Source organism: Lactuca virosa, chromosome 4 (genome assembly GCF_052849685.1).
Source record: "Lactuca virosa cultivar CGN04683 chromosome 4, Lactuca_virosa_CGN04683_v6, whole genome shotgun sequence".
Classification (NCBI taxonomy): Eukaryota; Viridiplantae; Streptophyta; class Magnoliopsida; order Asterales; family Asteraceae; genus Lactuca; species Lactuca virosa.
The window spans coordinates 491,754,536-491,826,624 of NC_136429.1; the positions used below are offsets into that span (position 1 = coordinate 491,754,536).

A 72,089-nucleotide genomic window follows, 5' to 3' on the forward strand; every position below is an offset into this window, starting at 1 on the left:
CATACTCTCGGATCTAAAACTAACCTCTTGATCTGATCCATACTCTCGGATCTAAAACTAACCTCCTAATCTGATCCATACACCCAGATCTAAAACAAGTTTATCTATTTATCCTTTTATCTCATGGTCCAACCCATCTTTTATCACCTACCAACAACCTCATCTACCCATGTTCTACCCAACATATTTGTAGATAAAAAATACATACACAGTTTAAGTCATTAAAACTTATATAATTCATCCATTCCACTACCATCTCAAATAAGCAACAATATATTATACACATAGCACGTATTTCATAGCAAATACTTAATATTTATGTGTTAGAAGAAAGTGACTACACACTGACTCATAACATAGATATAATACATTCAACCAATACTTGTATTAAAATCGTGTTTATGAAAGGGACTATACACTCACTTGATCAGAAGATGATCGGACAACACTACGACTTGCAATGCTAGTATTCTTCGGTGAAACCGGGATATCTTCACACACTGGACTTCTCGCGGGCAGAGCTTCGGCTCGGAAACTCTTTTCTTCTCGGGATCTTCGGGCTTCGGGACTTGCTTCGGGTTTCGGGGTTGATACCGGGGCTTCAGGGGGTTTAAATATGGCTTAGAGAGTGTATCGGGAGTGGGAGAGAAGAGATGGAGCAACCATAATCGGCTGGCCCTTGATTTCTATTTATAGGGCAAATTTCTCATTTTCCATGTCGTGAACAGTACTTTCACGTCGTGGGCTTGATCGTCAATGCATGCGTCATCGCAAGTTTGGTCTGGCATACTTCAGGAGGCGTCAGAAGACATGCCACGTCGTGACCACTGATTTCACGTCGTGGTCTCTGACAGTCTTGGGGTTTCGCGCCCCGAACTTTGGAAATTCATAACTTTCGCATACGAACTCCGTTTTCGACGTTCTTTATATCGGCACGTAGGTGAGATTATTATCTACTACTCTCGTTTAGACTTCATTGGCTAATTTTGAGTCTATTGTTAATATATTGTTAATATATCTTTTTTAGTAGGCCGGGACAGGAAAACTCCATTCGAAATTCATAACTCCTTCATCTGAACTCCGTTTTCATCTGTCTTTTTACCGTTGCACTACTATTAACGATATCTTCGACTCTCGTTTAGATTGTTTCGGCTAGAAATCACTCGATCTCAAATCGAGTATTCGGGCTGCATACCCCTAAGCTGAAACTTTGGAAAATCATAACTTCTTCATGCGAAGTCAGATTTGGGCGTTCTTTTTATGCACGCTCTCGGTTTAACGAACACTACGACTTTCGTTTAGATCACTAAGGTTAAAAATCGCTCCAACATAAATTCACTTTTTACGTCATTCAGTGTCGTGCCGGTTCTATCGCGAAACTTCGACAGGTCATAACTTCTTCGTTATAACTTGGATTTCGGCGTTCTTTATATGTACGGAATCCTTGTAACATATACTACAACTTAGTTAAGATTATTCATCCTAAATAATCTTCTATCAAAAAGTCATTTTTGACGCTTATCGTCTCTAAATTGAGTAGCCCTGATCTACGGGCGTTACAATTATCTACCCTTAGGATGATTGCGTCCCAGAATCATCAACGAAATAGGACTTGCATAATGATTCCACATGTTATTTCTTCATCCTAGGTAATAACCGTAACTTCTATGTTTCCTCGAAAGAGTATTTAACTCTAGCGCTTCTCGACTGCAGACGATGCTCAATCTTGCATCTGCTTTTCGTACTATGATGTACTTTCAATCATAACCTTCGAGTTACCAAATAAGTCCTTATTGTGCACTCCTCCTTCTTCTTGGGATAAATACTTTCCTTTATCTATTGCAACAGACTGATGGCTCGTGCTCTATTGACCTCTCATCGCACGATGCAACGCTTAGACTTGGTCTTTTTAAAGTTAAATTCCAGAATGGAATATACCTTCCTTCATACTCTAATGTGATATAACCACATTTTAACATGTAGCATGCCTAGCTACAAACTCCTTTATTAACGAGTGTGATACTATCGATCGTATTAATTTCAACCTTCTGACTTAAGTCAGATGTTACATCGAACTTGGTTCTCTGAACCCCGTAACATACTCACCGTAGTCGGACTCAATTTGGATATGACCACTAGGGTCGGAATAACAACCATCTTACTAGTCATTACCGAAACAATGGTAATGACATACCTGAATAAAACAGATTCAATTACTAGGTTCTTGGTAACCTTGTGACTTTCCCTGATCCAAGTGCGAGTCCTGTGCTTCCGGTTAGGGGTGTAAATGAGACGCGGCAGCTCACGAGAAACTCAAGCCCGACTCAGAAAATACTCGAAATCGACTCGACTTTAATCGAGTCGAGCTCGAGCTCGAGCTACTCGAGTACCTTATCGAGCCGAGCTCGAGTAGTAAAATACCCGGCTCAGTAAGCTCGCGAGCTTAATTGAGTATTTATAAAATTAAATTTTTACATTTTATATACTTTTAAATTATTAAAATATTTCAACACTTTTAGCTTTCATGCGCCGATTAGAGAGTAAGGAATTAAGTTGCACTTCAAAACTTTTGAGAATGTTTCTTTTCCGTATTTTGGATGTATGAAAACTTCAATCAAATAGATGGTTGATGCTATATTGACATTAGATGGTTTATGGTGAATTTTTTGTTATTTTGAAGAAAGTAAAAGCATGTGAAATGTTTTTAATTTGAGATGATTTTAACTTTTTTTTTTAATTTTTTTCGAGCCGAACCGAACTCGCGAGCCGAGCTCGATAGTATCGAGTATTTCATGAGCTGAGTCTGAGCTTCAAATCTAGGCTCGAGGCGAGTTCGAGTCGAGCTTCAAGCTCGAGTATTTTTGGCGAGTCGAGCTTCGAGCTTAGCAGTACTCGGCTCGACTCGACTCGTTTATACCCTTACTTCCGGTATATGCATCTACTACCTTTCACACCTATTCATACTCGTCCCAAGTATTGTCTCGCAGTCCCCAATTCCTAAAATCACAAAACAATTTAACACATACTAATGTGTCCAAATAATCATAAACAATTTCCCTAGACTCTACTAGGACTTCCCCATCGCGTATCTTCAATCATAAATTCCACTTCAACTCGATTGGTGATGGAAATTCCAGACGATGGGACAACTTCAAGAATTACACCAATCATTCCATCATCCTGCCAATGGAAGGTATACTTCAGACGTACCGTACTCCTCTAATCGTAATGTTATTTTATAAGACATATTCTAAAGGCAAGATACCACTCTTACGATATCTTCCGATAGGTGTCATTCACTATCATAAGCCTTTTCCTTTCCTCCATTTACTCAATTCTCTACGAGTCTTCACCATGACCTTTTGTACACCCAAGCAGACATTCGGTGTACTGGGCGAGAATTTAAGATAGGAAAGCTTCATTTATGATAAACGTATAAATCTCCTTATCACTCTGAAACGTTTACATGCTAGTTCTAATATCGTAGTCATACGCTTAGAATCCTACACACATAAGGTTTCCAGATCCGGTCGACAATAGACCATAGATCCGAACAAATAATAGCATCGATATAGCTATCACACAAAACATTTAGCACATAAAAGCATTTTAGGCATCATTCCTAAAATAAACTAGTGCTTGTGTCAATTTAGGTGTAATACCTAACATATTTTAGACACACTTCTCACGATCAATACTTAGCATTCTAAGTTTAAGTCTAGAAATTTCCTACAATTTCCTAGTTCGCTTAAACTAATGCTCTGATACCAACTATAACATCCCCAATTTCACGGACAAAAAAGACCGATTTGTTTATGCTTTGTTTTTAAAAATTAGAGCAATCTATTAAAGAAAACAGTTGCATAATTTGTTCCCAAAAAAATAAAATATGATAAGAATTTATCAAAGTATTTCTTTAAAGAAATTTATTTTCATTATATAACAAAATCTCGGGATGTCATGTTCAATACAGACCAAAAGCATAAACAGAACAAAGTAGACCTTACAATAGTTATTCATAACTACTGGCATATAATCCAAAATCTCTCGTTATGTCAGCCAACTTATGCTCTTGTGCCATAACCTGTAATACAAAGAAAACTGAGAGGGTCAGGCTTGGGAGCCCGGTGATCATATAGGGTTTTCAACCCACAATAATATAATTATTATATTCAATTATCAAACAATCAATCCAATTACCCACCCCAATTATCTTCATTTATTTCTTAAAGATTTACCCTAAGAACCGATTACCCTTTTCCCATTCATTCCTAAGGATTGCCCTAAGGAATTGGCACAAAATTTAGTGCTGCCAAGGTTCTTAGATTACCTCTGGTGAACACGTAGTTCACAACAATTAATGAACACCTAGTTCAAAAACACCTAATGAACACTTAGTTCAAATATCCCTGGTTAACACATAGTTCGAACAATGTGATAATAATATATATCTCTATCCTACAAAACCACTAATATTATTAACACTTATAGATCATATTTCTAAAACAATCTATCCCATCCCGTCGATCCCCACATACTGACCCTATATAATGATCTTATGAGATCTAGCCTAAGGAATCGATATGAACAACAAACTGACGAGGCTACTTCGGAAATTCCCTGGCAGCAAATGAGGATCAATAAAGACATCAAATCAGGAGAATGGAATAAGTATCACCACGAACCTTCGTTCGTAAAAGAAAGAACCACAAGACAATTAAGTCAGGGGTAGTTTGATGGGTTTGAGCCATAAGAACTTTCCTATGTGCACATGCAAACCCTAATTGCTTGGATCTAGGTTTCTCTAATTGAACATGCATTGAATCCAAGACTTGCAATACTAGATCTAATGTAATATATTGAATCTAATCATATGAAATCAGATCTGAAAGAATACCTTGAATTACTTGCTTGATACTTCTTCTTCTTGGAGCTTATAGTCACAATTGTCACTCCTCTAATGGCTTACAAACACCAACTAGCAAGAAGATGAACTTGAGAGAGAGGAAGGAGGGATAGAAATCGGCCCAAGGGTTCCTTGGCTTGCAAGAGTGCCGATTTCTCCACCCCAAGGGTTCTATTTATACTATGAGCTATTAGGGTTTCTCCTTTAACCCTAATTGAATGACTTAGGCCCTAAGCAATCCAAGATCCTTCTAGATACAAGGCTTGGACGAATTTAAGGTTCCCAAACCCTAAATTTCGTCCACCCTAATATCCATAAGGATACATAGCCCAAAATACAACTATCACACATTTGACAGTTTATGCCCTTTATTCAATTAACCTCTTTAAGTCACCAAATTAATTCTCAATTAATATATGACTTATATTAATCAAATAATATTATTATTTCTTAAATATATATTATTCTCATAATATATTAATAATATCTCTTCTCTCTTAACAAATCATCCTGTCAAGTTGCTATGGTGAAGGCAACCCAAAAGGACCATGCATAACCGGGTCAAGTACTTACCAAATATAGTTACAGCCTTAGACAGTAATCTAACAGTCTCCCACTTGGATAAGTCTAGTAACTATATATGTAAACACAATCCGAATAGCAATCGTAGCTCTCAAAGATGCTGTCAACTCTGATCTTATCAGTATCCTGTCCTTTAGATAAGGGATCGTATAATCCTCTGTTCTAGATATTGTGCGGACAATTACATGGAACATGGTCATAGTTATTGTCCTGCAATTTGTTTCTCGATCTCAGATTCATTTGACATAGAACTTAATCGAACACATCAATTTAGTTCTGACTGGGCCCGGCACATAAGTCAAATCAAATCATCGAGGGGCCCTGATATCGCTTTTACCCTCTTAGGATAAAAGGAACAGATAAACTTCGACTTATATGCATTTATTATCCACTAATCAAATTACACACAACAATATATTTTATAACATCAAGTTACTGATGCGTTTGCGTATTATCAATGCATAACCAATTAACAAACAATAAACCATATATCTAGGTTTTAAGACTATATGATATTACCATCTTGTGCTCACTCGTGATAAATTCCATGAAGTGATTCCAACAAGTGCGGGTTTATTCCAATGCTCAAATCAAGTTCATAAGCACTCATGAACGTTGCAGCAAACCTTTGCAATGTCTAATACACTTTAGACAATCTACACACCAATTCATGACAGTCTTCATTCATACCTACTTCCAACATATGAACGACTGTGGACTATTCGAATAATTCGATTATTATCAAATAATTAATTACTCAGGAAGTCAAAACATGCAAAATGAAACAATAGTTAAACAATTAACATAAGACAGTAGCTTTACTTATAAATAATACTCCTTTATTTAATCATCAAATGTCAATTACATTTATCTATTACACGTTTCCAAACTATCTAATCTAAACTAATATCGTCCTTTAGCCCAATGCTCCTAGCGTGCTGCAAATGCTTAACCCTGCTAAGTCCCTTCGTAAGCGGATCTGCTGGGTTATTCTCTGACGATACCCTCTTTACCACGAGGTGTCCTTCTTCTACTCGATGTCTAATAAAATGATATTTTCTGTCGATATGTCGAGATCTACCATGATCCCTCGGTTCCTTGGTCAAGGCAACCGCTCCTTCATTATCATAGAAAATTTCCATATGCTCCTTTATGGTAGGCACAACTCCAAGATCATCAATGAAGTTCTTCAACCACATAGCCTCCTTTGACGCTTCGCTCGCTGCAATGTACTCTGATTCGCACGTTGAATCATCTACTATTTCTTGCTTGGAACTTTTCCAAGTCATCGCTCCCCCATTAAGGGTAAAGACCCAGCCCGACTATGAACGGTAGTTGTCCCTGTCGGTCTGAAAGCTGGCGTCACTATACCCTCTTACCTTTAAGTCATCACTCCCTCCGAGGACTAAAAACCATTCCTTGGTCCTCCGAAGGTACTTAAGTATATTCTTGACTGCAATCCAATGAGCTCTACCTGGGTTCCCCTGATATCTACTGTCCATGCTCAAAGCAAAGGCCACATCAGGGCGAGTACAAGTCATAGCGTACATGATTGAGCCAACTGCGGAAGCATAGGGTATTCGGCTCATCTCAGCTATCTCGACTTCTGTACTCGGGCTTTGAGTCTTACTCAATTTGGTATTACTCTGTATTGGTAGTTCTCCCTTCTTTGAGTTTTCCATACTAAAACGTTTTAGTACCTTATCCAAGTAAGTATTCTGACTAAGTCCTATTAGTCTCTTACTTCGTTCTCTCACTATCCTTATACCTAAAATATAGGAAGCCTCTCTGAGGTCCTTCATAGCGAAACACTTCCCGAGCCAGGACTTAACCTCTTGCAGAGTCGGGATGTCGTTTCCCATGAGCAGTATGTCATCGACATACAAAACGAGGAAGCTTACTATACTCCCACTGGCTTTGACATATACACATGATTCATCTTCACTTCGTACAAAACCAAACTCTTTGACTTTCTCATTGAAGCAAAGATTCCATCTGCGAGATGCTTGCTTAAGTCCATAAATGGACTTCTCAAGCTTACACACTCTATTGGGATGTTTCGCATTGACAAAACCCTCTGGCTGAGCCATGTAAACATCCTCAGCCAACTTCCCATTAAGGAAAGCAGTTTTGACATCCATTTGCCATATTTCATAGTCATGAAATGCAGCAATGGCCAGCATCACCCTGATAGACTTTATCTTTGCAACTGGCGAGAAGGTTTCGTCGTAGTCAATTCCAGGAGTTTGAGTGAAACCCTTCGCAACCAATCGCGCCTTATAAGTGTGCACGTTTCCATCCACGTCGGTCTTCTTCTTGAAGATCCACTTGCACCCGACCGTCTTACGACCTGGTACATTGTCAACCAAATTCCAAACTTGGTTGTCATACATGGACTGGATCTCGCTGTCCATCGCCTCTTTCCATTTCACAGACTCTGGGCCTGCCATGGCTTCCTCATAGCTATTAGGTTCATCTAGATTTATTAGTGTACCATCACTAATATATGTGTCCCCTTCGGTAGTAATATGAAAACCATAAAACTGGGGTTGAACTCTAACTCTTTCGGAACGTCTAAGAGGTAAAGACTCGTCAATTGGTTCAACTGGAGTTTCCTCCTCGGGTTGAGTGCCAGTGTTAGAGGTTCCTTCATCGCTAGATTCTTGAATCTCTTCAAGATCGACTTGCCTCCCACTGTCTCCTTGGCTTATGAGTTCTCGCTCTCGGAAAACCCCTCTCCTCGCAACGAAGACAACATTGTCACTCGGCCTATAGAAGAGATATCCAAAGGATTTTTGTGGGTAGCCGATGAATATACATCGCTCACTACGAGGTTCGAGCTTGTCGTGAGTTTCTCGTCTTACGAAAACTTCACAGCCCCAAACCTTGATATGTGCCAACGAGGGAGCTTTCCCTGTCCACATCTCGTGAGGTGTTTTGGCAACCTTCTTTGTGGGGACTAAATTAAGGATATGGGCGGCAGTCTCTAAGGCATACCCCCAGAATGAGATAGGTAGTGAAGCACGACTCATCATGGAACGAACCATGTATAGCAAGGTTCGATTATGCCTCTCAGCTACACCATTCAATTGTGGTGTCCTAGGTGGCGTCAATTGTGAAACTATTCCACATTCCTTGAGGTAGTCGTGGAATTCAAGACTTAGGTACTCTCCACCTCGATCAGATCGAAGCATCTTGATTTTCCTGCCCAATTGATTCTCCACTTCTTGTTTAAACTCTTTGAACTTTTCAAAGGTTTCTGACTTGTGCTTGATTCAGTAGATATACCCATATCTGCTATAATCATCTGTGAAAGTCACATAGAAGCGATTTGCATCCCTTGTGGTGGATCTAAAGGGTCCACATACATCTGTATGTATGAGATCTAATAAACCCTCACCCCTCGCATAAGTGCCAGTGAAGGGTGACTTGGTCATCTTTCCAAGTAAACAAGATTCGCACGTGTCATCTTCCCTAAGGTCGAACGACTCCAACACTCCATCCTTTTGGAGTTGGGCTATGCGCTTCTTCTTGACATGTCCAAGACGACAATGCCATAAGGATGCTTTATCCATACCATTGGAAGAATCCATACACAACACATCATTTCCTAGGTTATCTACAACCATAACAGTTTCATAAATTCCATTACAAGGCATTGCTTCAAAATATAAAACACCATTTAGATAATCATAAATCGAACCATTCTCATTATTAAACGAATATCTAAATCCTTGTCTAAATAAACCATGAAAAGAAATGATGTTTCTTGCCATATCTGGCGAGTTGTAACAATTATTTAATTCTAAATTCAAACCATTCCTAAGCTCTAAATAATACACTCCAATCTTGGTGATAGGCGACGTTCTTCTGTTTCCCATGATCAGATTTATTCTTCCAAGCTCCACATCCCTATTTCTTCCTAGTCCCTGCAAATCAGAACAAATGTGGTAACCACACCCTGTATCAAGAACCCAAGAAATAGCATGAGATGAATCATTAGATTTAATTGTGTAAATACCGGCGAAAGATGGCTTGATCTTCCCATCCTTGATGGCTTGCAGATATTCCGGGCAACTTCTCTTCCAATGCCCTATTTTATGGCAATGGTGGCACTCTGCCTCCTTTGGGTTTGGGTTGGGCTTAGCAGGATTAACCTTGGTCCCACTAGAAGAGGAACCATTTTGGGACTTTCCTTTGTGGTGGTTCTTTGAAAAAGCCTTCCTCTTCTTGCCCCTTCCCTGTCCAATAGCCAAAACAGGAGCAACGGGTGGATTGGGAGTTGGTGTAACAGACTTGTCCTTGAGGTTGCTCTCAGCAGTCCTCAGGAGCCCTTGGAGTTTGCTTAGGGTGACCTCTTCCTTGTTCATGTGGTAGGTCATCCTAAATTGGTTGTAGCATGAGGGCAAGGAGTGAAGAACAATGTCGATAGCCAAATCTTCCCCAAAGTTGACATTCAACTTGCGAAGACGATCAACATACCTTTGCATCTTTTGCAAGTGCATAGTAAGAGACTCTCCACTTCCCATTTTAGCAGTAATCATATTCGTTATGATTTCATAGCGCTCTTGCCTCGCGCTTTGGTGATACATCTCCATCAAGTCTAGATGCATCTTGTAAGGATACATGTCCTCATAGGACTTTTGGAATTCTGAGTTCATTATGGCTATCATGATGCAATGGACCTTCGTTGCATCACGCTCATGGTTCTCAAAGACAGCCATTTCTTCAGGAGTAGCAGTTTCTGGATTGATCTTTTCGAGCTTCTCATCGAGAACATACTCTTTGTCCTCGTAACGCGCAATTGTGCGAATGTATCTTATCCATTCGCTAAAGTTCGTTCCATCGAATGTCACTTTTTGACAAAGGCTCATTAGAGGAAATGAGCTAGCAGCTGCGTTGTTTGCGTTAGACATCTACAAATAGAAAGAACAAAGTTTGATTAGATTAAGTCCCTAATTAACACCCAAAATGAAAAATTAGGGCTAGGACCCAACAACGTTATTTACACATTAGAAAAGGGATGCCGTAATCCAATATGCAAATAATTTGGAGGTAAGTGAATGACGATTCACTAATTGTTCACCATAAAGACATAAGCTTTAAGTTTTTAAATGTATTGAGAATTCCTAGATTTCTTTGAGATTCATTGAACCTTTCAATGGCATGTTTAAATCTCGATATGCCCCTCTCGTTTGTGACTGGGATGCCGAGGATCACAAAGTGGGTGTGAATAACCATGCAAATATACATGGTGCCCTCACTGTTACAGTTACCTATTCAATATGCTGGTTAACCACACACGCTCCATTGAACTATAACGAACGATGAGTCATCCTTTGTCACCTTTGCTTAGAACCCAATTAATGTGCCGGTTAACCACACGCGCTCCATTAATGTCTTAGCGAGGGTACAAAGTGTAATTTCATGGGATTGCATCAATTCACTTTTCCTAAAGTAACTAAGATTGGGAATTTTATAAAACATGTTTAGTTACTTTATATAGATTCATTATACTTATTAATGAGAGGAGGTTTGCCCTATCCTACCCTTTCGGCTAACGACCCTCCACCAGTCAAGCAAGCGGTGGGTGTGAATGTACACCCATTAAGCGCCATTTTATAGGCAGCAACCTTATACCCACCTTATAGACCGGCTTCGTGAATGAGGCATACTAACGGTAAGACTATCATTGTAAATCATACATATATATATATATATATATATATATATATATATATATATATATATATATATATATATATATATATATATATATTAAGCTTGTAATAATATAATAGTATAGGGTTGAATTTTAAACTTGTAAAATTCTAGGGATTGAAATTTAAAATTATCCAAATTAAACGTTTAATCACAAAATTTAAAATTTCAAAGCTTGAGGAGAAGTCTTGAACTTTTTCAAAGCATAAGGATCAAATAGCAAATAATATAAATCATCTAATTAGATTATCTCAGTTTGATCTTGTTTAATGTTACTTGCAAAACAATTTACCAATTCAATTCAAATAATCAACAATTATCATATAAGGAAATTATTATTCAACTAATTGGTAATTATCTTTTGTTAGGTCAAGAATATACTCATATATATGATTAAAATCGGATTTTAATGACCCAAAACAGTTAAGGCAAGTATCCTCAAGTAAAACAGCAAGAAATCCCGAAACTTCCTCCTTCTGACGCTCGAACTCGCCGAGTACCTCTATGGACTCGCCGAGCTGGAGCTACTCGCCGAGTCCACAGTGGAACTCGCCGAGTACAGCAGTCAGAATCACAAAATCGAATTTTTCAAGCAACAAGCAATCAACCAATGCATCAATTCAATAGAAATCAATCAAAGCTCTGATACCACTGATGGGTTTGAGCCATAAGAACTTTCCTATGTGCACATGCAAACCCTAATTGCTTGGATCTAGGTTTCTCTAATTGAACATGCATTGAGTCCAAGACTTGCAATACTAGATCTCATGTAATATATTGAATCTAATCATATGAAATCAGATCTGAAAGAATACCTTGAATTACTTGCTTGATACTTCTTCTTCTTGGAGCTTAGAGTCACAATTGTCACTCCTCTAATGGCTTACAAACACCAACTAGCAAGAAGATGATCTTGAGAGAGAGGGAGGAGGGATAGAAATCGGCCCAAGGGTTCCTTGGCTTGCAAGAGTGCCGATTTCTCCACCCCAAGGGTTCTATTTATACTATGAGCTATTAGGGTTTCTCCTTTAACCCTAATTGAATGACTTAGGCCCTAAGCAATCCAAGATCCTTCTAGATACAAGGCTTGGACGAATTTAAGGTTCCCAAACCCTAAATTTCGTCCACCCTAATATCCATAAGGATACATAGCCCAAAATACAACTATCACACATTTGACAGTTTATGCCCTTTATTCAATTAACCTCTTTAAGTCACCAAATTAATTCTCAATTAATATATGACTTATATTAATCAAATAATATTATTATTTCTTAAATATATATTATTCTCATAATATATTAATAATATCTCTTCTCTCTTAACAAATCATCCTGTCAAGTTGCTATGGTGAAGGCAACCCAAAAGGACCATGCATAACCGGGTCAAGTACTTACCAAATATAGTTACAGCCTTAGACACTAATCCAACATAGTTATCTAGATAACAATGCCTAGGTGTGGTCCGAATAGCGTGAGGTGTTTTACCCCCAGACTCTCCCTATCCAGCATCGAACTTTGCCTAGGCGTGGTCTGAATATCATGAGGTATTTCACCCCCAGACGCACCCTATCCAGCAATATAACACCAGACATACCTATTAGTGGTCTGTTACCGATACACTTTATTAGGCAGTCTACGAAGTTCCCTTAAGTACTTCCCGAAAGGAAACGCTGACACATGAAGTTCGTCCGATCACTTCATAAAAGAAACGCTGACTCAAAAGCTCTTTCAACATAAATAGTATGGGGAAATACTAATAGAGTACTCCCGTACGCTCCCGTAACCGACACACAATAGTGTCAAAAAGACTTTGTACTAGATAGTACTTATGGCACATTATAGTACTCTGGTATGCGTAGGACTTGTACCCAAGAACATAATAGTACCCTGGCACAAGCAGCACCTAAGACACAGAGCTTGGAAAAAGGACTTCATACATAAAATGTACTTCTGTATGTAGAACGTACTCCACTAATCATCAATCTCACAACACACGTACACTTAATAAGAGGCTACCCAATGTCCAAACTTAATTGAACTAAACATCCCTTCTTAAGTATGTTTCATCTTTGGTGCTTCATCTTTCTTCCCACCAGTACCCATTTCAACCTTGGGATTGGGACATTGGGCACTGATATGACCCATCTGTCTGCAGTTATAACACATCAGCTCAGTACTCTTACAATCCTCATGACGATGTCCCATTTTACCGCAACGTCTACAGCTCACGGTACTACTGTTGCATGGACCTCTATCTGAAGAGTGACATTTCTTGCAGTACTCTGGTTTGTCGCTCTGTTTATGAGGGTGACTCTTCTTCCTTTACGGAATCAAAAGAAGTCTCCCACTTGCGCTTTTCCCCGGACCTCACTGTGCTACGATCCCGAATGGCTATATCATTCTCTATCTTGCAGGCCTCATCCATGGCCTCGACTAAAGTGGTCTTCAATCTCACAACTGCACGGTACTCAAATGGCAACCCCTCCACATAGTGACGAATCAACTTCTCCTCGGCCGGGCAGTAATCAGTAGCGAACTGTGACTTCTCAGTGAAGGTAGTGTTATACTTAGCAATTGTCATGCTACCTTTCTACATAGTTAAAAACTCTCGTTGGGCCTGTTGTATGCTACCTTCACTGCAGAAACGATCTTTCACCTTCTTACTAAGAATCGCCCAATTTATAGCCCTCCGAGTGGCCTTAGTGAGTCGTGCGTCAATACTGTCCCACCACTTGAGTGCTTCCTTGTCAAACATTCGCACATCATAATTCACCTTCTGGTCCTCAGTAAACTCACCAGATCGGAAGGTTTGGTCTATCTTCCTAATCCAACGAAGGCACTCCACAGCATTCTCGCCCCCCTCGAAGTTAGGCGGCTTACAGTCCATGAAGGATTTGAATGAACTCCCTCTGCGTCTGACAGCTCCAACGACTTCCTGCCTTGACACGGAACGACTATGTGCCTCGTCATCAAATGATTGATATCCATCCTCGTTGTGACATCCCCAATTTCACGGCCAGAAAAGACCGATTTGTTTATGCTTTGTTTTTAAAAATCAGAGTAATCTGTTAAAGAAAACAGTTGCGGAATTTGTTCCCAAAACAAAAATATGATAAGAATTTATCAAAGCATTTCTTTAAAAAAATGTATTTTCATTATATAACAAAATCTCGGGATGTCATGCTCAATACAGACCAAAAGTATAAACAGAACAAAGTAGACCTTACAACAGTTATTTATAACTACTGGCATATAATACAAAATCTCTCGTTATGTCAACCAACTTATGCTCTCGTGCCATAACCTGTAATACAAAGAAAACTGAGAGGGTCAGGCTTGGGAGCCTGGTGATCATATAATGTTTTCAACCCATAATAATATAATTATTATATTCAATTATCAAACAATCAATCCAATTACCCACCCCAATTATCTTCATTTATTTCTTAAAGATTTACCCTAAGAACCGATTACCCTTCTCCCATTCATTCCTAAGGATTGCCCTAAGGAATTGGCACAAAGTTTAGTGCTGCCAAGGTTCTTAGATTACCTCTGGTGAACACGCAGTTCACAACAATTAATGAACACCTAATTCAAAAACACCTAATGAACACTTAGTTCAAATATCCCTGGTGAACACATAGTTCGAACAATGTGATAATAATGTATATCTCTATCCTGCAAAACCACTAATATTATTAACACTTATAGATCATATTTCTAAAACAATCTATCCCATCCCGTCGATCCCCACATACTGACCCTATACAATGATCTTACGAGATCTAGCCTAAGGAATCGATATGAGCAACAAACTGACGAGGTTGCTTCGGAAATTCCCTGGCAGCAAACGAGGATCAATAAAGACATCAAATCAGGGGAATGTAATAAGTTTCACCACGAACCTTCGTTCGTAAAAGAAATAACCACAAGACATTTAAGTCAGGGGTAGTTATCTAGATAACAATGCCTAGGTGTGGTCCGAATATCGTGAGGTGTTTTACCCCCAGACTCTCCCTATCCAGCATCGAACTTTGCCTAGGCATGGTCTGAATATCATGAGGTATTTCACCCCCAGACGCACCCTATCCGACAATATAACACCAGACATACATAGTAGTGGTCTGTTACCGATACACTTTATTAGGCAGTCTACGAAGTTCCCTTAAGTACTTCGTGAAAGGAAACACTGACACATGAAGTTCGTCCGATCACTTCATAAAAGAAACGCTGACTCCAAAGCTCTTTCAACATAAACAGTATGGGGAAATACTAATAGAGTACTCACGTACGCTCCCGTAACCGACACACAATAGTGTCAAAAAAACTTTGTACGAGATAGTACTTCTGGCACATTATAGTACTCTGGTATGCGTAGGACTCGTACCCGAGAACATAATAGTACCCTGGCACAAGCAGCACCTAAGACACAGAGCTTGGAAAAAGGACTTCGTACATAAAATGTACTTCTGTATGTAGAACGTACTCCACCAATCATCAATCTCACAACACACGTACTCTTAATAAGAGGCTACTCAATGTCCAAACTTAATTGAACTAAACATCCCTTCTTAAGTCTTAACCCATCACTAGGCAAACCTACAATGCATATAATCAATTTTTGATACTATCTTCGTTTAGGCAACGCTAACTAGTGTATACTTAACACAGAGTTTTAAGTAATAATATCATATATAAACATCTTAACACATATTGAACCATAACTGATTCGCACATTGTATATCATCAAATATATCTAACACGTATTTCGGACAATAAAAAAAATACTTCACATACATTTAGATTTAATACTTTAATCAATACTTGTATTAAACTCATGTCCATGAAAGGGACTATGCACATGAGACCTTATCGAATGAACACATAATTCAAAAATACATAATCCGTACTCCCGGATCTAAAATTTACCTCCTTACCTAATCCATATTCCCAGATCTAAAACTAACCTCTTGATCTGATCCATACTCTCGGATCTAAAACTAACCTCTTGATCTGATCCGTACTCTCGAATCTAAAACTAACCTCCTAATCTGATCCATACACCCAGATCTAAAACAAGTTTATCTATTTATCCATTTATCTCATGGTCCAACCCATCTTTTATCACCTACCAACAACCTCATCTACCCATGTTCTACCCAACATATTTGTAGATAAAAAATACATACACAGTTTAACTCATTAAAACTTATATAATTCATCCATTCCACTACCATCTCAAATAAGCAACAATATATTATACACATAGCACGTATTTCATAGCAAATACTTAATATTTATGTGTTAGAAGAAAGTGACTATACACTCACTTGATCAGAAGATGATCGGACAACACTACGGCTTGCAATGCTAGTATTCTTCGGTGAAACCGGGATATCTTCACACACTGGACTTCTCGCGGGCAGAGCTTCGGCTCGGAAACTCTTTTCTTCTCGGGATCTTTAGGGCTTCGGGACTTGCTTCGGGTTTCGGGGTTGATACCGGGGCTTCGGGGGGTTAAAATAGGGCTTAGAGAGTGTATCGGGAGTGGGAGAGAAGAGATGGAGCAACCATAATCGGCTGGCCCTTGATTTCTATTTATAGGGCAAATTTCTCATTTTCCACGTCGTGAACAGTACTTTCACATCGTGGGCTTGATCGTCAATACATGCGTCATCGCAAGTTGGGTCTGGCATACTTCAGGAGGCGTCAGAAGACATGCCACGTCGTGACCACTGATTTCACGTCGTGGTCTCTGACAGTCTTGGGGTTTCGCGCCCCGAACTTTAGAAATTCATAACTTTCGCATACAAACTCCGTTTTCGACGTTCTTTATATCGGCACGTAGGTGAGATTATGATCTACTACTCTCGTTTAGACTTCATTGGCTAATTTTGAGTCTATTGTTAATATATTGTTAATATATCTTTTTTAGTAGGCCGGGACAGGAAAACTCCATTCGAAATTCATAACTCCTTCATCTGAACTCCGTTTTCATCTGTCTTTTTACCGTTGCACTACTATTAATGAGATCTTCGACTCTCGTTTAGATTGTTTCGGCTAGAAATCACTCGATCTCAAATCGAGTATTCGGGCTGCATACCGCTAAGCTGAAACTTTGGAAAATCATAACTTCTTCATGCGAAGTCAGATTTGGGCGTTCTTTTTATGCACGCTCTCGGTTTAACGAACACTACGACTTTCGTTTAGATCACTAAGGCTAAAAATCGCTCCACCGTAAAATCACTTTTTACGTCATTCAGTGTCGTGCCGGTTCTATCGTGAAACTTCGACAGGTCATAACTTCTTCGTTATAACTCGGATTTCGGCGTTCTTTATATGTACGGAATCCTTGTAACATATAATACAACTTAGTTAAGATTATTCATCCTAAATAATCTTCTATCAAAAAGTCATTTTTGACGCTTATTGTCTCTAAATTGAGTAGCCCTGATCTACGGGCGTTACAATTATCTCCCCTTAGGATGATTACGTCCCAGAATCATCAACGAAATAGGACTTGCATAATGATTCCACATGTTATTTATTCATCCTAGGTAATAACCGTAACTTCTATGTTTCCTCGAAAGAGTATTTAACTCTAGCGCTTCTTGACTGCAGATGATGCTCAATCTTGCATCTGCTTTTCGTACTATGATGTACTTTCAATCATAACCTTCGAGTTACCAAGTAAGTCCTTATTGTGGACTCCTCCTTCTTCTTAGGATAAATACTTTCCTTTATCTATTGCAACAGACTGATGGCTCGTGCTCTATTGGCCTCTCATCGCACGATGCGACGCTTAGACTCGGTCTTTTTAAAGTTAAATTACAGAATGGAATATACCTTCCTTCATACTCTAATGTGATATAACCACATTTTAACATGTAGAATGCCTAGCTACAAACTCCTTTATTAACGAGTGTGATACTATTGATCGTATTAATTTCAACCTTCTGACTTAAGTCAGATGTTACATCGAACTTGGTTCTCTGAACCCCGTAACATACTCACCGTAGTCGGAATCAATTTGGATATGACCACTAGGGTCGGAATAACAACCATCTTACTAGTCATTACCGAAACAATGGTAATGACATACCTGAATAAAACTGATTCAATTACTAGGTTCTTGGTAACCTTGTGACTTTCCCTGATCCAAGTGCGAGTCCTGTGCTTCCGGTTAGGGGTGTAAATGAGACGCGACAGCTCACGAGAAACTCGAGCACGACTCGGAAAATACTCGAAATCGACTCGACTTTAATCGAGTCGAGCTCGAGCTCGAGCTACTCGAGTACCTTATCAAGCAGAGCTCGAGTAGTAAAATACCCGGCTCAGTAAGCTCGCGAGCTTAATTGAGTATTTATAAAATTAAATTTTTACATTTTATATACTTTTAAATTATTAAAATATTTCAACACTTTTTGCTTTCATGTGCCGATTACAGAGTAAGGAATTAAGTTGCACTTCAAAACTTTTGAGAATGTTTCTTTTCCGTATTTTGGATGTATGAAAACTTCAATCACATAGATGGTTGATGCTATATTGACATTGGATGGTTTATTGTGAATTTTTTGTTATTTTGAAGAAAGTAAAAGCATGTGAAATGTTTTTAATTTGAGATGATTTTAACTTTTTTTTTAATTTTTGTCGAGCCGAACCGAACTCGCGAGCCGAGCTCGATAGTATCGAGTATTTCATGAGCTGAGTCTGAGCTTCAAATCTAGGCTCGAGGCGAGTTCGAGTCGAGCTTCAAGCTCGAGTATTTTTGGCGAGTCGAGCTTCGAGCTTAGCAGTACTTGGCTCGACTCGACTCGTTTACACCCTTACTTCCGGTATATGCATCTACTACCTTTCACACCTACTCATACTCGTCCCAAGTATTGTCTCGCAGTCCCCAATTCCTAAAATCACAAAACAATTTAACACATACTAATGTGTCCAAATAATCATAAACAATTTCCCTAGACTCTACTAGGACTTCCCCATCGCGTATCTTCAATCATCAATTCCACTTCAACTCGATTGGTGATGGAAATTCCAGACGATGGGACAACTTCAAGAATTACACCAATCATTCCATCATCCTGCCAATGGAAGGTATACTTCAGACGTACCGTACTCCTCTAATCATCAATATAGATATAGATATCACACAAAACATTTAGCACATAATAATAGCATCGATATAGATATCACACAAAACATTTAGCACATAAAAGCATTTTAGGCATCATTCCTAAAATAAACTAGTGCTTGTGTCAATTTAGGTGTACTACCTAACATATTTTAGACACATTTCTCACGATCATTACTTAGCATTCTAAGTTTAAGTCTACAAATTTCCTATAATTTCCTAGTTCGCTTAAACTAATGCTCTGATACCAACTGTGACATCCCCAATTTCACGGACAAAAAAGACGATTTGTTTATGCTTTGTTTTTAAAAATCAGAGCAATCTATTAAAGGAAACAGTTGCGGAATTTGTTCCCAAAAAAATAAAATATGATAAGAATTTATCAAAGCATTTCTTTAAAGAAATGTATTTTCATTATATAACAAAATCTCGGGATGTCATGTTAAATACAGACTAAAAACATAAACAGAACAAAGTAGAGCTTACAACAGTTATTCATAACTACTGGCATATAATCCAAAATCTCTCGTTATGTCAGCCAACTTATGCTCTCGTGCCATAACCTGTAATACAAAGAAAACTGAGAGGGTCAGACTTGGGAGCCTGGTGATCATATAGGGTTTTCAACCCACAATAATATAATTATTATATTCAATTATCAAACAATCAATCCAATTACCCACCCCAATTATCTTCATTTATTTCTTAAAGATTTACCCTAAGAACCGATTACCCTTCTCCCATTCATTCCTAAGGATTGCCCTAAGGAATTGGCACAAAGTTTAGTGCTGCCAAGGTTCTTAGATTACCTATGGTGAACACGTAGTTCACAACAATTAATGAACACCTAGTTCAAAAACACCTAATGAACACTTAGTTCAAATATCCCTGGTGAACACATAGTTTGCCTAGGCGTGGTCTGAATATCATGAGGTATTTCACCCCCAGACGCACCCTATCCAGCAATATAACACCAGACATACCTAGTAGTTGTCTGTTACCGATACACTTTATTAGGCAGTCTACAAAGTTCCCTTAAGTACTTCCCGAAAGGAAACGCTGACACATGAAGTTCGTCCGATCACTTCATAAAAGAAATTCTGACTCCAAAGCTCTTTCAACATAAATATTATGGGGAAATACTAATAGAGTACTCCCGTACGCTCCCGTAACCGACACACAATAGTGTCAAAAAGATTTTGTACTAGATAGTACTTCTGGCACATTATAGTACTCTGGTATGCGTAGGACTCGTACCCGACAACATAATGGTACCTTGGCACAAGCAGCACCTAAGACACAGAGCTTGGAAAAAGGACTTCATACATAAAATGTACTTCTGTATGTAGAACGTACTCCACTAATCATCAATCTCACAACACACGCACACTTAATAAGAGGCTACCCAATGTCTAAACTTAATTGAACTAAACATCCCTTCTTAAGTCTTAACCCGTCACTAGGCAAACCTACAATGCTTATAATCAATTTTTGATACTATCTTCGTTTAGGCAACGCTAACTATTGTATACTTAACACAGAGTTTTAAGTAATAATATCATATATAAACATCTTAACACATATTGAACCATAACTGATTCGCACATTGTATATCATCAAATATATCTAACACGTATTTCGGACAATAAAAAAAATACTTCATATACATTTATATTTAATACTTTAATCAATACTTGTATTAAACTCATGTCCATGAAAGGGACTATGCACATGATACCTTATCGAATGAACACATAATTCAAAAATACATATTCCGTACTCCCGGATCTAAAATTTACCTCTTTACCTAATCCATATTCCCGGATCTAAAACTAACCTCTTGATCTGATCCATACTCTCGGATCTAAAACTAACCTCTTGATCTGATCCATACTCTCGGATCTAAAACCAACCTCCTAATCTTATCCATACACCCAGATCTAAAACAAGTTTATCTATTTATCCTTTTATCTCATGGTCCAACCAATCTTTTATCACCTACCAACAACCTCATCTACCCATGTTCTACCCAAGATATTTGTAGATACAAAATACATACACAGTTTAAGTCATTAAAACTTATATAATTCATCCATTCCACACCCATCTCAAATAAGCAACAATATATTATACACACAGCACGTATTTCATAGAAAATACTTAATATTTGTGTGTTAGAAGAAAGTGACTACACACTCACTCATAACATAGATATAATACATTCAACCAATACTTGTATTAAAATCGTGTTTATGAAAGGGACTATACACTCACTTGATCAGAAGATGATCGGACAACACTACGACTTGCAATGGTAGTATTCTTCGGTGAAACCGGGATATCTTCACACACCGGACTTCTCGCGGGCAGAGCTTCGGCACAGAAACTCTTTTCTTCTCGGGATCTTTGGGCTTCGGGACTTGCTTTGGGTCTCGGGGTTGATATCAGGGCTTCGGGGGGTTTAAATAGGGCTTAGAGAGTGTATCGGGATTGGTAGAGAAGAGATGGATCAACCATAGTCGGCTGGCCCTTGATTTCTATTTATACGGTAAATTTCTCGTTTAGACTTCATTGGCTAATTTTGACTCTATTTTTAATATATTGTTAGTATATCATTTTTAGTAGGCCGGGAGAGGAAAACTCCGTTCGAAATTCATAAATCCTTCATCTGAACTCCGTTTTCGTCTGTCTTTTTACCGTTGCACTACTATTAACGATATCTTCGACTCTCGTTTAGATTGTTTCGGCTAGAAATCACTCGATCTCAAATCGAGTATTCGGGCTGCATACCGCTAAGCTGAAACTTTGGAAAATCATAACTTCTTCATGCGAAGTCAGATTTGGGCGTTCTTTTTATGCACGCTCTCGGTTTAACGAACACTACGACTTTCGTTTAGATCACTAAGGCTAAAAATCGCTCCAACGTAAATTCACTCTTTACGTCATTCAGTGTCGTGTCGGTTCTGTCCCGAAACTTCGAGAGATCATAACTTCTTCGTTATAACTCGGATTTCGGCGTTCTTTATATGTACGGAATCCTTGTTACATATACTACAACTTATTTAAGATTATTCATCCTAAATAATCTTCTATCAAAAAGTCATTTTTGACGCTTATCGTCTCTAAATTGACTAGCCCTGAGCTACGGGCGTTACACTCGTTGTCACCCTCAAGTGGCAATAGCCCTGCGACATGCATCGCCTGCCGCATCTGCTCCAACGTCCTATCCCGCTCCTGGAGCTGCTCTTGAAGGTCAGCAATGATGGCAGCACTCGTTGTGCTGCGTGCGATCTGCGACGGTTGGGCTCGTGATTGGCGGTTAATGGGTGGGGTCTGAAATATGAACGACCGTGTCTCGAGAGTGCGGTTATTCTGGCTGCCGCCCGCTCCTCCAGCATTCACATTCTCCTCAGCGTTCGACATTATCCTAATTTATAAAGAGTTTCTTTTTTTTAGATGCATATACGAATATTAGGGAGGGAAAGTTTATAAATAACTATCCTACAACGCTCAACACACACCCTCCCGCCTTAAGTACCTAAAAGTCCTAATTGAGCCAACCAAACTGTGAGTCTGAACACCGACATTTTATTCAGTTCACTCACATCATGGCTCTGATACCAACTTGTAACATCATGATTTTTGCTCAAATTTTTTTTCATTTATTCTAAAATCTTTTTACGGAAAATGCAACGGAAGACTGTAAACATTGTTTATTTCAAAAACATTTCAAACCACAACGTTACGTTCAATTCAAAACGAAAATATCAAAAGTATTTAATTGTAGCGGAAGCATGAGTACCAAAAATTATATAACGTTTCCAAGTGGCATCTTTATTCTAAGGATAAACTACCCAAAAATGACCCCATCTCACCAAGTCAAGCTCCTAAGCAAATAAGGCACAAAGCAAAGAAACAGGTGTCAGCAAATGCTTCGTGAGCCAATAGGAGTTTGTACACAATCAAAGGGAAAGCATACCATCCCCTAACGGGTCAATCATTCAAATTATAATCAATTAAACAAAATTCACATATCAATCAACAATCATCTTTCACATAAAATTCAGTCATTCAATTTTGTACCATCCATTCGCATATCATTCATTTTTGTAACATCAATTGTATTTCATACATAATCATATCGTAATCGTATATCATCATATCAAAGGAATGTATCATAATCATATAGGCTTAGGTAGTCTCGTAGTAACACCTAACCCCATAGGAAAAACCCGTTCGCTACTTGTGTGTCTGGCCAGCCAAATGCTTTAGGTGGTTCACGACTCCCACCCGTCATACCGACCCCAAGACTCCACTTTCACTACTCCGACTATGGAATGTACAAGTACATCGCAGTGTCGTTGTTGTGTTGGTACAAGCGGTGGCATTCGTCCGCGATGTCACACCCCGATCCTTGTAGGAATCAATCGAGGCGTGATATATTGTTCAAAGTCTCATGACAGCTATGTTATAATATGATTAGATTTAATTAAGTACTAAGTATGCAAACAAGATCCACAACATACAAATACAAATCCAAATATGAACAACATTTATTACATCAAATTTAAATAGTCTTGTGGATTTCTAAGGCACAACCTATTTTTCATCAACTTCATTCTTCAAATCTGCATCATGGGTAAAAACAGGTCAACTACGAGAGTTGGTGAGTAATCTAATTTTAGTAGAGAAAATTGTGAAGTTGAAACCTTTATAATTGGAAATTTGTTTTCTTTTGAAGTCGGCAAACAATTATATTTGAGATAACGGTTTATAAATCAAAAATTGATTAACCAATGATAACAACAACAATAAGTCCTCACCCTATATATACATATATATATATATATATATATATATATATATATATATATATAAATATATATACGATGGAGCATCTAATCATCATACACACTCAACCACGTGCGATCAATCACCTTAGCGTCCCAAGGCGGGGTGGTTAACCCAATAGCGCTATTATTGTCCATAACGTACCTCAAGAATACGGGCATAGTCATGGAGATTAGACTAAAAATGATAATGCACTACAAGTACATGTAGCGTAAACAAACAATAGTTATACAATTAATGACTCACGTATAAATGTCCCAACAATGTCTCAATTGTGATAAAACAATAAAATGAAGTTGGAACATATTAGAACCGCATGATACACCCCAAAAGTATTGAAAATTATAAAATATGGGGTAGATTACTCACTTTAGTCCCAAAACGAAATGCGTGTGTCGTACGATAGACGGTTCGGGTCAAAATGGCGTAGAACCTAATATAATTAATAGTTTTGGTTTAGGAACTGCTAAACGAGAATAGAGTATTAATAAAAATTATAGTTTGTTATGTAAATGTATCATAAACTATACCTTTTATAGTTTATCACAACAAGGGTAGTAGTAGTGTTCATAAACTATAATTGTCATAGTTTACCAAATGTTTGTGTATAACGGATGTAAACTTTGTTTATAAAAATTAATTATTTACCATACTTGTGAAGGTAAAAATCCATTTGTTTTCTGATGTATGTCTAATTACCATGACAAAATGACATATAATGTAATAATATATGATTACATAATGATATACACCTTGCTCAACGAGTTACAAGACGTAAATGAAATTGATGGTATTTTTCTAGTAATAACGTTTTTGTTACTGTTCTTAGAAAATTTATAGAAAAATCATCAAAGGTCTAAATCAAAAACCGCAAATTCTGAGAGTTTAGAAAGTGTGTCTAGTTTGTTCATAAATTTTCTCATGATTTTTAGTGATCTCCAACGTGTGTGAAAATATTTATATTCACAGACTGGTCCGGTTTTGTTTCTGAAATGATAGACAGTTTTGTAAAAATCACCATAAATCGTATAAAAATCATATGGTGATGTGCAAGTAGTAATTTTAAAGGTATGAACCTGAACTATATGCGTCTGAAACAGTTTTGAAAACTAAAATGTTTAAGTTGACCAAAACAGTCCGTGAATGGAGTTACATGTTTCTGTTGAAGACTGTTAAATGAGTTTAGTTGTGTTTTTGGTGTTTTAACTTGTATTCCCCCCCTTAAAACTTAAGAAAAACATTAAAATATAGGGGTATGAACTCACCTTATGTGTTATTAGAGGATGGATGTTGGAGAAGAGAAGTGTTCAACCCAAGAACACTTAGAAGATGCCTTGACGAATCGAGAACCTAACATGAAGGTGACGATGTTTGTGTAAGATTCTTATGATTTTGAGTAGAAGGATGTGTAATAATCATAAGAAGAATGAATTATACTTACCAAGAGTGGAAGAAAGCTTGATAATCAGCCTTGGAAGTCTTGGAATTGAGAGAGAATGGTGAGAGAATTTGGAGTGTGATCCTTGGAGGAAAATGAGAGAATGAAAGAAGTATGAAGAGAGGGGATGGGTTTTTATACTTAGACAAGGAGTGGGGCTGGTCATGTAGTGGGTATGAGTTGGTCATGTAGTGGGTAAGAGCTGGTCATGTAGTGGGAAAGAGTTGGCCATGTAGTGGGTGTGAGTGGTGGCATGTGACATAAAGTAAAGTAAAGTCATCTTTCCACCTCAAGCACCTCCCCTACTAATTATTGGTATGAATGGCCCTAAAAACGTGGGGATTACTGACATATAGAGTTCTAATTGTAAAAATAAAGTTTTTGGTGAAAATCCCGCGTTAAAATGATGAAAAACGGGCCTAAAACAAAGTCGTAGTCGAAAAACCGGAAATATTATGACACACAAAAATGCATGTCGTCTTCTTTTATGACAGGGGCTTCCTTGATACTCATTGCGTGTCATCAACACGCGCGTCGTAAGGTTATGACAGACAAATGTGTGTCGTCTTCCTTTATGACAGGGACTTCGGTCCCGAAGCTTCAGTTTTGGGTCCTTAAGCCTATTTTACCCGTTTTTACCTCGTTTCAAGTGGTTTTTTGACCCAGTTAAGGGTCGGGATGGCCCGAATGATTACAAAAATTTAAAGGAACTTTTGAGAGAGATTTGGGAGAGATTCGGGAGAGATTTGGGAGAGATTTTAATAGAGAGAGGTTGAGTGAAAGAGATTGTGAGAGGTTTCGTTTGTGATCTTTTTGAGTGTCCGGCTTCGCAACGAAAGGTCCATAAACCCCGTTAAGCCATGATTTAGTGTTTTACACAATCTCGATGATTGTGCAATAGTGTTTTATCGCTTTGATTGGTTGTTTAGCACTGTTAAGGCTAAGGAAAATCAAACACATGAATTTTTCAAATGATGTTTTCTCATTGAAATAGCGAATTGTATAATGTAAACCCTAACATACAAGGGTTAATGGAGTTGACGGTTTGACTTGTTGACTTTGTTTGACTTTGACTTGACCGAAATTTGACGGTTGTCACATCATCCCCCCGTTAGAGGGAATTTCGTCCCGAAATTTGCATTTTGATTGGGACTTCAAGAGTTTGGAAAAAGATGTGGAAAACTTTTCGTAGTACAAGAAATTGATTATGGTGAGGAACAACCCTCCTGATGTCACATGACGACCTTGGAAATTTCTTATTGTAACTTGAACTGAATCAATTTAAAAGGAGTTTATTGTTTTGGGATGATAGAGTATTCTATGTGTGCTTTTATACTCCCTGTTTTATCCTTGGTATTACCACTATGAATATTTTATAACGTAGTTAGCGAGTTCCATCATTACGAATGTTTCAACAAATTTTGACGAAATTTGAATTATAAGTCCTACAAGTTCTTTTATAGTCGATTGACGTAAACTAGTCGTATATCATTAAGATTGCAAGGGCATTTTGGATGGGTGACCCTGCCTTAAGCCCACAACTAAACAAGGAACAGGGAATGAGGCAGAATCACACATTCTAAGTCCATAGAATCTTAATGATATATGACCATAATGTTTACACTAGCCCTCATAGATTCCAGGGGAATAGTATTATTGGGCTAGAAGTAGGAATTGTAGTTCAAAATAAAATAGTTATAAGACTGCTATCTTCAAACTTGGGCTTTGGCCCCTCCCGATTCCTAATCAGAATGGTCCAATACTCTTGCCCGATCCAAGTCGAGAGTTGATTCATGTGGCTAGAGCTTAGGCTTGGGTCTTAGAGAAAGAGGCAATGCGTCAGGCTGGCTTCACAGAGCTGCAAAAACTCTTCTCTCTCGACAGTGGATAGATAACATGCCTCGGCTCTTCAGGCCCACATTGCCTACTGGGCCAACTCAAATGAACATCCACTTAGTTACCCCACTTGGGTTATAGGCAAGTGTTACCAAGCCCGGTATCAAGAAATCAAAATCGATTCATCCCTATTTGCCCAATTCGCTGCCTATCTCGCCTGCTGTTCGTTTCTCGCTGTCTCGCCAAGTCAGTCGCCTGGTCTCACTCTCGCCAATCGCCATCGCCTAATGCCCAAATCCCTATTCACACTTCACAGAAATTAGGTATGTAATCCCGAGACCCATATCCTGTTCAGCTGTTCTTTCTTTTCTGATTGTAAGATTGTTGATTGTTGGTGTTGGCGTATTGCACTGCTGCTGCTGTTTTCAGTCAATTCGTTAACTATTTATGCGTTACTACTGTCTTACTGAGTTTCTTTTTTAATTTGGCTGTCATTTGTGATTTGGCGATTTTCCAATTTGATTTATAAGTTATGAACTTATAGATTTGGTTATTGTTAAATGAGTTATTGGTTATTGTTCAAATTTTGATTTTGAAATTTTTTTTTTTGTTAATTTCAGTTTATAATATTTTTGGCCCCCCCTCCCCCAAGTTAATTGTTCAAGCTCCGCTACTGATAGATTCACTGGTAAAAACCCTGAGTTTTTACATAGATGATAAGACTTATTTGGGTTTTGCCGTGTTCCCAAGATTCATGGTTTATAGACTTGAATAGATGCTAGTTTTAGTAATAAAAAGAAATTTAGAATTTAAATGTCGATGTTAGATGCTTGTACTGATATTTAAGGGGTTTAAAAAAATAAAGTTTTATTAGTTACCTATAGCGACACTCAAGTCATAATTTGCATGTGTGAAGACTTGGAGTACTTTCTAATGAAAAGTGTGCTACTGGGGAAATTCGAAACTGGTACGTAGCTTCAAAGTCAAGAATATGCAGTAGGCATGTGATGCATTAAATGCATGAGGCACAAAAATCCTAATTTGCAGCAACATATACGTATATGTGTGTGAATTGAAGAAGAAGGTTACGGCTCAAAGACCATTCATTTCCTCTTTATTTTTTATTTATTACTCCTCCCACTTACCTTATATAAATCATCACAGAAGAAGGTAACGGCTCAAAGACCATTCATTTCCTCTTTATTTGTTATTTATTACTTCTCCCACTTCCCTTATATAAATCAGCACAATCTTACCGTGACTCTTTAACTTCTCCCTCACAAATGGATCCGCCTGCAGATCATCAAAACCCCATAGATGACCTCGATCGGTTTCAGTACTTTGATCATCAGGATCTGTTCAGGTATATATAAATGTCACTCATTACACCATCTTTCGCACAGAAAAGTGATTTTGTTTATATTGATCAAAACATGGTTTGATTTTTGCAGTGGTGACCTGCTCAACCATCAGGATTTCGAGTTGTCGGAAAATCGCATGAAGTGCTCGATCAGAATGTTTCCACAGTACTTAACAAAGATCAAAACATCATTTCTAGAAATGAGTTTCATGATCTTGATCCCCTTGAAGACATAAGCTTATGGGATTGTTGGGAGGATGGTAATTTACCATTGGTTAGTTTCAATGAAGACTGTAAATCCGGTGGTGAGGCTACAGGTAGTTCTAGTGCTGCCACCACTGATCACGGTGACCGGAAGGTGGCAAATAGATTGAGACCATTGGAGTTTGAAGAGATAGCGAGTACTTTGAGATGCCGATAATCATGGCAGCAAAGGAACTAGGGATAGGGTCAACATTGTTGAAGAAAAGATGCAGAGAGCTAAACATAAACAGATGGCCTCATAGAAAACTTAAGAGCCTTCAATCCCTCATTCAAAATGCCAAGGTAAACTACGATAATAACCTTCTATACGTTACTCATGCATGTATGCATGCACTTGGTAACCAAAGTAGTTTTAGTATTTTCTAAAATTTTAATTATTAGTTTCTTTATAACATAAACATAGGCCCTAGGCATATGCCACATCGAATCAATTGTTTTACTACGATTTCTGATTTATATTTACATAAACTTAACTCATTGTAAATTTTGTGAACTCACACGAAAAATATATTGCATCTACCTAAAAAAACTAGGAGTTGGGATTAAAGGAGGAGGTAGAGACGTTAGCAGGGCACAAGAAGATGATGGAGAAATTGCCAGGTATGGAATTGACAGAAAGAACAAAGAAGCTTTGGCAAGCTTGCTTCAAAGCTATTTATAAGAAGAGAGGACTTAACAATCCTTAGTCCTTACCTTTTCTTTTAGCCATTTTGTTATAATTAGTGGATTTTAATCTACATTGTATGTGTTTTTCTCTTGATAGATTGATACCCTTTTTAGTTTCATTGTGTTTGTCTATTGATTTTTAATGCAGAAAATTTTGTATAATTTGGGTATTATAGTTTGTATTATGTATTTAGCTATATTCTAGATTGCCGACATGACTACGCTGACGACTCTATACCAGAGGTCTATATAAATAGACTTATGAATTTAGTAGGAATAACTTGATTATAATCTTGTGATTTGTTCCATGTCTGATCCACTCCTAAGATTCACTCGACATGCCCCCAGTTATGTGTAATTAAAATTTTATTAGACTGTTGATCATAATGAGTCTACCCTAAGTCCACAACCAAACAAGGAACATGTCAACTATGAGAAACACGCATATGGACTTGTGAGTTATTTGTAAATTGATTAGGGAAATAAAGTTTTTTTTTTGACATTGTTGGGTAAAATAATTGTAAAACACTTGTTGGGCCATGGTTAGGAGTGTTGGGCACCTTTTGGGCTTTCCATGGTTACTAAATGTGAAACATGTAGCACTTGCGTGGGCCCCCACAAAACTAAGTTTTCACATTTCTTTCCCACTTCTAGGCCCATTAGGGAACTTAATAGTCCAATGAGTTGGCCATTTTGGAGTGTATCCTTTCGGATACGTTTGATAAGGTCGGGTATTTTGATGGCTCAAAAGTAATGTGAATGACGCGCTTTGGCCTATAGGTTTGGGAACTCTCGCCTTTGGTCCCCAGATAAGCAAACTGGTCCCTCGGTTGATTGGGATGTATACGAATGCTTACCTAGTCAGGACTTTCGGGCTACCGGCACCTCCCCCTTCCAGTTAATACGCGTCCATTACTATGATCCTACCCAACTAGAGTGGATGACTTTGAATTTCCTATTAGCTCTAAGGAATACATATATGTATATACATTTTGTTAAACAACTTGAGTATGTGTGTGATTTTCAAAGAAAGTGGAGAATATTCACAAGTGTATGCACACATATAAGTCTCAGGAGTAATACGTATGCACATAAGGGAGCAATTAACACACAAAGGTATTCCTAGGATTTTCTAAGTGTGAATTGCATGCAGTTGTGTGTGCATTTTATAAACTAGCATACGAGAGGACCCTAGAGGCTATAGACTAGGTCAAGGCAATTATCCTAATTCCCTATAGTCCAGGGCTCTGATACCAATCTGTCACACCCCGATCCTTGTCGGAATCAATCGAGGCGTGATATATTGTTCAAAGTCTCATGACAGCTATGTTATAATATGATTAGATTCAATTAAGTACTAAGTATGCAAACAAGATCCACAACATACAAATACAAATCCAAATATGAACAACATTTATTACATCAAATTTAAATAGTCTTGTGGATTTCTAAGGCGCAACCTATTTTTCATCAACTTCATTCTTCAAATCTGCATCATGGGTAAAAACAGGTCAACTACGAGAGTTGGTGAGTAATCTAATTTTAGTAGAGAAAATTGTGAAGTTGAAACCTTTATAATTGGAAATTTGGTTTCTTTTGAAGTCGGCAAACAATTGTATTTGAGATAACGGTTTATAAATCAAAAATTGATTAACCAATGATAACAACAACAATAAGTCCTCACCCTATATATACATATGTATATATATATATATATAAATATATATAGGATGGAGCATCTAATCATCATACACACTGAACCACGTGCGATGAATCACCTTAGCGTCCCAAGGCGGGGTGGTTAACCCAATAGCGCTATTATTGTCCATAACGTACCTTAAGAATACGGGCATAGTCATGGAGATTAGACTAAAAATGATAATGCACTACAAGTACATGTAGCGTAAACAAACAATAGTTATACAATTAATGACTCACGTATAAATGTCCCAACAATGTCTCAATTGTGATAAAACAATAAAATGAAGTTGGAACATATTAGAACCGCATGATACACCCCAAAAGTATTGAAAAGTATAAAATATGGGGTAGATTACTCACTTTAGTCCCAAAACGAAATGCGTGTGTCGTACGATAGACGGTTCGGGTCAAAATGGCGTAGAACCTAATATAATTAATAGTTTTGGTTTAGGAACTGCTAAACGAGAATAGAGTATTAATAAAAATTATAGTTTGTTATGTAAATGTATCATAAACTATACCTTCTATAGTTTATCACAACAAGGGTAGTAGTAGTGTTCATAAACTATAATTGTCATAGTTTACCAAATGTTTGTGTATAACGGATGTAAACTTTGTTTATAAAAATTAATTATTTACCATACTTGTGAAGGTAAAAATCCATTTGTTTTCTGATGTATGTCTAATTACCAAGACAAAATGACATATAATGTAATAATATATGATTACATAATGATATACACCTTGCTCAACGAGTTACAAGACGTAAATGAAATTGATGGTATTTTTCTAGTAATAACGTTTCTGTTACTGTTCTTAGAAAATTTATAGAAAAATCATCAAAGGTCTAAATCAAAAACCGCAAATTCTGAGAGTTTAGAAAGTGTGTCTAGTTTGTTCATAAATTTTCTCATGATTTTTAGTGATCTCCAACTTGTGTGAAAATATTCATATTCACAGACTGGTCCGGTTTTGTTTCTGAAATGATAGACAGTTTTGTAAAAATCACCATAAATCGTATAAAAATCATATGGTGATGTGCAAGTAGTCATTTTAAAGGTATGAACCTGAACTATATGCGTCTGAAACAGTTTTGAAAACTAAAATGTTTAAGTTGACCAAAACAGTCCGTGAATGGAGTTACATGTTTCTGTTGAAGACTGTTAAATGAGTTTAGTTGTGTTTTTGGTGTTTTAACTTGTATTCCCCCCTTAAAACTTAAGAAAAACATTAAAATATAGGGGTATGAACTCACCTTATGTGTTATTAGAGGATGGATGTTGGAGAAGAGAAGTGTTCAACCCAAGAACACTTAGAAGATGCCTTGACGAATCGAGAACCTAACATGAAGGTGACGATGTTTGTGTAAGATTCTTATGATTTTGAGTAGAAGGATGTGTAATAATCATAAGAAGAATGAATTATACTTACCAAGAGTGGAAGAAAGCTTGATAATCAGCCTTGGAAGTCTTGGAATTGAGAGAGAATGGTGAGAGAATTTGGAGTGTGATCCTTGGAGGAAAATGAGAGAATGAAAGAAGTATGAAGAGAGGGGATGGGTTTTTATACTTAGACAAGGAGTGGGGCTGGTCATGTAGTGGGTATGAGTTGGTCATGTAGTGGGTAAGAGCTGGTCATGTAGTGGGAAAGAGTTGGCCATGTAGTGGGTGTGAGTGGTGGCATGTGACATAAAGTAAAGTAAAGTCATCTTTCCACCTCAAGCACCTCCCCTACTAATTATTGGTATGAATGGCCCTAAAAACGTGGGGATTACTGACATATAGAGTTCTAACTGTAAAAATAAAGTTTTTGGTGAAAATCCCGCGTTAAAATGATGAAAAACGGGTCTAAAACAAAGTCGTAGTCGAAAAACCGGAAACATTATGACACGCAAAAATGCATGTCGTCTTCTTTTATGACAGGGGCTTCCTTGATACTCATTGCGTGTCATCAACACGCGCGTCGTAAGGTTATGACAGACAAATGTGTGTCGTCTTCCTTTATGACAGAGACTTCGGTCCTGAAGCTTCAGTTTTGGGTCCTTAAGCCTATTTTACCCGTTTTTACCCCGTTTCAAGTGGTTTTTTGACCCAGTTAAGGGCCGGGATGGCCCGAATGATTACAAAAATTTAAAGGAACTTTTGAGAGGGATTTGGGAGAGATTCGGGAGAGATTTGGGAGAGATTTTAATAGAGAGAGGTTGAGTGAAAGAGATTGTGAGAGGTTTCATTTGTGATCTTTTTGAGTGTCCGGCTTCGCAACGAAAGGTCCATAAACCCCGTTAAGCCATGATTTAGTGTTTTACACAATCCCGATGATTGTGCAATAGTGTTTTATCGCTTTGGTTGGTTGTTTAGCACTGTTAAGGCTAAGGAAAATCAAACACATGAATTTTTCAAATGATGTTTTCTCATTGAAATAGCGAATTGTATAATGTAAACCCTAACATACAAGGGTTAATGGAGTTGACCGGTTTGACTTGTTGACTTTGTTTGACTTTGACTTGACCGAAATTTGACGGTTGTCACACGCGACCTCCCAACACCTACGTGATGTTTGTACAAGCCTCGTTCGAATGGCCAACATCACTCCAGTCTGCAAACACCGAAGTGTACGCGTACCATGTGTCGCACGGGCATCTAGAAAGACCGAGCAACTCGTAAATGGATTAAGCTCTTTTCCTAGAAGGTATTTTTCAACCAACCAGGCTCGAATGTATCCGGATAGGGTTTCATGCTAAGTGCTAGGTTCTACACTTTCCCTCTATGCATAACCCCACATAATCGATCGTAAATCCAGTACAAGCACACAATATTTGTATTATCATAATCAAGATTCACAAGCATGCAATATTCGTATTATCATAGTTGCAATTAATCATATCAAGTACCAAGATAGGCATATCAACCAAATTTACTAAGCATGCAAATGTCACAGAAGGCAAAACATTGACATATCTCATACTGCACATATAGGCATACTTAACAATTAATAATATCCTAATCTGACTAATCGAGCCGTTTCTGGAAAGTAGTTTTCGACTATGTACAAGGTTTATGAAAAAGTCTATTGACTCACCTTTCGTTCGGTAGTGAAATCACTTCAAAACGTGATTTCGTAGCTCTTTTACTCAACAAATACCTAAACAAAAAGTATATATTTATTTAGTTTACGCTAAGATAAACATTATTAACACTAAATGTATATTTATTTATCTCATATTACTTTATTAGATTAATCTATTGTTGTTTATAAATTACGATCACTACTAGAAAACTAGGGCAACAGCTACGGCACAATCCGTAGCTATTCAGTAGGTATAAGGCGATACCTACGGATTTGCTACGGAAAATGCCTTGTAGCATAAATGCCCGTGGGAAATTTATAACTACGGAATTGCTACGGACTAGCTACAGAATAGCTACGGCTTTTTCCGTAGGTATAGTACCTACGGAATAGCTACGAAAATACATAACTACGGATTTCCTACGGATTACCGACGGAGCCCACTTTGACTACCATTGACTTTATTACCTACAGATTTCCCACGGCTCACATTACCTACGGATTTTCCGTAGGTAATTATTTTTAATTTTTTTAAAAAAAAAGCAAATAATTATTAAAAAAAAATCCAGTTTTTGATGTTCAAATTATTGAAAAAACTCATTACATTAAACTTATAACAACCACAAAACAAATAACATTATAATAAAACTAATAAACCTAAAAAGGTATCAAATACAAATACATATTAGTAATGAACATTGTCTAATAATACATTAAATGTGTCTAATAATACACATTAAAAGTGTCAACTACAAATGTTTAACTAAATGCTTACAAACATAAAATTGAGAATTATTTGGTGGATTACTTGGCAAATTATTGGGTAAGTTGAATCGATAAAAGCCGACAAGTGTTCTTCAATTTGAGTTTTGAATCAAATGCCTCCAATTGTTCCTGTTTCAACACACCATAATCAGTGATCACAAAAAAAATACAAATATAGCAATGTACTTTTATTTATTTGTTTATTAAAGCCATAATTGGGAACATTTTTGATAGTACAACGCTATAAGTAAGTTGTTATAATAATCATGTATATCTTGCATTTAAGAGGCAAAATATACTGAATTTAAAGTAGTTCATGGTAATTACAGAAATCATAAAATAATAGCATGACCAAAGGCTATTGAGCAATATATTAGTGAAAACCTAACTCATAGATGCATAGTAGTTACAAAAAAGTTTACTCTATCTTACCCAAATGCAAATAGAGTCCTTGGATTATGCTTTTCTTTCCAACCACTTAAGCAAATTTAGTTGCAAGTTACCCAATCGGCTATATGTGAAACAATATATATTGTACCTGTACATGGAACCCAAACTATTCCATAAGCATAAACTTGCAGGAAAAAATCAACTTAAGTAATAATAGACCATAAACATAAGTTGGATTTAAAAGCAATAATTTTCTAGAATTTATGTAACCCACAATCAACATGGTGGTGTGTTGATACTTGATTCACAATAAGCATTTTATGCAACCTACAACTTGAACAACCCTAAGAACATCAAATTCCTCTCTTTTCATATCTAAAATTCGAATTTGATGCTTCTAAACATAAACTCATAGCTCAATACCTCGATTTTTTATCTCCTCTACAAAGAAAGTAAAAAGGATGTTACCAGAATCTTTTAAATCAACATCTACAGGTCTCAACTCTCAAGCCACTATTGTAGCATCTTTTCCATTTTCAACCTATAACAGAAAAAACAGATATAAACATAATATCCACTCCCAACAAAAGAAACAGATATAAACAATAAATACACAATTAACTTAATAAAAATTTCAATAAATCATGTCAAAGAAACTGAAATACCAAGGAGTAATTTTATTCATAGAGTGATACCAAAAAGATTAGGGCTTACATTCATCAAGGAAAGCAGTAAAATAAGAATAGAGGGAGGCGACAGTTGAAGCAGATATGGTGGAGAATGGCAGTGGGACAGATACAGCGGCCAGGTCGACGGTGCTTCCGACTTCTTCAGTGGGTGGTGGCGTCGGCGACAAACTGAACCGACGACGGTTGCCAACAATGACGACCGTTCGTGGGAGATGTGAGGCGGGACGTCTTGCAGGGAATTAAACCCTAGAAGAAATCGAGCAAATGATTAAGCATGTACATTACATTCTTCAAATTAAAAAAAGAAAAAATCTAGGGTTTACCTTTGTAGGAGAAGAAATTGAGCAAAGATGGGTTATGCCGGAGGAGCTCTGCTGCCGCAGAGGGAAGGAACGCTGGAAGAGGGGTGAACGATCCGGAGAAGGGACGAGCAATGAGGGGTGGTTTTGGGTAGCGTTCACAGAATACGAAGGGGGGAAGACAGAAGCGAGGAGTGTAGGAGTCGATCGCTAAAATGGAGGAGGAGGCGTACAAAAAAAATATGAAACCCTAAACTGAACAAGGCAAAAAAACGACGGTGGTATGACTCGAACTCGGGTATTTTCCATACATAACCAACAAATCTAAAAATCGGCTGGGAATGCCACATCCATACTAACATTGTCCACTATTACTTTTAACCACTTCCACAACCGTTTATTGTTATTATTATTATTATTATTATTATTATTATTATTATTATTATTATTATTATTGTGATTTTTAAATACATGTAGATACACATACACGAGTACATACATATACACATACACATAATCATATAAATATACATACACATTTAAATACACACATACACATACATATACATTCTCACCTACATACACATATAGACATACATAAACAAACATACATACATACATACATACATACATACATACATACATACATACATACATACATACATACATACATACATACATATGCATTACAATGTTAAACCATGAAATGAGTAATAGATCCCGAAGGTGTACACGACTTTATGAGCGATATTAATAGCTATAAGTTGGTGAAAGTTTAGATAATCATGTATGCATGTATGTGTCTACATGTATAATGGTTACACTTTCAATAACAAACTATTTTGTTATTTTTATATACATGTAGATACACATACACGAGTACATACATATACACATACACATAACCATACACAACAAACTGATGCATAAATGATGACGATGAGGATGATGATGATGATGATGATGATGATGATGATGACTATTGATAGTGTGATGGTGATGGTGATGGTGGTGGTGGTGGTGGTGATGGTAACGGTGATGGTGATGGTGGTGATGATGATAGTGATGGTGATGGTGATGGTGGTGGTGATAGTAATGGTGATGATGGTGATGGTGATGGTGATGGTGCTGGTGATGGAATGGTGATGGTGGTGATGGTGTTGATGATGATGGTGATGATGATGGTGATGGTCATGTTGATGGTGATGGTGATGGTGATGGTGATAGTGATGATGGTGATGGTGATGGTGATGGTGATGGTGGTGATGGTGATGGTGATGGTGATGGTGGTGATGGTGGTGTTGGTGATGGTGGTGATGGTGATAGTGATGGTGATTGTGATGGTGATGATGATGGTGGTGTGATGATGGTGTTGGTGATGGTGGTGATGGTGATGGTGGTGATGATGATTGTGGTGATGATGATGGTGGTGTGATGGTGATGATGATGATGACGATGATGGTGGTGGTGGTGGTGATGATGATGGTGGTGTGGTGGTGATGGTGGTGATGGTGATGGTGGTGATGATGATGGTGGTGTGATGGTGATGGCGGCGATGGTGGTGATGATGATGGTGATGGTGATGGTGATGGAGATGGAGATGGTGGTGATGGTGGTGGTGATGGTGATGGAGATTGTAATGGTGGTGTGATGATGGTGGTGATGGTGGTTATGGTGATGGTGGTGATGATGATGGTGGTATGATGGTGATGATGATGATGGTGGTGGTGGTGGTGATGATGATGAAGGTGATGGTGATGATGATGATGGTGGTGATGATGATTATGATGATGATGGTGGTGGTGGTGGTGATGATGATGGTGATGGTGATGATGGTGATGATGATGGTGGTGGTGGTGGTGGTGGTGGTGGTGATGATGATGATAATGGTGTGGTGATGATGATGATGATGATGATGATGATGGTTGTGGTGATGATGATGATGGTGGTGGTGATGATGTTGATGATGATGGTGATGGTGATGTTGATGGTGGTGATGGTGGTGATGGTGATGATGGTGATGATGATGTAGGTATAGGTGTTTGTGAGATTTATGTGAACGTATTCATAAGCATTATACTGTTAAACCAGTAAACGAGTAATGGATCATGTATGTTCACACGGCTTTATGAATGATATTAATAGCTATAAGTTGGTGAAAATATAGATAATCATGTATATTAGAGGTGTGAAAAAAACGGAGCGAAAAAAACGACGTTTGGTGCCCGAAAAATCGAAAATATGAAAAATCCGTATCTAATTAGCTACGGATTAGCTACGGATTTTTCTTATTTTCGATTTTTTGGGCACCAAACGTCGTTTTTTTCGCTCTATTTTTTTCACACCTCTATTATACATGATTATCTATATTTTCACCAATTTATAGCTATTAATATCATTTATAAAGTCGTGTGCACATACATGATCCATTGCTAGTTTAATGGTTTAACACTATAATGCTTATGAATACGTACACATACATCTCACAAACACGTATACATACACATATACACGTACACATATACCACAACTCATTCATGTATATAAATATACATATACAAACATAATCGATGACAAGTTGGTGAAAAGTATAGGCATTATAATGTTAAATTGTGAAACGAGTACTTGATCCTGAAGGGGCACACGACTTTATGAACGATATTAATAGCTACAAGTTGGTGAAAATAAAGATAATCATGTATAGTCGAGGTGTGAAAAAAATGAAGCAAAAAAAACGATGTTTGGTGCCCGAAAATTTGAAAATAAGAAAAATCTATAGCTAATCTGTAGCTACTTAGCTACGGATTAGCTACGGAATTCTAACGGAAAGCATACTCCGTAGCTAATCCGTAGGTAATTAGTATCCGTAGGTATTCCGTAGTCATTCCGTAGCTAATTAACTACGGAATAACTACGGATTTGCATTTGTAGCTATTCCATAACTATTCCGTAGCTAATTAGCTACGGAACATCTACGTACCCGCATCCGTAGTTATTCCGTAGCTATTCCGTTATTAAAGTAGGACATCTCATTCTATAGCTGATCCGTAGCGATTATGTAGCTAATTAGCTACGGAAATTTTCCGTAGCTATTTTCCGTAGGAAAACGCCATGTTTTCCAGTAGTGGATTACCTCAATTTGGTTTATTATTTAATTAAACTGTATTTTAGAATCCTTCAATGTTAACTAACAATAATGAAATGCTTATATTACAAAGTCGTTGACACTAATCTGGAATCAACTGATGCTTTTAATTAACTATTCCATGTCATGCACCTTAATATATAATTTGTGATTATATTGAAACTCTTTTATATATTATACACGTTCATTTACAAAATTCCTTATTAACACATATGCCATCAAATCATTATGTGAATCACAAGTTTATAAGCATAACTTTTAATATGTGCTAACAAATTAGATTATTTATAACACTTTAAAATTAGCATGTAATTATTATTATTTTATCTTTACTAATAAAGCTCATGATATTTACCAAAATTATAAGCCGACATTTATGTGTTGATTACTTAAACTTCATCTTGACTTAAGAGATTCAAAATTTCATGCCTTACGATCACCGGTCATGTTCTAATAATAGTATACACACACAATCTAATTAAAGACCTTCTCCAGTGAAGTTTATGAGGTACATGAAGCATTACGTGAAAGCAACACATGGCTGTTAAAGATCGCAGAATTTAAAGTTGGGTAAACATGGTATCGGAAAGTAAGTTTCAAAATCAATGGGTTACATCGATGCTTCCAAATTCGATCGACACTCGTCCCAATCTTCAACCAGTATATATATATGTTCAGGATTAAGAAAGGTAAGGGGAATTGAAGGAAATCCGCACATATCTCGTTCAGATTAGGAGCAGCAAGTTTGCAGTAATTGCCAAGAATAGGGAAGGAAAAGAAGAGCTACATCTAGTATTCTGCCAGCGAGATATATATTCACGAACAAATTGTGGATGAGCAGGAAAACATGAGGAGTTTGGGTCCAAGAACTTACCAGTCGACGTGTTGCCGTCTTTGTCCCGATCAAAGTCCAAGCGATAGTAGATTTTCAATAACCTTAGCCGTAACCAGCTCTCTCTCTCTCTCGAACCCTCTCGATCTCACTATCTTTACACAACTATCTTCCCGCTCCTCAGGTTTCCTTCTGCTTGTGTTTTCTCATGGTTAAATTATCTTTAGGGAAACGTATGTGAGAATAATTAAGGCGAAGGGTGAGCATATGGGTCGTGAGTAACGGAAACGAAAGAAACAAAAAGGTCGGCAGTTTCCCTAATCGTATGAGTGAAATTGATTAAAGATCAATTTACAATTTTGGTCCCCAATAACTTCTCCAATTTCATTAAAATCCCCACCTCTTATATTCATTTCATTTAAAGTTTCTATGATTAACTATTCACCCCCTAGACTTATATATTCACTTAACTTATTACCTTAATTAAATTTTAAAGTTAATTAAACACATTTTATACATTTTGATTATTAGTTAAATCCTATAATTAATTTAAATCTCAATTAGTTACTACGGGATTTTATCCTTTTATACCGAATGTATAACATTCTTGTCACTACCTTGCTTATAGATTCATCAATTGAATTCAAATTTACATCAATGGTCCTTCAACTTTGATATCTATTCCAATGGTAACCCTAACCATATTAAATACGACTTTCTTTTTTTTTACAATGGTTTAATTAGATTAAATATAAAATAAAAAACTCACTTTCAATCATTTTCAATTATTAATAAATTTTGGATAACCATTCAAAATATTAATTAAATCTTTTAAATCATAAATAATATCTTTTTTCATGTTATATATATTAAGCATATATTCCTACACGAAATAAACACACAACTTATTCCTATATATAACGGAAGACTAACATCGTTAAAAGGGAGATTTTTGGGTCGTTACAATTCTACCCTCCTTAAAATGATTCCGTCCTCGGAATCTCTAAATAATTGCATCATTTTGTTCCTAATTCGCCTCATCAAATTATAATCCCTAAACGAATCAATGTCATAGGAAAATTATGTTTACCAAAAGCGATATCACCCATTTCACACAATTCCTGTGTTGCGACTGATTCAAACACAGTTGCATCAATATCTAACTCCGCAACTCATGGAGTCTGTTGTATACCGCAAATGAGCACATAAATGCAATGGCACCAAATATTTACTAGTACCAACATCAGATAACACAAGATCACAGATAACACATAAGCATGTATAGCACTGTTGTAAAAATCCCGACTAGGTCCCGATTAATCTTCGATTAATCCCTAGGCGCTACTCGACCGATTAGAGGGCGCCTAGCGATTAATCCCTGCATACATAATGAGTGAAACATTATAAAACGATGAAATTTTAACAATTTGAAGAAGTTTTATCTCAATGGAAACTATTTGAGGCATGATTAATGTTGTATTAATCATATTAACCTATTTTGTTATCATATTAGTTGTATTTACGAACTTTGATATGATATTACTCATATTTAATTTTTTAAAATTCAACAAATTAGCAATTAATGGTACCCGATTAATCCCTCGATTAATCTCCGCCTAGCCGATTAATCCCTTAACCCCAGTCCACCGACTAGCTAACGTCGAGCGTTTTTTGCAACCTTGATGTACAGTATTAACTAAGAGAGTTCTAAAAATTACCTCATCAATTGTCATATTAAAAGCACGAGCTTTAACCTTTGGTGCTTCATCTTTCTTCCCACCAGTACCCATTTCAACCTTGGGATTGGGATATTGGGCACTGATATGACCCATCTGTCTGCAGTTATAACACATCAGCTCAGTACTCTTACAATCCTCATGACGATGTCCCATTTTACCGCAACGTCTACAGCTCACGGTACTACTGTTGCATGGACCTCTATGTGAAGAGTGACATTTCTTGCAGTACTCTGGTTTGTCGCTCTGTTTCTGAGGGTGACTCTTCTTCCTTTACGGAATCAAAAGAAGTCTCCCACTTGCGCTTTTCCCCGGACCTCACTGTGCTACGATCCCGAATGGCTATATCATTCTCTATCTTACGGGCCTCATCCATGGCCTCGACTAAAGTGGTCTTCAATCTCACAACTGCACGGTACTCAAATGGCAACCCCTCCACATAGTGACAAATCAACTTCTCCACATAGTGACGAATCAACTTCTCCTCGACTAAAGTGGACTTCTCAGTGAAGGTAGTGTTATACTTAGCAATTGTCATGCTACCTTTCTGCAGAGTCAAAAACTCTCGTTGGGCCTGTTGTATGCTACCTTCACTGCAGAAACGATCTTTCACCTTCTTACTAAGAATCGCCCAATTTATAGCCCTCCGAGTGGCCTTAGTGAGTCGTGCGTCAATACTGTCCCACCACTTGAGTGCTTCCTTGTCAAACATTCGCACATCATAATTCACCTTCTGGTCCTCAGTAAACTCACCAGATCGGAAGGTTTGGTCTATCTTCCTAATCCAACGAAGGCACTCCACAGCATTCTCGCCCCCCTCGAAGTTAGGCGGCTTACAGTCCATGAAGGATTTGAATGAACTCCCTCTGCGTCTGACAGCTCCAACGACTTCCTGCCTTGACACGGAACGACTATGTGCCTCGTCATCAAATGATTGATATCCATCCTCGTTGTGACATCCCCAATTTCACGGCCAGAAAAGACCGATTTGTTTATGCTTTGTTTTTAAAAATCAGAGTAATCTGTTAAAGAAAACAGTTGCAGAATTTGTTCCCAAAACAAAAATATGATAAGAATTTATCAAAGCATTTCTTTAAAGAAATGTATTTTCATTATATAACAAAATCTCGGGATGTCATGCTCAATACAGACCAAAAGTATAAACAGAACAAAGTAGACCTTACAACAGTTATTTATAACTACTGGCATATAATCCAAAATCTCTCGTTATGTCAGCCAACTTATGCTCTCGTGCCCTAACCTGTAATACAAAGAAAACTGAGAGGGTCAGGCTTGGGATCCTGGTGATCATATAGGGTTTTCAACCCATAATAATATAATTATTATATTCAATTATCAAACAATCAATCCAATTACCCACCCCAATTATCTTCATTTATTTCTTAAAGATTTACCCTAAGAACCGATTACCCTTCTCCCATTCATTCCTAAGGATTGCCCTAAGGAATTAGCACAAAGTTTAGTGCTGCCAAGGTTCTTAGATTACCTCTGGTGAACACGCAGTTCACAATAATTAATGAACACCTAGTTCAGAAACACCTAATGAACACTTAGTTCAAATATCCCTGGTGAACACATAGTTCGAACAATGTGATAATAATGTATATCTCTATCCTGCAAAACCACTAATATTATTAACACTTATAGATCATATTTCTAAAACAATCTATCCCATCCCGTCGATCCCCGCATACTGACCCTATACAATGATCTTACGAGATCTAGCCTAAGGAATCGATATGAACAAAAAACTGACGAGGCTGCTTCGGAAATTCCCTGGCAGCAAACGAGGATCAATAAAGACATCAAATCAGGGGAATGTAATAAGTTTCACCACGAACCTTCGTTCGTAAAAGAAATAACCACAAGACAATTAAGTCAGGGGTAGTTATCTAGATAACAATGCCTAGGTGTGGTCCGAATATCATGAGGTGTTTTACCCCCAGACTCTCCCTATCCAACATCGAACTTTGCCTAGGCGTGGTCTGAATATCATGAGGTATTTCAACCCCAGACGCACCCTATCCGACAATATAACACCAGACATACCTAGTAGTGGTCTGTTACCGATACACTTTATTAGGCAGTCTACGAAGTTCCCTTAAGTACTTCACGAAAGGAAACACTGACACATGAAGTTCGTCCGATCACTTCATAAAAGAAACGCTGACTCCAAAGCTCTTTCAACATAAACAGTATGGGGAAATACTAATAGAGTACTCCCGTACGCTCCCGTAACCGACACACAATAGTGTCAAAAATACTTTGTACGAGATAGTACTTCTGGCACATTATAGTACTCTGGTATGCGTAGGACTCGTACCCGAGAACATAATAGTACCCTGGCACAAGCAGCACCTAAGACACAGAGCTTGGAAAAAGGACTTCGTACATAAAATGTACTTCTGTACATAGAACGTACTCCACCAATCATCAATCTCACAACACACGTACTCTTAATAAGAGGCTACTCAATGTCCAAACTTAATTGAACTAAACATCCCTTCTTAAGTCTTAACCCATCACTAGGCAAACCTACAATGCTTATAATCAATTTTTGTACTATCTTCATTTAGGAAACGCTAACTAGTGTATACTTAACACAGAGTTTTAAGTAATAATATCATATATACACATCTTAACACATATTGAACCATAACTGATTCACACATTGTATATCATCAAATATATCTAACACGTATTTCGGACAATAAAAAAAATACTTCACATACATTTAGATTTAATACTTTAATCAATACTTGTATTAAACTCATGTCCATGAAAGGGACTATGCGCATGAGACCTTATCGAATGAACACATAATTTAAAAATACATAATCCGTACTCCCGGATCTAAAATTTACATCCTTACCTAATCCATATTCCCGGATCTAAAACTAACCTCTTGATCTGATCCATACTCTCGGATCTAAAACTAACCTCTTGATCTGATCCATACTCTCGGATCTAAAACTAACCTCCTAATCTGATCCATACACCCAGATCTAAAACAAGTTTATCTATTTATCCTTTTATCTCATGGTCCAACCCATCTTTTATCACCTACCAACAACCTCATCTACCCATGTTCTACCCAACATATTTGTAGATAAAAAATACATACACAGTTTAACTCATTAAAACTTATATAATTCATCCATTCCACTACCATCTCAAATAAGCAACAATATATTATACACATAGCACGTATTTCATAGCAAATACTTAATATTTATGTGTTAGAAGAAAGTGACTACACACTCACTCATAACATAGATATAATACATTCAACCAATACTTGTATTAAAATCGTGTTTATGAAAGGGACTATACACTCACTTGATCAGAAGATGATCAGACAACACTACGGCTTGCAATGCTAGTATTCTTCAGTGAAACCGGGATATCTTCACACACTGGACTTCTCGCGGGCAGAGCTTCGGCTCAGAAACTCTTTTCTTCTCGGGATCTTTCGGGCTTCGGGACTTGCTTCGGGTTTCGGGGTTGATATCGGGGCTTCGGGGGGTTTAAATAGGGCTTAGAGAGTGTATCGGGAGTGGGAGAGAAGAGATGGAGCAACCATAATCGGCTGGCCCTTGATTTCTATTTATAGGGCAAATTTCTCATTTTCCACGTCGTGAACAGTACTTTCACGTCGTGGGCTTGATCGTCAATGCATGCGTCATCGCAAGTTGGGTCTGGCATACTTCAGGAGGCGTCAGAAGACATACCACGTCGTGACCACTGATTTCATGTCGTGGTCTCTGACAGTCTTGGGGTTTCGCGCCCCGAACTTTAGAAATTCATAACTTTCGCATACAAACTCCGTTTTCGACGTTCTTTATATCGGCACGTAGGTGAGATTATGATCTACTACTCACGTTTAGACTTCATTGGCTAATTTTGAGTCTATTCTTATTATATTGTTAATATATCTTTTTTAGTAGGCCGGGACAGGAAAACTCCATTCGAAATTCATAACTCCTTCATCTGAACTCCGTTTTCGTCTGTCTTTTTACCGTTGCACTACTATTAACGAGATCTTCGACTCTCGTTTAGATTGTTTCGGCTAGAAATCACTCGATCTCAAATCGAGTATTCGGGCTGCATACCGCTAAGCTGAAACTTTGGAAAATCATAACTTCTTCATGCGAAGTCAGATTTGGGCGTTCTTTTTATGCACGCTCTCGGTTTAACGAACACTACGACTTTCGTTTAGATCACTAAGGCTAAAAATCGCTCCAACGTAAATTCACTTTTTACGTCATTCAGTGTCGTGTCGGTTCTATCGCGAAACTTCGACAGGTCATAACTTCTTCGTTATAACTCGGATTTCGGCGTTCTTTATATGTACGAAATCCTTGTAACATATACTACAACTTAGTTAAGATTATTCATCCTAAATAATCTTCTATCAAAAAGTCATTTTTGACGCTTATCGTCTCTAAATTGAGTAGTCTTGATCTACGGGCGTTACAATTATCTCCCCTTAGGATGATTACGTCCCAGAATCATCAACGAAATAGGACTTGCATAATGATTCCACATGTTATTTCTTCATCCTAGGTAATAACCGTAACTTCTATGTTTCCTCGAAAGAGTATTTAACTCTAGCGCTTCTTGACTGCAGATGATGCTCAATCTTGCATCTGCTTTTCGTACTATGATGTACTTTCAATCATAACCTTCGAGTTACCAAATAAGTCCTTATTGTGGACTCCTCCTTCTTCTTAGGATAAATACTTTCCTTTATCTATTGCAACAGACTGATGGCTCGTGCTCTATTGACCTCTCATCGCACGATGCGACGCTTAGACTTGGTCTTTTTAAAGTTAAATTACAGAATGGAATATACCTTCCTTCATACTCTAATGTGATATAACCACATTTTAACATGTAGCATGCCTAGCTACAAACTCCTTTATTAACGAGTGTGATACTATCGATCGTATTAATTTCAACCTTCTGACTTAAGTCAGATGTTACATCGAACTTGGTTCTCTGAACCCTGTAACATACTCACCGTAGTCGGACTCAATTTGGATATGACCACTAGGGTCGGAATAACAACCATCTTACTAGTCATTACCGAAACAATGGTAATGACATACCTGAATAAAACAGATTCAATTACTAGGTTCTTGGTAACCTTGTGACTTTCCCTGATCCAAGTGCGAGTCCTGTGCTTCCGGTTAGGGGTGTAAATGAGACGCGACAGCTCACGAGAAACTCGAGCCCGACTCGGAAAATACTCGAAATCAACTCGACTTTAATCGAGTGTAGCTCGAGCTCGAGCTACTCGAGTACCTTATCAAGCCGAGCTCGAGTAGTAAAATACCCGGCTCAGTAAGCTCGCGAGCTTAATTGAGTATTTATAAAATTAAATTTTTACATTTTATATACTTTTAAATTATTAAAATATTTCAACACTTTTAGCTTTCATGCGCCGATTACAGAGTAAGGAATTAAGTTGCACTTCAAAACTTTTGAGAATGTTTCTTTTCCGTATTTTGGATGTATGAAAACTTCAATCACATAGATGGTTGATGCTATATTGACATTAGATGGTTTATTGTGAATTTTTTGTTATTTTGAAGAAAGTAAAAGCATGTGAAATGTTTTTAATTTGAGATGATTTTAACTTTTTTTTTTAATTTTTGTCGAGCCGAACCGAACTCGCGAGCCGAGCTCGATAGTATCGAGTATTTCATGAGCTGAGTCTGAGCTTCAAATCTAGGCTCGAGGCGAGTTCGAGTCGAGCTTCAAGCTCGAGTATTTTTGGCGAGTCGAGCTTCGAGCTTAGCAGTACTCGGCTCGACTCGACTCGTTTACACCCTTACTTCCGGTATATGCATCTACTACCTTTCACACCTACTCATACTCGTCCCAAGTATTGTCTCGCAGTCCCCAATTCCTAAAATCACAAAACAATTTAACACATACTAATGTGTCCAAATAATCATAAACAATTTCCCTAGACTCTACTAGGACTTCCCCATCGCGTATCTTCAATCATCAATTCCACTTCAACTCGATTGGTGATGGAAATTCCGGACGATGGGAAAACTTCAAGAATTACACCAATCGTTCCATCATCCTGCCAATCGAAGGTATACTTCAGACGTACCGTACTCCTCTAAACGTACTGTTATTTTATAAGACATATTCTAAAGGCAAGATACCACTCTTACGATATCTTCCGATAGGTGTCATTCACTATCATAAGCCTTTTCCTTTCCTCCATTTACTCAATTCTCTACGAGTCTTCACCATGACCTTTTGTACACCCAAGCAGACATTCGGTGTACTGGGCGAGAATTTAAGATAGGAAAGCTTCATTTATGATAAACGTATAAATCTCCTTATCACTCTGAAACGTTTACATGCTAGTTCTAATATCGTAGTCATACGCTTAGAATCCTACACACATAAGGTTTCCAGATCCGGTCGGCAACAGACCATAGATCCGAACAAATAATAGCATCGATATAGCTATCACACAAAACATTTAGCACATAAAAGCATTTTAGGCATCATTCCTAAAATAAACTAGTGCTTGTGTCAATTTAGGTGTACTACCTAACATATTTTAGACACACTTCTCACGATCATTACTTAGCATTCTAAGTTTAAGTCTAAAAATTTCCTACAATTTCCTAGTTCGCTTAAACTAATGCTCTGATACTAACTGTGACATCCCCAATTTCACGGACAAAAAAGACCGATTTGTTTATGCTTTGTTTTTAAAAATCAGAGCAATCTATTAAAGAAAACAGTTGCGGAATTTGTTCCCAAAAAAATAAAATATGATAAGAATTTATCAAAGCATTTCTTTAAAGAAATGTATTTTCATTATATAACAAAATCTCGGGATGTCATGTTCGATACAGACCAACAGCATAAACAGAACAAAGTAGACCTTACAACAGTTATTCATAACTACTGGCATATAATCCAAAATCTCTCGTTATGTCAGCCAACTTATGCTCTCGTGTCATAACCTGTAATACAAAGAAAACTGAGAGGGTCAGGCTTGGGAGCCTGGTGATCATATAGGGTTTTCAACCCACAATAATATAATTATTATATTCAATTATCAAACAATCAATCCAATTACCCACCCCAATTATCTTCATTTATTTCTTAAAGATTTACCCTAAGAACCGATTACCCTTCTCCCATTCATTCCTAAGGATTGCCCTAAGGAATTGGCACAAAGTTTAGTGCTGCCAAGGTTCTTAGATTACCTCTGGTGAACACGTAGTTCACAACAATTAATGAACATCTAGTTCAAAAACACCTAATGAACACTTAGTTCAAATATCCCTGGTGAACACATATTTCGAACAATGTGATAATAATATATATCTCTATCCTACAAAACCACTAATATTATTAACACTTATAGATCATATTTCTAAAACAATCTATCCCATCCCATCGATCCCCACATACTGACCCTATACAATGATCTTATGAGATCTACCCTAAGGAATCGATATGAACAACAAACTGGCGAGGCTGCTTCAGAAATTCCCTGGCAGCAAAGGAGGATCAATAAAGACATCAAATCAGGGGAATGGAATAAGTATCGCCACGAACCTTCATTCGTAAAAGAAAGAACCACAAGACAATTAAGTCAGGGGTAGTTATCTAGATAACAATGCCTAGGTGTGGTCCGAATATCGTGAGGTGTTTTACCCCCAGACTCTCCCTATCCAGCATCGAACTTTGCCTAGGCGTGGTCTGAATATCATGAGGTATTTCACCCCCAGACGCACCCTATCCAGCAATATAACACCAGACATACCTAGTAGTGGTCTATTACCGATACACTTTATTAGGCAGTCTACGAAGTTCCCTTAAGTACTTCCCGAAAGGAAACGCTGACACATGAAGTTCATCCGATCACTTCATAAAAGAAACGCTGACTCCAAAGCTCTTTCAACATAAATAGTATGGGGAAATACTAATAGAGTACTCCCGTACGCTCCCGTAACCGACACACAATAGTGTCAAAAAGACTTTGTACTAGATAGTACTTCTGGCACATTATAGTACTCTGGTATGCGTAGGACTCGTACCCGAGAACATAATAGTACCCTGGCACAAGCAGCACCTAAGACACAGAGCTTGGAAAAAGGACTTCATACATAAAATGTACTTTTGTATGTAGAACGTACTCCACTAATCATCAATCTCACAACACACGTACACTTAATAAGAGGCTACCCAATGTCCAAACTTAATTGAACTAAACATCCCTTCTTAAGTCTTAACCCATCACTAGGCAAACCTACAATGCTTATAATCAATTTTTGATACTATCTTCGTTTAGGCAACGCTAACTAGTGTATACTTAACACAGAGTTTTAAGTAATAATATCATATATAAACATCTTAACACATATTGAACCATAATTGATTCGCACATTGTATATCATCAAATATATCTAACACGTATTTCGGACAATAAAAAAAATACTTCACATACATTTATATTTAATACTTTAATCAATACTTGTATTAAACTCATGTCCATGAAAGGGACTATGCACATGATACCTTATCGAATGAACACATAATTCAAAAATACATATTCCGTACTCCCGGATCTAAAATTTACCTCCTTACCTAATCCATATTCCCGGATCTAAAACTAACCTCTTGATCTGATCCATACTCTCGGGTCTAAAACTAACCTCTTGATCTGATCCATACTCTCGGATCTAAAACCAACCTCCTAATCTGATCCATACACCCAGATCTAAAACAAGTTTATCTATTTATCCTTTTATCTCATGGTCCAACCCATATTTTATCACCTACCAACAACCTCATCTACCCATGTTCTACCCAAGATATTTGTAGATACAAAATACATACACAGTTTAAGTCATTAGAACTTATATAATTCATCCATTCCACACCCATCTCAAATAAGCAACAATATATTATACACATAGCACGTATTTCATAGAAAATACTTAATATTTGTGTGTTAGAAGAAAGTGACTACACACTCACTCATAACATAGATATAATACATTCAACCAATACTTGTATTAAAATCGTGTTTATGAAAGGGACTATACACTCACTTGATCAGAAGATGATCGGACAACACTATGACTTGCAATGGTAGTATTCTTCGGTGAAACCGGGATATCTTCACACACCGGACTTCTCGCGGGCAGAGCTTCGGCACAGAAACTCTTTTCTTCTCGGGATCTTCGGGATTCGGGACTTGCTTTGGGTCTCGGGGTTGATATCGGGGCTTCGGGGGGTTTAAATAGGGCTTAGAGAGTGTATCGGGATTGGGAGAGAAGAGATGGATCAACCATAGTCGGCTGGCCCTTGATTTCTATTTATAGGGTAAATTTCTCGTTTAGACTTCATTGGCTAATTTTGACTCTATTTTTAATATATTGTTAGTATATCATTTTTAGTAGGCCGGGAGAGGAAAACTCCGTTCGAAATTCATAAATCCTTCATCTGAACTCCGTTTTCGTCTGTCTTTTTACCGTTGCACTACTATTAACGAGATCTTCGACTCTCGTTTAGATTGTTTCTGCTAGAAATCACTCGATCTCAAATCGAGTATTCGGGCTGCATACCGCTAAGCTGAAACTTCGGGAAATATAACTTCTTCATGCGAAGTCAGATTTGGGCGTTCTTTTTATGCACGCTCTCGGTTAAACGAACACTACGACTTTCGTTTAGATCACTAAGGCTAAAAATCGCTCCAACGTAAATTCAGTCTTTACGTCATTCAGTGTCGTGTCGGTTCTGTCCCGAAACTTCGACAGATCATAACTTCTTCGTTATAACTCGGATTTCGGCGTTCTTTATATGTACGGAATCCTTGTTACATATACTACAACTTAGTTAAGATTATTCATCCTAAATAATCTTCTATCAAAAAGTCATTTTTGACGCTTATCGTCTCTAAATTGACTAGCCCTGATCTATGGGCGTTACACTCGTTGTCACCCTCAAGTAGCAATAGCCCTGCGACATGAATCGCCTGCCGCATCTGCTCCAACGTCCTATCCCGCTCCTGGAGCTGCTCTTGAAGGTCAGCAATGATGGCAGCACTCGTTGTGCTGCATGCGATCTGCGACGGTTGGGCTCGTGACTGGCGGTTAATGGGTGGGGTCTGAAACATGAACGACAGTGTCTCGAGAGTGCGGTTATTCTGGCTTCCGCCCGCTCCTCCAGCATTCACATTCTCCTCAGCGTTCGACATTATCCTAATTTATAAAGAGTTTCTTTTTTTTAGATGCATATACAAATATTAGGGAGGGAAAGTTTATAAATAACTATCCTACAACGCTCAACACACACCCTCCCGCCTTAAGTACCTAAAAGTCCTAATTGAGCCAACCAAACTGTGAGTCTGAACACCGACATTTTATTCAGTTCACTCACAGCATGGCTCTGATACCAACTTGTAACATCATGATTTTTGCTCAAATTTTTTTTCATTTATTCTAAAATCTTTTTACGGAAAATGCAACGGAAGACTGTAAACATTGTTTATTTCAAAAACATTTCAAACCACAACGTTACGTTTAATTCAAAACGAAAATATCAAAAGTATTTAATTGTAGCGGAAGCATGAGTACCAAAAATTATATAACGTTTCCAAGTGGCATCTTTATTCTAAGGATAAACTACCCAAAAATGACCCCATCTCACCAAGTCAAGCTCCTAAGCAAATAAGGCACAAAGCAAAGAAACAGGTGTCAACAAATGCTTCGTGAGCCAATAGGAGTTTGTACACAATCAAAGGGAAAGCATACCATCCCCTAACGGGTCAATCATTCAAATTATAATCAATTAAATAAAATTCACATATCAATCAATAATCATCTTTCACATAAAATTCAGTCATTCAGTTTTGTACCATCCATTCACATATCATTCATTTTTGTAACATCAATTCTATTTCATACATAATCATATCGTAATCGTATATCATCATATCAAAGGAATGTATCATAATCATATAGGCTTAGGTAGTCTCGTAGTAACACCTAACCCCATAGGAAAAACCCGTTCGCTACTTGTGTGTCTGGCCAGCCAAATGCTTTAGGTGGTTCACGACTCCCACCCGTCACACCGACCCCAAGACTCCACTTTCACTACTCCGACTATGCAATGTACAAGTACATCGCGGTGTCGTTGTTGTGTTGGTACAAGCGGTGGCATTCGTCCGCGACCTCCCAACACCTACGTGATGTTTGTACAAGCCTCGTTCGAATGGCCAACATCACTCCAGTCTGCAAACACCGAAGTGTACGCGTACCATGTGTCGCACGGGCATCTAGAAAGACCGAACAACTCGTAAATGGATTAAGCTCTTTTCCTAGAAGGTATTTTTCAACCAACCAGGCTCGAATGTATCCGGATAGGGTTTCATGCTAAGTGCTAGGTTCTACACTTTCCCTCTATGCATAACCCCACATAATCGATCGTAAATCCAGTACAAGCACGCAATATTTATATTATCATAATCAAGATTCACAAGCATGCAATATTCGTATTATCATAGTTGCAATTAATCATATCAAGTACCAAGATAGGCATATCAACCAAATTTACTAAGCATGTAAATGTCACAGAAGGCAAAACATTGACATATCTCATACTGCACATATAGGCATACTTAACAATTAATAATATCCTAATCTGACTAATCGAGCCGTTTCCGGAAAGTAGTTTTCGACTATGTACAAGGTTTATGAAAAAGTCTATTGACTCACCTTTCGTTCGGTAGTGAAATCACTTCAAAACGTGAATTCGTAGCTCTTTTACTCAACAAATACCTAAACAAAAAGTATATATTTATTTAGTTTACGCTAAGATAAACATTATTAACACTAAATGTATATTTATTTATCTCATATTACTTTATTAGATTAATCTATTGTTGTTTATAAATTACGATCACTACTAGAAAACTAGGGCAACAGCTACGGCACAATCCGTAGCTATTCAGTAGGTATAAGGCGATACCTACGGATTTGCTACGGAAAATGCCCTGTAGCATAAATGCCCGTGGGAAATTTATAACTACGGACTAGCTACAGAATAGCTACGGCTTTTTCCGTAGGTATAGTACCTACGGAATAGGTACGAAAATACATAACTACGGATTTCCTACGGATTACCGACGGAGCCCACTTTGACTACCATTGACTTTATTACCTACAGATTTCCTACGGCTCACATTACCTACGAATTTTCCGTAGGTAATTATTTTTAATTTTTTTTAAAAAAAAGCAAATAATTATTAAAAAAAAATCCAGTTTTTTATGTTCAAATTATTGAAAAAACTCATTACATTAAACTTATAACAACCACAAAACAAATAACATTATAATAAAACTAATAAACCTAAAAAAGTATCAAATACAAATACATATTACTAATGAACATTGTCTAATAATACATTAAATGTGTCTAATAATACACATTAAAAGTGTCAACTACAAATGTTTAACTAAATGCTTACAAACATAAAATTGAGAATTATTTGGTGGATTACTTGGCAAATTATTGGGTAAGTTGAATCGATAAAAGCCGACAAGTGTTCTTCAATTTGAGTTTTGAATCAAATGCCTCCAATTGTTCCTGTTTCAACACACCATAATCAGTGATCACAAAAAAAAAATACAAATATAGCAATGTACTTTTATTTATTTGCTTATTAAAGCCATAATTGGGAACATTTTTGAAAGTACAACGCTATAAGTAAGTTGTTATAATAATCATGTATATCTTGCATTTAAGAGGCAAAATATACTGAATTTAAAGTAGTTCATGGTAATTACAGAAATCATAAAATAATAGCATGACCAAAGGCTATTGAGCAATATATTAGTGAAAACCTAACTCATAGATACATAGTAGTTACAAAAAAGTTTACTCTATCTTACCCAAATGCAAATAGAGTCCTTGGATTATGCTTTTCTTTCCAACCACTTAAGCAAATTTAGTTGCAAGTTACCCAATCGGCTATATGTGAAACAATATATATTGTACCTGTACATGGAACCCAAACAATTCCATAAGCATAAACTTGCAGGAAAAAATCAACTTAAGTAATAATAGACCATAAACATAAGTTGGATTTAAAAGCAATAATTTTATAGAATTTATGTAACCCACAATCAACATGGTGGTGTGTTGATACTTGATTCACAATAAGCATTTTATGCAACCTACAACTTGAACAACCCTAAGAACATCAAATTCCTCTCTTTTCATATCTAAAATTCGAATTTGATGCTTCTAAACATAAACTCATAGCTCAATACCTCGATTTTTTATCTCCTCTACAAAGAAAGTAAAAAGGATGTTACCAGAATCTTTTAAATCAACATCTACAGGTCTCAACTCTCAAGCCACTATTGTAGCATCTTTTCTATTTTCAACCTGTAACAGAAAAAACAGATATAAACAAAATATCCACTCCCAACAAAAGAAACAAATATAAAAAATAAATACACAATTAACTTAATAAAAATTTCAATAAATCATGTCAAAGAAACTGAATACCAAGGAGTAATTTGATTCATAGATTGATACCAAAAAGATTAGGGCTTACATTCATCAAGGAAAGCAGTAAAATAAGAATAGAGGGAGGCGACAGTTGAAGCAGATATGGTGGAGAATGGCAGTGGGACAGATACAGCGGCCAGGTCGACGGTGCTTCATGCTAAACCGGTGATAACCGACTTCTTCAATGGGTGGTGGCGTCGGCGACAAATTGAACCGACGACGGTTGCCAACAATGACGACCGTTCGTGGGAGATGTGAGGCGGGACGCCTTGCAGGGAATTAAACCCTAGAAGAAATCGAGCAAATGATTAAGCATGTACATTACATTCTTCAAATTAAAAAAAGAAAAAATCTAGGGTTTACCTTTGTAGGAGAAGAAATTGAGCAAAGAGGGGTTATGCCGGAGGAGCTCTGCTGCCGCAGAGGGAAGGAACGCTGGAAAAGGGGTGAACGAGCCGGAGAAGGGACGAGCAACGAGGGGTGGTTTTGGGTAGCGTTCACAGAAGACGAAGGGGGGAAGACAGAAGCGAGGAGTGTAGGAGTCGATCGCTAAAATGGAGGAGGAGGCGTACAAAAAGAATATGAAACCCTAAACTGAACAAGGCAAAAAAACGACGGTGGTATGACTCGAACTCGGGATTTTCCATACATAACCAACAAATCTAAAAATCGGCTGGGAATGCCACATCCATACTAACATTGTCCACTATTACTTTTAACCACTTCCACAACCGTTTATTGTTATTATTATTATTATTATTATTATTATTATTATTGTGATTTTTAAATACATGTAGATACACATACACGAGTACATACATATACACATACACATAACCATATAAATATACATACACATTTAAATACACACATACACATACATATACATTCGCACCTACATACACATATAGACATACATAAACAAACATACATACATACATACATACATACATACATATGCATTACAATGTTAAACCATGAAATGAGTAATAGATCCCGAAGGTGTACACGACTTTATGAACGATATTAATAGCTATAAGTTGGTGAAAGTTTAGATAATCATGTATGCATGTATGTGTCTATATGTATAATGGTTACACTTTCAATAACAAACTATTTTGTTATTTTTATATACATGTAGATACACATACACGAGTACATACATATACACATACACATAACTATACACAACAAACTGATGCATAAATGATGACGATGAGGATGATGATGATGATGATGATGATGATGACTATTGATAATGTGATGGTGATGGTGATGGTGGTGGTGGTGGTGGTGATGGTAACGGTGATGGTGATGGTGGTGATGATGATAGTGATGGTGATGGTGATGGTAATGGTGATGATGGTGATGGTGATGGTGGTGGTGCTGGTGATGGTGGTGATGGTGATGGTGGTAATGGTGATGGTGATGGTGATGGTGACGGTGATGGTGACGGTGATGATGATGATGGTAATGGTGATGATGGTGGTGGTGATGGTGATGGTGATGGTGATGGTGATGCTGATGGTGGTGATGGTGATGCTGGTGGTGGTGATGGTGATGGTGGTGATGGTGGTGTGATGGTGGTGGTGGTGATGGTGGTGTGATGGTGGTGGTGGTGATGGTGATGGTGGTGATGATGGTGGTGTAATGGTGATGGTGGTGATGGTGTTGATGATGATGGTGATGATGATGGTGATGGTGATGGTGATGGTGATGGTGATGGTGATAGTGATAGTGATGATTGTGATGGTGATGGTGATGGTGGTGATGGTGATGGTGATGGTGATGGTGATGGTGATGGTGGTGATGGTGGTGGTGGTTATGGTGGTGGTGATGATGGTGGTGGTGGTGATAATGATGGTGATTATGATGGTGATGATGATGGTGGTGTGATGATGGTGTTGGTGATGGTGGTGATGGTGATGGTGGTGATGATGATTGTGGTGATGATGATGGTGGTGTGATGGTGATGATGATGATGATGATGATGGTGGTGGTGGTGGTGATGATGCTGGTGGTGTGATGGTGGTGGTGGTGATGGTGGTGATGGTGATGATGGTGATGATGATGGTGGTGTGATGGTGATGGCGGTGATGGTTGTGATGATGATGGTGATGGTGATGGTGATGGTGATGGAGATGGAGATGGCGGTGATGGTGGTGATGATGGTGATGGTGATGGAGATTGTAATGGTGGTGTGATGATGGTGGTGATGGTGGTGATGTTGATGGTGGTGATGATGATGGTGGTATGATGGTGATGATGTTGATGGTGGTGGTGGTGGTGGTGATGATGATGATGGTGATGGTGATGATGATGATGGTGGTGATGATGATTATGAAGATGATGGTGGTGGTGGTGGTGGTAATGATGGTGATGGTGATGATGGTGATGATGATGATGATGATGATAATGGTGGTGGTGGTGGTGGTGGTGGTGATGATGATGATGATAGTGGTGTGGTGATGATGATGATGATGATGATGATGATGATGATGGTTGTGGTGATGATGATGGTGGTGGTGGTGATGATGATGATGATGATGATGATGGTGATGGTGATGGGGATGGTGATGGTGGTGATGGTGGTGATGGTGATGATGGTGATGATGATGTAGGTATAGGTGTTTGTGAGATTTATGTGAACGTATTCATAAGCATTATACTGTTAAACCAGTAAACGAGTAATGGATCCTGTATGTTCACACGACTTTATGAATGATATTAATAGCTATAAGTTGGTGAAAATATAGATAATCATGTATATTAGAGGTGTGAAAAAAACGGAGCGAAAAAAACGACGTTTGGTGCCCGAAAAATCGAAAATATGAAAAATCGGTAGCTAATTAGCTACAAATTAGCTACAGATTTTTCTTATTTTCGATTTTTCGGGCACCAAACGTCGTTTTTTTCGCTCTGTTTTTTTCACACCTCTATTATACATGATTATCTATATTTTCACCAATTTATAGCTATTAATATCATTTATAAGGTCGTGTGCACATACGGGATCCATTGCTAGTTTAATGGTTTAACACTATAATGCTTATGAATACGTACACATACATCTCACAAACACGTATACATACACATATACACGTATACATATACCACAACTCATTCATGTATATAAATATACATATAGAAACATAATCGATGACAAGTTGGTGAAAAGTATAGGCATTATAATGTTAAATTGTGAAACGAGTACTTGATCCTGAAGGGGTACACGACTTTATGAACGATATTAATAGCTACAAGTTGGTGAAAATAAAGATAATCATGTATAGTCGAGGTGTGAAAAAAACGAAGCGAAAAAAACGATGTTTGGTGCCCGAAAATTTAAAAATAAGAAAAATCTATAGCTAATCCGTAGCTACTTAGCTACGGATTAGCTACGGAATTCTAACGGAAAGCATACTCCGTAGGTAATTAGTATCCGTAGGTATTCCGTAGCCATTCCGTAGCTAATTAACTACGGAATAACTATGGATTTGCATTTGTAGCTATTCCATAACTATTCCGTAGCTAATTAGCTACGGAACATCTACGTACCCGCATCCGTAGTTATTCCGTAGCTATTCCGTTATTAAAGTAGGACATTTCATTCTATAGCTGATCCGTAGCGATTATGTAGCTAATTAGCTACGGAAATTTTCCGTAGCTATTTTCCGTAGGAAAACGCCATGTTTTTCAATAGTGGATTACCTCAATTTGGTTTATTATTTAATTAAACTGTATTTTAGAATCCTTCAATGTTAACTAACGATAATGAAATGCTTATATTACAAAGTCGTTGACACTAATCTGGAATCAACTGATGCTTTTAATTAACTATTCCATGTCATGCACCTTAATATATAATTTGTGATTATATTGAAACTCTTTTATAAATTATACACGTTCATTTACAAAATTCCTTATTAACACATATGCCATCAAATCATTATGTGAATCACAAGTTTATAAGCATAACTTTTAATATGTGCTAACAAATTAGATTATTTATAACACTTTAAAATTAGCATGTAATTATTATTATTTTATCTTTACTAATAAAGCTCATGATATTTACCAAAATTATAAGCCGACATTTATGTGTTGATTACTTAAACTTCATCTTGACTTAAGAGATTCAAAATTTCATGCCTTACGATCACCGGTCATGTTCTAATAATAGTATACACACACAATCTAATTAAAGACCTTCTCCAGTGAAGTTTATGAGGTACATGAAGCATTACGTGAAAGCAACACATGGCTGTTAAAGATCGCAGAATTTAAAGTTGGGTAAACATGGTATCGGAAAGTAAGTTTCAAAATCAATGGGTTACATCGATGCTTCCAAATTCGATCGACACTCGTCCCAATCTTCAACCAGTATATATATATGTTCAGGATTAAGAAAGGTAAGGGGAATTGAAGGAAATCCGCACATATCTCGTTCAGATTAGGAGCAGCAAGTTTGCAGTAATTGCCAAGAATAGGGAAGGAAAAGAAGAGCTACATCTAGTATTCTGCCAGCGAGATATATATTCACGAACAAATTGTGGATGAGCAGGAAAACATGAGGAGTTTGGGTCCAAGAACTTACCAGTCGACGTGTTGCCGTCTTTGTCCCGATCAAAGTCCAAGCGATAGTAGATTTTCAATAACCTTAGCCGTAACCAGCTCTCTCTCTCTCTCGAACCCTCTCGATCTCACTATCTTTACACAACTATCTTCCCGCTCCTCAGGTTTCCTTCTGCTTGTGTTTTCTCATGGTTAAATTATCTTTAGGGAAACGTATGTGAGAATAATTAAGGCGAAGGGTGAGCATATGGGTCGTGAGTAACGGAAACGAAAGAAACAAAAAGGTCGGCAGTTTCCCTAATCGTATGAGTGAAATTGATTAAAGATCAATTTACAATTTTGGTCCCCAATAACTTCTCCAATTTCATTAAAATCCCCACCTCTTATATTCATTTCATTTAAAGTTTCTATGATTAACTATTCACCCCCTAGACTTATATATTCACTTAACTTATTACCTTAATTAAATTTTAAAGTTAATTAAACACATTTTATACATTTTGATAATTAGTTAAATCCTATAATTAATTTAAATCTCAATTAGTTACTACGGGATTTTATCCTTTTATACCGAATGTATAACATTCTTGTCACTACCTTGCTTATAGATTCATCAATTGAATTCAAATTTACATCAATGGTCCTTGAACTTTGATATCTATTCCAATGGTAACCCTAACCATATTAAATACGACTTTCTTTTTTTGTACAATGGTTTAATTAGATTAAATATAAAATAAAAAACTCACTTTCAATCATTTTCAATTATTAATAAATTTTGGATAACCATTCAAAATATTAATTAAATCTTTTAAATCATAAATAATATCTTTTTTCATGTTATATATATTAAGCATATATTCCTACACGAAATAAACGCACAACTTATTCCTATATATAACGGAAGACTAACATCGTTAAAAGGGAGATTTTTGGGTCGTTACAGTACGTATCAGTGCACCCTGTATAGGGACTGATTTTGCAATAATTTGTTATTTTTAGCTAGAAATGAAAATACCTTGAAACGGATGTTACAACTCTCCCCCACTTGAATCAGACTTCATCCTCAAAGTCCACCTCTCCAAATAACTCTGGATAATGCTCCCTCATCTCCTCCTCTGGCTCCCAAGTCTACTGTGAGCCTTTCCAATACTGCCATTGCACCTTCACTAAACCCACCTCCTTGTTTCGCAGAGTCTTTGTCTTCCTATCAAGGATCGCCACCGGTCTCTCTATGTAGTTCAGGCGCTCATCCACCTAAATATCCTCCAATAGCACCACTACTGAGTCATCAACCAAACACTTCCGTAGCTGAGAGACATGAAAAGTGCTATAAATATGGCTGAGCTCCTCAGGTAGCTCCAAACGATATGCAACCTCTCCCACTTGTCCAATAACCATGAACAGACGAATATATTTGGGCCCAGCTTCCCCCGCTTCCTGAACCGAATGACACCTTTCCAGGTGACACCTTTAGGAGTACTCTCCAACCGACGCTTATCAACATAACTCTCATGTCGTCTCTGCATGGTCTGTAATTTCCCGTGCACCCAATGTATTAACTCAGTAGTCCGGAACACCACCTCCGTGCTACCTATAACTTGCTGACCAACCTCACCCCCAGCAAATCAAAGTCTGACACTTTCTCCCATAGACAAGGTTTTAGAACTCGTTACTCGGTACCTGTTCGGCCGACTACCGAGTAGCGAGTACTCGAGAGTACTCGGATTTGGAAATTCATGTAGAAATATTTATAGGGAAATTTTATATGTCAAAATCATAAGATAAAATCATAAGTTGATTAAAATATATAACAAAATTAGATACATGTGAATAAACAAAAACTGAAAAACATATAATGGTCTCACTTCGTGAATAATTACTGAAAATTTGAGATATATATGTAGTAATTATTGGGTTTTGAACATTCTAACACTCCTAAGGTGTACATGCAACCCTAAATACCTTGGATCTATGTTTTCTCTATTATACATGCAAATACGAACTTTCCAAGGTATTACCCTAACTAGCATACAATCATATGTAGTAGGATAACAAAACTAGATAGAATACATACCTCTTTGTTGTAGCTTGATTCCACGAAGCTTAAGAGCCTAGTGCCCCAAGTGTGACACCTCAAATGGTTCACACAACATCATGAACATCTTGGAATAACCATGAGAATAGATACATGTACTCTAGAAATCGGCTTGCCCTCTTGTGTATACACTAGTGCCAATTTCACCAACTAATGGGGTCTTTATATAGTGTGCACATTAGGGTTACACCATGTAACCCATGACTTTACCCATTCCTTATGCTCCATGTGTTTTAACCTCCATGGAGTATTCATGGCTCACCACATGGGTTAAACCCAACATAAAGAATCATGGATCATAAGCCCATATATATAAGAATGAATTATTTACACAATCAATCCCCATATATTTAATTAGTCTCTTTTGATCACTAAATTAATTCCAAATTAATTCTTGATCAATTCTAATTAAATAATATGATTTCATATTAATATATTAGAACTTATAATATATTAATATGTCACATATATCCTCTACTCACAAAAGGTCTATCCAAATGTTTCGATGCCATGCAACCTAAATGGACCATGTCGGGTCGGGTCAAGTATATACCAATTATAGTTATGGACTTAGACACTAATCCAACAGTCTCCTACTTGGATAAGTCTAATAACTATTATTGCAAGTATGACTCCAACCTGACCAACAATTGTAGCTCTTAAAAGCCGTTGTCGAACTCTGAACAAATCAATGACGCGTCCATTAGATAAGGGATCATATATTCCTCCATTCTAGATATCATATGGACCGAGACATGGATTATAATCATTCTCTCTGTCCATTTGTTGTTTCCCGATTTCGGATTTATGACGACCGACTAATTGAACAAATCAAATCAGTCCAAGCTTGGCCAAGCACTTAGGGTGTCATCACTAAATCATCGAGGGGGCCACAAATATCGCTTTTATCCCTTTAAGGGTAAAAGGAATGGATAAACTTTGACTAATATGCTTGTACTAACTACTTGTTGAATCATACACAAAGGCACGTTTTATAACATTGAGTTACCAATGCGTTTTCGTGCAATCAATGTATAACCAACTCATATCTCTAGGTTTGAAGAATATAAGATATTATCGTCTCATGATCACTCGTGATAAAATCCATGAAGTGATTCAAATGAGCGTGAGTTTAATCCAATACTCAGAACTTATGAGCACTCATGAATGTTGTAGCAACTTTTGCTATGTCCAACACCTTAGACATATACAAGCTAACTTCATGACAGTCTTGCCTTAATACCTACTTCCAACATATTATCGACTGTGGATGGTTTGAATAACTTAGTCATTCGGGAAAAATGACCTAGTTATTCTGGAAGTCAAAACATGCAAAGTGAAACACAAGAATAATACTAATCCTACATGGCCCCAACACTTTGAGAGTAAATAAAACACCTTTTATCTAAGCACCATATTGATTACTCATTATTCAATGTTTCGATTCATCAACTTAATACTTGAATTAAAACAATAGTCATGCCATGCTCCAAGCATGCACACTATGTTTGTCCAAACAATTGGTATGCCATACTCCAAGTATACACACTATATTTGTCTATGATCCTTACTTTGTGAAGCAGATCGATCGACGATATTTCAATGATGCTCATTTCACAATCCCAATCCTTATTGTAAATGTAAGAATACTAAACTCTTGCCATTTACTATAATCTGTTAGATTCTAAACATATATGCAATGATCCCCTTGTAATGACTATGCCTAAGTCACAAAGACTTGGCAACAAACATTACAAAGTATTCCAATGGAGTGATTCCATGGAAACAAAGTCTCACATTCAAAGTACATTCCTTTGAACACCCTTCTTTTCATTAAATTTTCTAACCTCACACAGATTCAAAGAATAACTTCCACCTAGGGAAACATTTCCATATTCCCATTTTGACTATCACTTGTGAACAAGAGTTGCCTCTTTTCAGAGTATGTCAATATGGTCCTTTCCAAAGTTTAACACTATACTTCCAACTGTCCATGAGCAACCAATCTTTGGTAAACTTTAGATTATCCTCGACAATTGCTTAATCATTTTAGTCATATCCACTTCTAAAACTTTTCCCTCTTAATGCCCCAGGCATTTGAAAATTTTACAATGGATGAATATTATAACACATATAATCGAACCTATACCCGAAGCATATGGGACACAGTTTACATACTATATATTTTTTTTATTTGCCATGTTCTCACAATTAGAACTATGAAGAGGGATGCCGTAATCATAATCGAGTTTTAAGAACGCAACATATATAGAATTTCCTTATGTTGAACCATTCCAACATAACATTCATATATGGACTTGGCTAAAGTTGATTAAAATCTCAATCTAAGCTTGTAGATGTCACACCCCCGAAACCAGACAGCGGAAACATCCGAGGGCTCGCGTGACTTAAATTGAATATCGTCACAATGAATATACATGAATCATAACATAAACATCACCATGCATCAATACATTACAACTGATATTGTTCACATCCAATACTTTGTTTTAAACATTACACATCCATAACATAAATTGTTTGAGAGATTTCAAAAAAAAACATAATATCCTAACATTACTTGATATTACCCTTCCGCTTACCTGTTACCTGAGAATACAAGTTATTTTAGAAAAACATCAACATATGATATGTTGGTGAATTCATAAGCAATGTTGTGATAAAAATGATTTGTGTAGTTTGTAAAAGAAAGACCCAGAAAATCCGATATTTTCTGAAAAGGTCAATAGTTTGTCAAAGTGTGAAGATCCATAAGTTGATGCATGAATGATTTCAAAACGTGTATATAAAAGGGAGTTTTGTATTATAGTTATAGAAATTACAAGCGAGTGGTGTTGATTTCCTCGAAAAATCCGATGTTTTCTGATAAAGCGAGATATACTTGTTTACGAATTGCTATACCGCCACAACGAATGATTTTTGATTACTCTTCCTTGATTACTCGGGTGGTGTTGGATTAATTACTGGTTGTGGGTCGTTATAATCATACATTGATAATGACTAGTTATAACTACAGACTACGAACGATCCTTAGAGGTGTCGCCCGTTATTACTCACTTAATCCAAACAACCTTGATTACTATTGATTATCAACCTGAATCTGTTTACTTTGATTACTCATAAGCCTAGCAAACGAGGAGGAGAGGAGTACAAGTCATGCTACTTCCATGAGTTATTTTTTTAGGCTGTTGGGTATGCGAAGGACACGTTGGCCTATTTCACATTTGATTACTTTGACCTTATTAGCAATGCTAATGGGCCACTAAGGCCCAATAGCACTTAAAAGCCATTGAGGGTCCCTTTAATATGGATTTGGGTCATAAAAGCCCCAATAACATATATTATCGTTATCCCTTGGGCCCAAAGATCATGTTAATGGATTTCAAAGGTCCAACAAGCATGATTGAAACCTTCAAGCCCAAAATTTTGGAATGTTTACTTGTCTTAGGTATTGTATAATTGTTGGAAGGTTTGATTGAACGATTTGTTATTTTCATATCGACTCGAGACCGATCGATTTGTTTATAATGATAATAGGTGTTATACGTGTATTCATCTTTCAATTTTTGTAAGTCGTAGTTTAGTATTTTTGACTCAGTATTCTAGAAATAAATTAATAGACTTAAGAATATCGGTTTGATCTTTTCAGCCCTTCTTTTAATAAAAACGACAATTTTAGTCCCTTATATAAAAAAAAGACATTTTTGACCTTAAACTCTTTTCTTGACACTTTTGAGTCATAGACTTGTTCAAATGATGTTTTTAGCTCAAAATTTATTCTTTGGCAGTTTCAGCCCTTCCAGAAAAGTGTTTTTCGGTTTAAAACCCAAACTTTTGCAACTTTTACAATTTTGGCCCAAAATCCAAAAAACCTTACATTTTTTTATCCTTTTTGGAAAAGAAAGACATTTTTAATCCTTGAAATAGTTTTGTTTAACTTTTTATCCCCTGTTTTGAAGAAATTACCGTTTCAGCCCTTTTAAATTCATGATTTTCGCAACTTTGGGCTTGTTGGGCCGAAAAGCCCAAAAATTAGCCCATTAAGCTAATATTTACATTTCAAGTCCTTTGAAGAGCATAATATTCATGAAAAATTTTCTTGTAACTTTTTTGACTCCTTTGACCCTTAAGAAATCCGTAAATGACAATTTTTGACCCAACTTTTGTTTATTTGACAATTTAAGCTCAAAAATGGGTTTTATGTTGAAATATGTTTATCACAATCTTATAAGTTAATATCCTTGACTTGTTTTGTGTAATATAACTTAGATCATGTTTGTTTTCCTTCTTATGACATAGATCTCAAGATTTCTTCCCTTTTGGTTACATATTCATCACAAAAACACATAAATCACACATACATGCATAAAATCATACATAGCATACACATACACATAGATCTACACATTTTCTTGTATTCTCCCCCATAAAACATATAAAAACTGAAAAAGAGAGGGGTATGAACTCACCTTTGCTTGTTGTTTTTGATTTAGAAGGAAGAAATGAAGAAAATTTGGTCCTAGCAAGCCTTCTTGGAAGATCTCGAACTTAGAGGTTTCTAAGATGATGATCATGAGTTTAGATGAGTTAAGGAGAGATTTTTGATAAAACAAAGAATCTAGATCATGGATCCAAGCATGAACTTACCAAAGATGATGATTTTTGTGGAATAACCTCCTTGGAATGCTTCCAATTCTCGAAAATTTGATGGAGAAAGAAGAGAGTTCTTATGTGTTTAAGAGAGATTTTTGAGAGTGTGTGTGTGTTTGAGTTGGTTTCGGCCGAGAGAAAAAGAGAGAGGAGAAAGAGTGAGAGTTGAAGGATGTGCATGGGAACATGAGATGAGTGCATGGAAGTCCAAAAGATAATAAAGAGTTGGCAAGTGGAAAGTCAACTCTCCCCCCTCATTTGTGTAGTTGGGCCGAGAAGAGGAGAAGAAGAAAAAGAAATTGGGCCTTTTTGTGCTTAAGTCCATTTTATGGCCCAATTAGGTGATTTTTGGCCCAATTGATCTTGTGAGAGGGTTCACGGCCCAAAACAAATCAATGAATGATTTTTATGGTCCATTAGGGCTAATTAGATTTGTTATGGCCCAATAGGGCCCATTAAAGATAACCTAGTTCATTTTAGGCTTATAAGGCCCAAAATATTATGGTTCATGTATATGGTTCCAATTAGGGCCCATTTAAGAGTTCTAAGCCAAAAATAATCAAATTGGAAACTTTTTGGTCCATTAGGCCCAATAAGAAAATCCTAGTCCAAAATGGACTTAAACCGGGATTTCTAGGGTTTCCAAATCTTTGTTGAGTAGTTGTAGTGCTTGTATAAGGTGTTTGATGGAAGTTTTGTTGTTATTGAATAAGCATCATACATGCTTTCACATTTTTGGTTTACAAATGTTATCATTGTTGTTGTTACAAGGTGTCAAAATTCCTAGTTGTGACATCATTCCCCCGTTAGAGGGAATTTCGTCCCGAATTTCTTTTGAAAGCTAGATTTGAGAATGCGAGAATAGGTGAGGGTACTTCTGCTTCATTTGGTCTTCACGTTCCCATGTGAATTCCGGTCCGCGTCTCGCGTTCCATCGAACTTTCACAATCGGGATGCGACTTTGCTTAGTATGCTTCACCTCTTTGTCCATGATTTCGAGTGGTTCCTCGATGAACAAGAGATTCTCGTTGATTTCGATTTCTTCTAACGGAATGACGAGAGTCTCGTCGGATAAGCACTTTTTTAAATTTGAAACGTGGAACACGGGGTGAACACTGCTGAGCTCAGCGAGTAGCTGCAGTCTATAAGCCACTGGACCGATTCGGGCAAGAATCTCGAAGGGTCCAATGTATCGAGGGTTTAGCTTTCCCCGTTTCCCAAAACAAATCACCCCTTTCCAAGGAGAGACCTTTAGTAATACTCTATCCCCGACTCTAAATTCCAAGGGCTTTCGCCGCTTATCGATGTAGCTCTTTTGTCTGTCTCGTGATGATTGCAGTCGGGCTCTGATTTGAATTATCTTCTCGGTCGTCTCGCGTATGATTTCTGTTCCCGTTAGTGCATTGTCTGATGTTTGTCCTTTTGCTAACTGAGTGTCCCCTACCTCTGCCCAACACAACGGTGATCTACATTTACGCCCATACAATGCCTCGAAAGGAGCGACTTTGATGCTCGATTGATAACTGTTGTTGTATGAGAATTCGATCAAAGGCAAGTGGGTATGCCACAACTTTCCAAAGTCTATCACACACGAACGAAGCATGTCTTCAAGGGTTTGAATGGTTCGTTCGCTTTGACCATCCGTTTGTGGGTGGTAGGCAGTGCTCATGTCAAGTTGTGTTCCCATAGCTTTCTGAAGCGATTGCCAAAAGCGTGAAGTAAAACTACTATCTCTATCTGAGATGATAGATATTGGCACTCCATGGAGTCTCACGATTTCCTTGATATAAATCCTTGTAAGGCGCTCCATTTTGTATGATTCTTTTATTGGCAGGAAATGAGCGGATTTTGTCAACCTATCGACTATTACCCATATGGTGTCCAAACCATCTGTCGACTTGGGTAGTTTGGTCACAAAGTCCACAGTAATCCTTTCCCATTTCCACTCGGGAATCACTGGTTGTTGTAATAATCCAAAGGGCTTCTGATATTCCACCTTTACTTTAGCACATGAGAGGCATTTGCTAACGTAAGTGGCAATCTCTGCCTTCATGTTAGGACACCAATAATGTTGCTTAATATCCAAGTACATTTTATCTGAACCCGGATGGATGGAGTATCGCGTCTTGTGAGCTTCGTTCATGACTACTTCTCTGAATCCCCCAAACTTAGGGACCCAAATGCGGTTAATGAAGTAATATGTTTCGTCTTCCTTCACTTCGAAGTTCTTCTCCATTCCACGCAACGCTTCGCTTGTTTTGTTTTCTGCCTTCATTGCATCGAACTGGGCTGCTCCGATTTGAGAGGTCAGGTGGGATCGAATGATGATGGAGAGAGTCTTCAAACGACGATTCGAGTATTCTTTCCGACTCAAGGCATCATCTACCATGTTTTCCTTGCCTGGGTGGTACTTGATTTCACACTCATAGTCGTTCAGCAGTTCAACCCATCTTCGTTGCCTCATGTTTAACTCCTTTTGGTTCAAGATCTGCTGGAGACTCTTGTGGTCGGTGAAGATGGTGCACTTGGTACCGTAAAGGTAGTGCCTCCAAATCTTCAGGGCGAAGACCACTGCTCCCAGTTCCAGATCATGTGTGGTGTAATTCACCTCATGTGTCTTCAGTTGCCGGGACACGTAAGCTATCACCTTTCCACGCTGCATGAGTACACATCCTAAACCTTGATTCGAGGCATCACAGTAGACTACAAAGTCTTCTGTTCCTTCCGGCAGTGATAGTACCGGTGCACTGCAGAGTGCTTGCTTCAGAGTTCGGAATGCAGCTTCTTGTTTATCCGTCCATTCAAAAGGTACGCCCTTTTGTGTAGGCGAGGTAAGTGGCTTGGCTGTTTTGGAGAAGTTCTGAATGAATCCCCTGTAGTAGCCTGCGAGGCCTAAAAATTGTCGAATTCATGTGGGTGTCGTTGGGATCGCCCATCCTTCAACGGCTTTGACCTTGGAAGGATCCACATGTATCCCTTCCTGACTAACGACATGACCCAAAAAGTTCACACTGCTAAGCCAGAACTCACACTTAGAGAGTTTTGCGTATAACTTTTCGGTTCGCAGGGTTTCCAGGATTTGTCGAAGATGTCGGCCATGTTCTTCTTCGCTTCAGGAATAGACGAGGATATCGTCGATGAATACGATGACAAAGTTGTCAAGGAATGATCGGCAGATTCGATTCATTAAGTCCATGAATGCGGCAGGGGCATTCATTAGACCGAAGGGCATTACGACAAATTCATAATGTCCATAACGAGTTCGGAAAGCGGTTTTAGGAATATCCTCATCCCGGACCTTGAGTTGGTGGTATCCAGATTGCAGATCTATCTTAGAGAAATAACTAGCTCCTTGGAGTTGGTCAAATAGATCGTCAATTCTTGGAAGTGGATAACGGTTTTTGATAGTGAGCTTGTTAAGTTCCCTATAGTCAATACACATCCTAAAGGTACCGTCTTTCTTCTTAACAAAGAGAACCGGAGCTCCCCAAGGTGAGAAGTTGGGTCGGATGAATCCCTTGTCCAAAAGCTCGTTGAGTTGACTGGACAACTCTTGCATCTCCGCATGAGCCAATCTGTAGGGCGATTTGGCGATGGGAGTAGCTCCTGGCACTAGATTAATTCAGAACTCGATTTGTCTTTCTGGGGGTATCCCTGGAAGATCCTCCGGAAAGACATCCGGGAAATCGCAAGCCACAGGGATGTTTCGAATATTGATCTTTTCATTGGACTTCTCCACTATATTAGCTAGAAAAGCTAAGTCCTTCTTTCGTAGATACTTTTGTGCCTTAATTCACGAGATAAGACGAAGGTTCGTGCTGAGTTTGTCTCCGTATATAGTTTGGGTTTCGTGATTTGGGAGGCGAAGGCGAACGGCCTTCTGGTCACACATAATTTCAGGATGGTAGGGGCTTAACCAATCCATGCCGATAATCACACCAAAACTCCTAATGGAAACAGGCATTAAGTTTATTTGAAAGACGTGATGATTTAAGGTCAGGGTACATCCGTTGTAGATTTCCCCAGTGGATTCTGTTTTCCCATTGGCCATTTCCACCGTAAAGGTTTCCTTAAGCTTCTAGGGTTGTTGTTTTAATAAGTGTTTGAATTTATTACTCACAAAACTTCGTTCTGCCCCGGTATCAAATAGGATGCATGCATAAGTGTGGTTTAGGAGAAACGTAACGGTAACAACAGTGGGATCCTGCACCGCTTCTCCCTGACCCATAGCTAGCACTCTTCCTGTTCCTCCATTCCCAGGGTTGTTGATGTTGGGGCAGTTTAGACGGATATGCCCAGTCTTTCCACATCCATAGCAGGTGGGGCTTGATCCTGTGTTATTGCCGCTATTGTTGGTGTTGTTGTTGTTGTTGTTGTTGCGGTTGTTGTTGTTTCCTTGCTGTTGGCTCTGGGGAGGATAGGTCCTGCAATACCTTGTCGTGTGACCCTTCTGATTGCAACTGGTACAATGCATCTCTCTGCATTCGACATTATGATGAAGACTGCACTTGTTGCACTTTGGGAGATTCCCAAAATATTGCTTAGGGGTACTTGGATTAGCTGAGGCTGGAGCATGTAGTGTGGAGGGAACTTGGGTGGTTGCAGCATTGACTGTCACTGTTTGTTGCTTCTTTGTCGACTCTGAGCCTTGTCGCCCCTTTCTCTTGTTGTTCTTTCCCTTCTTGTTGTCACTCTCCTTCTTGCCTTCAATTTCCGCTGGCTTATCACCCTTTTTGTTGTTGTGGTCGTATAGTTTCTTGGCCAATCCC

At 37.7% G+C, this 72,089-nt stretch overlaps 3 long non-coding RNA genes across 3 annotated transcripts; all 3 read right to left on the reverse strand.

Moving 5' to 3' along the window:
- Window positions 1-31,200: 31,200 nt before the first annotated feature.
- LOC145169382 (uncharacterized) lies at window positions 31,201-32,981 on the reverse strand. Its single transcript, XR_013742457.1, has 4 exons — window positions 32,896-32,981; window positions 32,720-32,804; window positions 31,825-31,888; window positions 31,201-31,252 (listed from the first exon to the last, which is right to left on the reverse strand). It is a non-coding gene; the product is annotated as an uncharacterized LOC145169382 (long non-coding RNA).
- A 2,301-nt stretch (window positions 32,982-35,282) lies between these two features.
- Window positions 35,283-40,897, reverse strand: LOC145169383 (uncharacterized). The gene is made up of 3 exons (XR_013742458.1): window positions 40,693-40,897; window positions 35,728-35,833; window positions 35,283-35,424 (listed from the first exon to the last, which is right to left on the reverse strand). It is a non-coding gene; the product is annotated as an uncharacterized LOC145169383 (long non-coding RNA).
- A 13,917-nt stretch (window positions 40,898-54,814) lies between these two features.
- On the reverse strand, window positions 54,815-60,778 carry LOC145169384 (uncharacterized). Its single transcript, XR_013742459.1, has 3 exons — window positions 60,574-60,778; window positions 55,352-55,457; window positions 54,815-55,046 (listed from the first exon to the last, which is right to left on the reverse strand). It is a non-coding gene; the product is annotated as an uncharacterized LOC145169384 (long non-coding RNA).
- Window positions 60,779-72,089: the final 11,311 nt, after the last annotated feature.